Source organism: Pelodiscus sinensis, chromosome 4, assembly GCF_049634645.1.
Source record: "Pelodiscus sinensis isolate JC-2024 chromosome 4, ASM4963464v1, whole genome shotgun sequence".
In the NCBI taxonomy this organism is placed as follows: domain Eukaryota; kingdom Metazoa; phylum Chordata; order Testudines; family Trionychidae; genus Pelodiscus; species Pelodiscus sinensis.
In genome coordinates, this window is record NC_134714.1 from 30,801,934 (window position 1) to 30,872,930 (window position 70,997).

Here is a 70,997-nt window from a genome sequence, read left to right on the forward strand (position 1 = left end):
GACTATATCAAAAGCCTTACTAAACATCAAGATTGGGTACATATACTGGTTATCTCCTAACTGTTAGTCCACTGAGTCATGGAAGACAGGAGAGATTCCAGAAGACTGGAAAAGGGCAAATATAGTGCCCATCTATATAAGGAAAATAAGGAGAACCCAGAAAAATACAGACCAATCAACTTAACTTCTGTGCCAGGAAAATTAATAGGGAAAACAAGGGGACGGTGCCACCTGCTCACTACACTCACCAACCCCCCACCACCCTGGGAGTAGGCAACCCTGGCTCTCCTCTGGTCCACCGGGCCTGCAGCCCTGGCTCTCCTTTTTCTGGCCACTGGTGGAGGGGGCAGACATAGGCTGGTCCGGCTCCCTTCCTACAGCCACCAGGAGTTTGGACCGGACGGAGGCAGCCACTGGGGGGTTGGGCCAAGCCAAAGTCACAGCTGGCCCGGCTCTCTCCCTCTGGCAGAGAGGGGAAAGGGAACATGGAATGCGCTGCCTGTCCTTCTCCCTCCAGCCATGAGGGGGAGAACGCAGCTCCCGTGCGCTGCCCTCCCTCTGTACTACAGGGGACACCATGGGTGGCCTGTGCCCCTCTCTCCCCAGCCCTGATGAGGCTCTGCAGCTTCAGCATGCCCCCCGCTTCCCTCACCTGAGCCCATCCTGGACAGCGGAGAAGACATGTGGCTCAATTTAAACTCTGGTAGCTTCCCACCCACGTGGCGGCTGCTGGAGGGACATCCAGCTCTGGGCCACGGTCTGGCAATGCGGGGGGGACAGGTGATGAGGCCTGGGGGGGGCAGGGCCAGACTGGGGGTCATCCTGTGGGAGGCACCCCAGCTTGAGGAAGGACTGGATGTCCCTCTAGCATCTGCCATGTGGGCGCCCTGGCTCAGTGGCCGTGGTGCCTCCCAGCCCTGACTCGGGGTGGGGTGACCCCCAGGCTAGCCCTTCCCCCTGCATCGGGCCTCTGCAGCAGGGCACCCTGACTCCCTCCCTGGTCCTTGCTGCTGGCCCATCCCCCCCCCCCCCCCCCCCCCGCTGCACCGCAGGGAGAAATTTAAACTCCCAGCAGCTTGCCATGTGGCAGCTTCCAGAGGCACATCCAGCCCCAGCCCCAGCTCAGGTGCTGGGTATCTCCCAGCCCAGTTCAGGGGCCAGAGGATCCCCCCGTCCTGTGGGCCTCTTCAGTGGCACTCCCACCACGGGCCTTGCTGCCCCTCCCCCGCCAGAACTTTTTTAGTTCCCCCTTACAACAGGCCCCCCACAGAAGTCCACCAGCAGCAGCTTGACTTCAGTGCTGCCACTGCTTGAGAGCCATGGGTTGCCAATGCCTGCTGCATTAACAGTGGAGAGGAAGGGAAGAGGCAGGGTGGCTGAAGGGGGAGGTGCTGTGGGATGTAGAGTGACATGATGGGGTCACTATGTCGTCCTACAGGAAAAACTTTTTAAAATAATATAGATCGATAATTAAGGAATCTATTTGAAAACATCTGGAATATAAGGAACAAATCATGTCCATTTGTAAGGAACAAATCATGTCGAATGGGAAATTTTCTTTGATAGGATAACAAGCTTCATGGAAAAGGGGGAAGAAGTATATCTAGATTTTAGTGAAGCATTTGATAGTCTCTCGCATGAGTTTCTTATTAATAAACTAGGGAAATACAATCTACATGTGGCTACTATAAGGTGATTGCATAACTGGTTGGATAACCATTCCCAGAGAGTAGTTATCAATGGTTCACAGTCATGCTGGAAGTGGGGTTCCACAGGGATCCCTTCTTGGTCTGGTTCAATTCAATATCTTCATCAACTATTTAGATGATAGCTTGGGGTATGTCTACACTACCCTCCTAGTTCGAACTAGGAGGGTAATGTATGCATACCGCACTTGCTAATGAAGCCCGGGATTTGAATTTCCCGGGCTTCATTAGCATAAACGGGGAGCCGCCATTTTTAAATCCCCGCTGCTTCGAACCCCGTGTAGCGCGGCTACACGGGGCTCGAACTAGGTAGTTCGGACTAGGGTCCTATTCCGAACTACCGTTACTCCTCGTGAAACGAGGAGTACCGGTAGTTCGGAATAGGCACCCTAGTCCGAACTACCTAGTTCGAGCCCCGTGTAGCCGCGCTACACGGGGTTCGAAGCAGCGGGGATTTAAAAATGGCGGCTCCCCGCTTATGCTAATGAAGCCCGGGAAATTCAAATCCCGGGCTTCATTAGCAAGTGCGGTATGCATACATTACCCCGCTAGTTCGAACTAGCGGGGTAGTGTAGACATACCCATAGAGAGTACGCTTATAAAGTTTGCAGATACCCAGCTGGGATGGGTTGCAAGTGCTTTTGAAGACTGGGTCATAATTCAAAATGATCGGACAAACTGGAGAAATAGCATGAAGTAAATGGGATGATGTTCAATAAAGACAAATGCAAAGTATGCCACTTAGGAAGGAATAATCAGTTGCACACATACAAAATGGGAAATGACTGAATTGGAAGGTGTACTGTGAAAAATGATCTAGGCGTCATAATGGGCCACAAACTACTGAACTGTATAACACTGTTGCAAAAAACAAAAAAGCAAAACCAAAACCAAACATCCTTCTGGGAATTTATTAATAGGAGTGTGTTAATCAAGACATGAGAAGTAATTCTTCTGTTCTACTCTATGCTGATTAGGTTTCAGCTGGATTACTGTGTCCCGTTTCGGGTGCCACTTATGAGGAAAGATGTGGAGAAATTGGAGACGGTTCAGAGAAGATCAACAAAAATGATTAAAGATCTAGAAAACATGACCTACGAGGATTGAAGATTGAAAGAATTGGGTTTGTTTAATCTGGAAAAGAGGAGACTGAGAGGGGACATGGTAACAGCTTTCAAGTACCTAAAAAGTGTTACAATGAGGAGGGAGAAAAATTACTCTCCTTAACCTCTGATGATATGACAAAAAGCAATGGGTTTAAATTGCAGCAAGGGAGGCTTAGGTTGGACATTAGAAAAAGTTTCCTGTCAGTATGATTAAAAACTGGAATAAATTACCTATAGATACTGTGGAATCTCCATCTTTGGAGATTTTTAAGAGCAAGTTAGACAAACACCTATCAGGGATGGTCTAGAGCCATGGTGTCCAAACAGTTCTGAAGCAGCAGTCATTATAGTGGCCACTGCTATAGCAAACTAGCCTCACTCAACCAGCAAAATAGCCACATTGTTCAAGCCAAGTAGGCACAGTCAACAGGCCAAACAGCCACATGTGGTTAGTTGTTAACATGCCGAACACCATGGGTCTAGATGGTGCTTGGACTTGCCATGAGAACAAGGGGACTGGACTCGATGACCTTTGGAGGCTCATTCCAATTCTAGTATTTTATGACTCTATAATTCTAACTCTTTCAAAGGATATAATAGAGTAAAAGCTAATTTTAAAATTCACAGTAAATTCCAAATTTATATTGTCAACTTAATAAATTGTTATTACATTGATGTTGTTTTTCTTTAAGACATTTTTATGAACCAAAAAAGGTATTAAAAAGTAACTTGCACAATAAATTCTAGCAGTACATGGATGTAATCTCTCGTCCAGGATAAATGATCCAGAATTAGTTTACCTATGTAAAAGTTTAGGTCATTATACAAATGGACAATGGTTAAGGGTGATGTTTGCTGACAACCATCCAAAGTGATTTAGATTTACATGCATTGGCATAGCATTGGAGTAAAGAGGCAAAGTATTAACATAAAACCCTGGTTACCAGCATGGCAAACATGTAAATAATGTTTTCTAAAGCGTTGGCTAAACTTAAAAACAAACAAACCAAACGCGAAAAAAATCTTATAATTTTTCTGTGATTTTCTCTAGTCCAGAATTGTGTCTATCAAAATACATGTATTTCTGCACAATCATATTTTAAAGGAAATGTTTACATCTACAGGTTGAATACCTCTAGTCTGGCCCTGATTGGTGCCAAACCAAATAATCTGCACGACCACAGGAAGTCAGTATTGTCTAGCATCATTACCAACACTTCCTGGGATCTTAGAAGACATTTAGAAATAAATTAGAGCTAAATAATAGCATGAAACACAGAGAGCCAGCACAAACTTTATGGGACTGCGGGAAACTTGGCCACACCCATGATAAGTGGACATCCAGCTAACTAAAATCATGCCGGAACAAGACGTTGCTGGACCAGAGAATGCCAGAATCGAGAGGTTCAATCTGTAATACGATAAGTTTCTGAATGCTTATACCAGTTCTTTTAAGTTCCTATTCCAACTTTTAAACAGTATAAATGGGCAACTTGCAAATTAGCCATATTAAGACTAATAGTGAAGAATGAACAGCAATCTAATTTTTACTTCAGCCGCAGCCCTCAGAGTTCATTTTCCCCATATTTCAATTTTGTTTGTTTTTTAAAAATATACAAATGAAAGCAGAACTCAAATTTATGCCACAGTTGTTGTAATAAACAAAGAGTAGGTTCAAACACTGATTAAAAACAAAGGTCAAGAATAAAAAAATTAATTTCTCATCCATAGACCAGTGCTCTGCATGTGTTCCATCACGGTTTTCAATTCAGAAGTGTAACAAGTTAAATGACCCAAGACTGTTTATAGCCAACTAAAAAAAAAAAATCTAACAAATTTTGATACCGGTGGCTGTAATCCCACTGCCAGCAACAGGAAAAACAAATAGTATAAAACCTGGTACCAACAAGATAAATCTACAATTTATACAATAAATCCTTAAGAATTCAGACTTAAGGATAAAATATTTTCCTGAACTCAGCTCACTGTGCACTGCTTACTATAACTAATAGAATGCAGTTTTTTCTTCAAAGTATTAAAATCAAAATTCACAAAAGATAGTTATAACTGGCATACACAAATACATGTACAGTAGCTAGAAAATATAAAAAGATGTGGCTAGAAGATCTGTCAAACAACTTTTGTTTTTCCAATCATTCTGTAATAAAGTACCTTGTAACATTTTAAAGATGGCTTTTTGACCCAGGAGACTGAGATTTTATTTCACAATGTCTTATGATGTACTGTATCAATCAGTACTGCATGAAGTAGTCCCAGTATTAACAAAGGTGCATATTACCCATTGGAAGAAAGTCAATTAAGCAGTTGGCCAATTTTCAATGGCCTAGAAAATTTTCACTGAAGCATCTACTGTTCAGCAAAAGAATCACCCCCCATTCCTCCCCCCAAAAACAAAGACAACCCAACAAGAGTGCTTCTCTTTACTTACATTTTTAAAATAGGAAAACTGCTTGTTTTTATATATTTGCATTCTTAGGTAGAAACTTGGTATGCCATGCCACATCAAAGAGCATATTTATGACAAGTTAAATCCTTTTTGAAAGAAAGTTCATGAACGAAACTGCCTGTCTCAATTACAGCATACCAATAGTATTTGCTACAATATTTTTAGCAGTCTGAAAGCCAACAATGTGGAATGTACCAAGAGATGTCTTACAAAGAACTATGATAGCAGATATTTAATTATTTAGGTTAGTTTACTGGGTTTTCATGTTTAACTTTTTTGAAGAATCAGAACAATTCTGCAGAAATTAGAAAACTACAAAAAGATATCCACAAAAATAAAGTAGAAATCCCCATTCTCTTTAAAGTTCAAGTAATGACATCATCTTCACAGCACTTCCTTTAGACAATGGCATATTGCTCATATAAAAGATCTCTTATTCTATAGAAGTCCTGGCAAAGACATCCTTCCAATCCAATGCGCCCTGTTTCAGTCTGAAACAAAAACATATTTGAATCTATTATCTTTACGTGAGATGGTGAGGGACATACTTTGCATATTGTTATCACATAACGTGTTGCATATATTCCAGAGAATTTTTTAAACATACTTACCCTACGAACAGCCACTAGGTTGTTGCACACAAGCACCCCTCCTACAAATTCAGCTTGAATTCCTTCTCGCAGAAGAACTTGTTTAAAATCAGACAGTCTTGGCTCATTCATGAAAACAGACTGATGTCCAATAACCTTTCAATGAATAAAGTATAATGAAGCTTCTAAAGAGTTAAGACAGTCATTTTTATGAAGCCTTTATAATAAAGTAACTTAGTATCTGATTGGAAAAATATTTTTTATTCCATTTCCCCTTTGTTAGCTGAAATGATTTCAAGAAGTCTTCCCTCTAGCAACTCATGATCTGTGCTAGGAGCATGAATGTGTGTGGCAGGGCAAGGGAAATTCCAGTTTCCATTCCAAGTTCAGTAATCTGGGAAAATACGTAGGAGGAGATTGCCATCCATGCTCCAGACCTTTTATGTCAGATGAAAGGGCCCTGTCAACCCTGAATCTAGCCAAGGGAAGGTTTCCCTCTGCATAGGCATTGTGTAAGACAGCCTTAAGGCTGCCCTGGTAGGACCTGCTCACAAGCCTTGGAGCAAGTGGTGTCCTGGGAGCAGTGACCTGGTAATCAATACTGTGGTTCACAGCACAGCTCAGGGAGGCTGCCACTCCTTGGACAGCTCTAAGTGATTCCCTAAGTTATGCTCCAAGGGATACAGAGGCCCCCAACAATACTAGTTAGGGAGAGTACAAAGGTGGCTACCTATCTCCACCTGGGCTAAGAGTTAATATCTGTATGTCTCAGTTCTCTCTATTTCTTAAAAGGAATTAATGATATCTATCCAACTACATAAAAGTATATGAGGACTAAGTGCAATTCTTATAGCACTCTTTGTTCTATCTGATCCGCTGCTAGACAGTTAGATACTTTTTTAAATTATATTTGTGTATGTATGTATCTTTACCCTACATATCATAAGGAAAAGGATTTACCACAGTGTCAGATGAAATTTAAGAGTAAATCTAAGGAGTGATACCAACTAGGGCTTTCTTAATCGCAGCTAATACCTGTGATTAACTGAAAACAAAATGAATGCGTTATTTTTTTAATATGTTAATCGCATACCTCTAGGAGGCCAGCGGTTTGCATCAGCAGTGAGGGGGCTGAAGCCCCATCCCACAGCCTATATTTGAAAATATAGAAAACATATAAAACTGTTTAAATAAATGTTATTGTTTAAGAGTGTGATTAAAACTATGATTAATCACAATTAATTATTTAATATCACAATTAATCATAATTTTTAAAATTGTTTGACAGTACAAATACCAAATGATTTCCAAAGCCATGTATGGTAAGCACACAGGCTGCATAACAAATAAAAATTTGCATTGCATCAGTATCTAGAACCCCATCTGAGATGAGGGTCACTTTGTGCTAGGTACTGTATGTCTACTATATATTTGAGAGAGTTTGTGAACGAGCAAGTCTGTCTGTCTGTCTGTTCAAGAACTGCTCCTAAATGGTAAGAGCAAAGACCACCAAATTTGGCATGCAGCTTCCTCCTATAACTTAAAGCAAGTTAAGGGTTTGCAAGGGGGGACAGGGCTGAAGCTCTCCTGCCATGCATATGAGGATGTATAAAACCATACAGAAAAGAGACAGAATCACCAAGCACATGAAAAGGGTGGGCGGGCTGCGGATACCCACCCCATCTCCCTCTCCTCCCCACATTCCCCCATCTGGGACTGCCCCAGCCCTGAGTCTCTCACCTCCCTAGGCACACTTTAGGCAGGGTGCCCTCCCAATTCATATGAAAACATTGCTGGCTGTTCCCCTTCATCAGGGAGATTGAGGAATGTGCAAAGTTTGCTCCATTCCTCAAGCTGGGTGGGAATGAAGGGGGAAGACAAACCTGGACCTGCCCCAGCTGAGGAACATATACCCCTCTCACAGCTGTGTCCTCTGCAGCTGCAGCGGCCATGGAGAGGTGCTCTCACCTGGCCCCACCCTGCTGGAGTGAGAGAGGGCTGGGATAGTCCGATCTCCTAGGGGAAGCCTGCATACTGAACCCCTCATCCCCAGGCCCATGATTTAAATGAAGAAAAACAAAAATTAATTGAGTTAAGGACCTGAGCAATATTGGGCAAATCTAGTTATATATAATAAAGAGATATTCTCTGCCTTGAAGAGCTCACATTCGGAACAAAGAAAGCAGTAACTGTGTAAACAATTGTAAAAAAATCACATTAAGATGCCAATTTACACCACAGTCTAACATTAGAAACCTTACTCAAGCAAAGTTCCTCACTTTAATGAGACTTTTACCTGAATAAGTCCCACTAAAAAGTCAGGCACAAAATGTTGAAAAAACAATACCAGTAAATAATCCCCACAAATATAAAACTGAAATCCCCACCAATATGAGAGCACATAGCCAAGATAAGACAAAAGCTTTTCTACCTCATGTGGTGGCAGTGGTTCTAGAGTAGGAATGATCTCGCTCTCTTCACATACTTCCTTATCATCATCATCAAATAGACTTTTCATGGCCTTTTGCTGTGCAACAGCACTAGAGTCAGAAGAAGGCATATCCACTTGCATTTCCAAGTCTTCTCCATCTTCCCTCAGCTCTCCTTCTTCCAGAATGACTCCTGTGTCCACTTTTGAAACCCGCATGTCCAGGACACCATCTATCCAAGCTAGTTCTGCATCTTTCGCTTTACAGAACTGAAGAGAGCTGACCAGAGAATCTTTTAACCTGACCTAAGTGGCACACAAACAAAAAGAACAATTACTTATCTTGTAACTGTTTTTCTTCAAGATGTGTTGCTCATGTCCATTTCATGTAGGTGTGTGCGCGCAGCATGCACACATCATCGGAAATTTTTCCCTTAGCAGTACCCGCTGGACCACCAGGCGAGCCCCCTGGAGAGGTGCTGCTATACTAGCCAATATATACCCCTCTTGCCCTCCACCTCCTCAATTCCTTCTTACCAGACCATTCTGATGAAGGTGAGGTGGGCGAGATGTGGAATGGACATGAGCAACATCTCTCAAAGAACAACAGTTACGAGGAAAGTAACCGCTCTTTCTTCTTCGAATGATTGCTCGTGTAAATTCCATGTAGGTGATTCCAAAGCAGAAACCTTAGAAGGCGGGGTCAGAGTTTTACCCTTCCACTGAACGGAGGGCAGCCCTACCCAGTGCTGCATCCTCCTTAGCCTGTTGGGTCAGTGCATAGCGACTGGAAAAGGTGTGGAGAGAGGACCACGTGGCAGCCCTACAGATGTCCAGGATCGGGACATGAGCCACAAAAGCTCCAGAGGAGACCTGAGCCCTAGTAGAGTGGGCCAAGAGGGGAAGGGCTAGAACCTCAGCCAGCCCATAGCACTCCCTAACACAGGCAGTGATCCAGGAGGAGATCCTTTGCACAGAGACTGGCTGACCCTTCAGCTGCTCACAATGGCTACAAAGAGCTAAGGCGACCTATGGAAGGGCTTTGTCCTCTCTAAATAAAAGGCTAAAGCCCTCCTGACATCCAAAGTCTGCAACTCCTGTTCCTAACCCAGTGCGTAGGGTAAAAGACTAGCAGGAAAATGTCCTGTGACACATGGAGGCTAGACACCACCTTCGGAAGGAAGGCAGGGTGGGGGCACAATCTGATTTTATCCTTGAAGAAAACTGTGTATGGGGGATCCAAAGTAAGAGCCCTCAGTTCGGACACATGCCTAGCCAATGCAATGGCCACTGGAAGGGACACCATATATAGGACAGGTGCAGGAGCAAGCACGTCGCCAGGGTTCAAAGGGAGGTCCCATAAGTTTAGACAGGATCAGACTGAGGTCCCACTGGGGGACAGGCTGCTGAATGTGTGGATAAAGCCTGTCCAGGCCCTTCAAAAATCTGTTCATCATCAGGTCCACAAAAAGAGTCTTACCCCGGGCACCCAGGTGAAAGGTGGAAATAGCCGCTAGATGAACTTTAACTGAGGAGGAGAACCACTGTAACCTAAGATCTAGAAGGTGGGACCAGGGTATCCATGGGCAATACTCCCCTCTGGATAGTCCAGGCATGGAAGCGTTTCTTCTTGGCCAGATATGTAGCCCTAGCAGAAGGCTTCCTACTGCCTCGCAGTACCTCTTGCACGCATGCTGAGCACTGTTGTTCCGCTGCTGTCAGCCCTGCAGCTTCCAAGCCATAAGGTGCAAGGACTGCAGGTCCAGGTGGCAAAGCCTGATGAAGTTCTGCATCATCAGGTCCAGGACCAGCGGGAGAGTGACCTGTCTATTGCAGGACAGACTCAGGAGGGTCACGAACTAGTGCTGCCTGGGCCATGCTGGAGTGATGAGAATCAGGGATTCCCTGAATTCCCAATCCCTCAGGAGAACTCTGTGGACTAGCGTGAATGGCAGAAATGCATAAAGGAGTCCCTTGGGCCAGGGGATGAGTAGCGCTTCTCCCAGAGAGCACCGCCCCAACCCCATGAGAGAACAGAATCTTAGGCACTTCCTGTTCTGACCGGTGGCAAACAGGTCCAGAAGGGGAAATCCACACCTGTGGAAAATCCAGAGAGCTGCATCCCCTCAGAGGGACCACTCGTGGCTGGAGAAGGACGTGTTGTTGGATAGAATGAGAACTGACCTGTTCCTGAGCTGAGGGAGGAAGGCTGCACAGGCAAGACAGACTGCCTGCAGCTCCCTGACATTGATATGCAGAGAGAGGTTGTCCCGGGACCACATACCTTGTGTCCGCATGTCTCCGAGATGGGCCCCACAACCAGTGTCTGACGCTTCTGTCACAAGACAGAGTGTCGGCATAATGGAACTCCAGCACAGACCACCTCCTCCCGAGTCCACCAATCCAGGGAGCGCAGGACATCAGAGGGAACTGTCACCACTCTGTCCCATGGGTGAAGGGACGGGTTGTGAGTCCGTGCAAGCCACAGCTGCAGCGAATGCATGCAGAGCTTGGCACACTGGATGACGTAGAAGCACGTGGCCATTAGCCCCAGGAGGCACATGCAGGCCCTGGCTGCGGTCATCAGGAATGCCCGCACGTTCTGGAAAGCTGCCTTGATTACCAGAAAATGGGACGTGGGAAGGGAAGCCCTGGCCGATGTGCTCACAGACTATCACTTAGGTGGGTACCAGGGTCAATTTTGACACATTCAGGAGCAGTCCCAACTCCCAAAAGAGGTCTTGAACTAAGGCGATGTGAGCCCACACCTTGTTCGCGGAGCACCCTTCTAGAAGCCAGTCAACCAGGTAGGGGAACACCTGGATGCCCTGTTTTCCCAGGGTGGCAGCGACAACAGCCATGCACTTCCTGAAGAACTGGGGGGCTGTGGAAAGGCCAAAACAGAGGACTGTAAACTGATAATGGTCCCTGCCCACTGTAAAGCGGAGGAACTGCCAGTGGTGGTGTACAGTGGAAATATGAAAGTAAGCATCTTTTAGATTGAGGGCAGCGTACCAGTCTCTGGGAGTTAAGGAGGTAATAATGGATGCCAGAGTCACCATACTGAATTTGGTTTTATGATGAAGGCATTGGGGTCCCTGAGGTCCAGGATGGGATGAAACCCACCCTTGGAGACCAGGAAGTATAGGAGTAGAAGCCCTAGCCCAAGAACTCTAGGGGAACTGCCTCTGCAGCCCCCAAGATGAGGAGCTGAAGAACCTCCTCCCGAAGGGGAAGCCTGTGAGAGGGGTCCCTGAAGAGGCACAGGGAAGGGGGATAGGAGGGAGGGGCAGAAAGGAAGGGATGGTGTACCCCCTTCCCACCATTTCTAGGATCCAATGGTCCAAGATAATGGATTCCCAGGCCCAGCAGAAAGGGAATAGGCAGTCCCGGAGAGGGGGTATGAGGCTGGCAATCTGTCCTCGGGCATACCCTGAAAACCCTTAATGGAGCCCTGAAGACTTGCTGGGCGGGCCCTAACGCTGGTCATGGGCCTGCTGGGAATGGCGTCTGCCAATCCTTCCATTGCTGTTTCTACTATGGAGATGGGAGAAGTGCCCTGCTGGGAGGATCTAGGGGCATTTCTGCCTGACAGAGCGTGTAGTTGGGTAGCAGGCATGTGAACAGCCAAGGACCTTAGGCCTTTCCTTGAGGTCATGCAGACATTGGTCGGTCTGCTCAGAGAAGAGGTATAAGGCCCTCAAAGGGAAGGTCCTGGAAGTCCTGGTGTTCAGGACGTACACTCCAGATCCCTGCAACCAGGAGCTGTGGCATGAGACCAGTCCTGTGGCCATACACTGGGCGGCTGCATCGAGGGTGGCCTGGAAGGTGGCCCGAGAGACCATCCTGCCTGCCTGCCTCCATGAGGGCTCTAAACTTGGGCTGAGAGTCCCTGGGAAGCAGTTTGGTAAACTTGTCCATGGATGCCAAGGTGATACAGCCATAGCAAGACAACAGAATCTGCTGGTTCGCTATACGGAGTTAAAGACCCCTAGATGCACAGGCCTTCCTGCCCAAAGGTCCATTTTCTTGGCGTCCCTATTCTTAGGCGTGGCACCCGGTTGGCCCTTTGGCTGTCCAGGCAGTGAACCAAAGTCCCCGGAGGCGGGTGGGAGAAAAGGTGTTCATTCCCCTCCTAAGAAAAGTACCACCGCTCAGCCTTCTTGTCTGTTGGTGAGATAGAGGCCAGGGTTTGCCAGAGGGACTTCGTGATTTTGGCCACAGTCTTGTTGATGGGAAGTGCCACTCAGGTAAGGGTGTTGGGCTGTAGGATATTGACCATAGGGTCAGAGTCCTCAGACACCCTCTCAGCCTGGACTCCCAAGCTCTGGGTTAGGTAACGAATGAGGTCCTGGTGGGACCTCAAGTCCGTGAAAGGCATGGAGGGGATAGAGTCACTCAGGGCCTCATCCAGAGAGGAGGACAAAGACCCCTTCATGCCAGCCTCCACAGGGTCACGGGTTTGTGAGGGGGCCTGAGAGGCCACACATGAGGGCACTGTGGTGGGAGAGCAACAGGGGCCTCACTCTCCAAGGGTCTCAGTGACGTCTGGCCTGGAGGAAGGGACTGGCCTGCCGTGGGGGACTGAGCCAGTGGGGTTGCTGAAGGAGGTGCCCAAGACCCAGAAAAGAGGGTCCACACCCTGGCTCTGGTGGTAGGCCCAGGGGATCCAAAACAGCCACTAAGTCAGGCCTTGCGTTTGTGGAGGCCGGGACTGCAGCAGCACTGGTAATGGGACTGGCTGGGCCCATTGATGATGATGCAGATGTTGGTGAGTGGAGGCACAGCGGTGCCGCAATCGGTGGCAAGAATAGAACTGGTGCCAGGACCTGGATTTGGATCCCCAAGATAACCGTGCAGACTGCACCTCTGAGTTGGTCAAGTACTCCGAGGTGGACCAGGGTGGAGTGGAGGCAGTTGCAGCAAGTGATCTCCCTGTTTGGAACATGCTGGGCCATTGACTCCAGCTTGCCCCATTGCCAGGGAGGAGGGGGAGGCATGGTCAGAGCCGGTAGCTGCAGAGCTTGGTGCCATACTCGGTACCGCCCAAGGACCTTGTACGGGTGCCAGGTCCAGTGCCAGGGCGCGGGCTGGTGTTGAGGCTGTCACCGGTCCCCAAGACTGTGGATGGTACTGCACTCAGTACTGGGGAGGCAGGTGTAGGTGCCGGGTTGAAGTGGTGATGTCCCCTCACTTCTAGGCCCGACCTGGCTCATGATACTTGGTTGGGGCCAGTGCCAAGGTAGGGGAAGAAGACAGCTCGATCAAATCCCTGGCCACCTCGAAGGTCTCCGGAGTGGAGGGCTCCAGGAAGTCCCGCACTGGGCTGGAATCTTGGCACAGACTAGAACAGTTTTTGCCCGACTGCAATGGTCTGGGCACAGTGCTCGATGGTGCTGCATGCCCTACCTGAGGGCGCACAGAGGGCACGCACCGTGGGGGTGACCTGCCCCTACTAGGGCTCCTCTTCTTCTGGGGCACCGGGGACTGAGGCCAGTGCCGAGGTCTACGTGGTACCAGGGAGGTACATAAATGGCCTAATGCCTCCTGCACCAAAGTTGGTGCGCTCTGAGTCACGGGGGCCAAGTAGGATGCCAGTGCCGGGTGGAAAGCTGCCTCCATAAGAATAATCTTCAAGCGCGATTCTCTCACTTCGTGCGTGGCTTGAAGGCCTTACAGATTTTACAGGCCTCAGACAAATGGGCCTCACCAAGGCATTTAGGGCAGGCAGAATGAGAGTCACCGCAGGGCATAGGCCTCTGGCACATCTCACAGGGCTTGAAGCCTTGAGGCCAAGGCATGTCCTGCTGTACACTCTGGGAGCACGGTGCGAGTCCTGCGGTTGAGTCCTTAGCACAAGAAACAACACTTAACAACTGCTTAGAAAGCTAAGAAGAACTGTGAAACTTAAACTGCTAAAGGGCGCTTGCTGAGCAAGAGCAGAAGCATGAGCGGTAAGAAGGAATTGAGAAGGTGGAAAGAAATTGAGGGGGTGGAGAACCAGCAGGGGTATATATTGGCTGGTATAGCAGAGCCACTCCAGAGGGTTCCGCTGCTAGCCCAACAAGTACAGCTAAGGGAAAAATTTCTAATGATGCACGCTGCACGTGCGTACCTATATGAAATGGACATGAGCAATCACTCAAAGAAGAAACAGTACTGACATTTACGTAGGCAAACTTGACAGCACATTTCACAGGCTCCTAACACCAAACTTTTTAAACATTAATCATTTCCCCATTCATTATGACTCGATGTTTTTTGGATCCACCATACTCTTTGGAAAAATAAACAGAAGTAAGGCACAATATTAAATGACAGAAGAGTACACATGGATTTCATCTTACAATTGGTTTGGAAAGTGGCAGAGAAAAACCAGTGCTAGTGTTCTTTTTTGATAAAGATACTGAGACTAGATTGTGGCATTTGAGACAGCAAGATCTTGTAGAGTTAAGGTGAGGCTTTCATTGCAACACCCTTTTTCACATATTTTCCTGGTGTGTTGAAACTATCCTTGACTGGTCTTAGGATATTCAAGAATGGTTCCTTCTGCATATTTGAATTATTGGCGAGATTAATAAATAAAAAGCCACTTAACATATCAACTTTGCATTCAAAAGGGCACTTATGCAGTTCTTTACTAGTTATGATGGAAAAAGACTAAAAATCTAAACCTTCAATAAATGAAATATCACTTTTAACCATATTCATCTAGAATCTAAAATCTTAAGAAATTCCAGTAAAAACCTGCCTTCTGTGAGACATCACTATTCAGTGGCATTGTATTCCCAAATCTAGATGCTGCTGTTGGGATCAAATATATAAAGGAGACTTGCAATATTTTATTATAAAACACCCACCACAATCCTCCCAAAAAACTAATTAATTTCTTCTTCATTTTCTGATGTCCCCATCTGCTTCTTTTTCAAATGTTACGTACTTTGCTAAACCAACAACAGAAATAGCAAAGACATGATTTGCACACCAGAGAGCAGAAAAGGTTTCAGGACTGATTCTGAAATCTGACTTTTTTCTGTATTGCAATGTTTCTAAAATTATCCACAAAATTCTCTCTTTAGGAGAGGCAGCAGCACTGGGTGACAGGCAGCTGGTCTATGAAGGGAACTGTTTTTTAAATTGGCTCCCCCTCCTGGACAAGCTCCCACCTGGGATCCGGCTGCCTCTGATATAGTAGCTACCAGCACCTCCCCTGGGGACTATAGAATAGTTGACTAACAGATAAAGAATTCATGAGGCTACTCAACTATTCAATTAACCGATATTTAACATCCTTAGTATGGAGTTTCACTGGCCTTTCTCCAATCAGCTTTTGAATCACGCATTCATATCCCACTCCTTTCAAACTGAGTTAGGTACTTGTGTCCTTAGTTCCCTTGCCCCTTCATTAAATTTCTGCTTCAAAGCTTAGTTGGAACCATTTATAATGCTGACATGCTCATGCAATTTCTCTAGTTTCTTTCCTGTTACACAGAGAGAGAGACAAACACACCCAAGCACACTAATGGTTTAGTTGAGGTTTTCACTAATATTAACTTGCACTTGACAATTGTATTTTCAGCTAATACTTGGGCTATTTCTTTTCCATCCAAAACTCTTCTAAGTAGTTTCAATAAGAATTTTGGATATACAGTGAATGCAGGACTTGGACTCAAATTATACCTAAACACATACAATGTTTTCAGCAGGGCAAGTTGAATGAGATACCTTCCTTTTGCACTTCGTAACTGCAGGCTTAAATATGTAATCATACATTTCTATTTATGTAGTGATTACATTTATAATGTGTAGGTATGGTATATCCACAAAATTGTAAAGGAAATGTTTCCATCTTTCCCCAGAAACAAAAGTTATTTGTCTTGCCTTGGTATGACTATATTGAGGTAGGCAAATACCGGCCTGTGGGCCAGATCCAATCCACCAGGGTTAGACCCTGGTGGGCCACTACCATTATATTTACTTGTGCTTCACAGGTACAGGCAATTCCAGCTGATGTTGGCCACGGATTGCCGTTCCTTGCTAATAGGAGCTGTGGGAAGTGGTGTCCCAGTCTGTGAAGTCTCCTGCAGCTCCTATTGGTCAGGAACAGTGCTCTGCGGCCAAGATCTGCAATCACAGATACTTGCAGAAGCACAGGTAAATGTAGCAGGAGCTTGCCAGGAAATAATCCTGGATAATCACCACCATTTTATTGCCCAGCCCTAGACTAGCTGCAAGAATTCCTTCCAAAGGAACAGCTAAAAGAACATAGCCAAAAGATCAATGTAGCTCTCACATTCCTCAGTACTTATACAACTGACAAATTCTACTATCTTACCTGATAGATGTGAGTCTCGCTGGTCGCATCTACAGTTTCATGCAGTTTAGGCATATAAACTTTAATATCTTTTCCACCAAAAGCTCTGCAAGATTCTGAAAGGTCCTGACTGGCCTCTGGTGGACCATGGACAATGATTAACTGTCGTGGCTTCATCTGGTTAATGATTTTTTTAATGGAGTCACCATCTGAGCGTCCTTCATAGTCTATGTATGTAACTCTAGCTCTAATTTGATTTAAGACAAAAAAAAATCTTAATGCTTTATGTCCTAAATTTAGAAAGAATAATTATTATGTCTTATTGCTGTAACACATGCTCTTCGTCTCCCATTCCCCCTCCTATTCTATCCCCCATCATGCATAAAAGTAGACTATAAGCTCTTTAGAGTCGAAACTATTAATCAAATTCTGTGCCATCTTTAGGAGAGGCAGCTCAAAAAAGTGCAGCTCACAGGAAGCTCTAAGTATAGTTGTGCTTTCCTGACTCCAAAACCGGCTGCAGCACAGCTTAGGCAGCCCAGGAAGGTGGGACTACTGTAAGTTATGGAAGTCTTCCATGTTGTTTGCAGTATAACCCAGAATAGCAGTAGTTATGCACACTATCCCCCAAAATATCAGAGACTACACTAGGAAAAGCATGCAGGGAAGGCCACAGTTGGGTCATATATGCTGGTCCAATGCAACGCCCGCACAAGTAGAATTCTCCCTCAGCCTGTTTAAGCCATCCAAATACCATACAGAGGTGAGGGAGAGAAAGGGGCAAAATCTTCTTTTATATCTTTTCATCTGTGCTACCAAGCACCCAGCATCTTTCTGGATGCTGTAAAATAATAATGTAATACTACATTGGGGAAGGTTTCGTTTTCTTTACAAAAAAAGGATTTGATATATGATTCTTTAAATATATGCTGTTATTTCAATGATTTTTTGCCCTTTACACAATTTAAAAAACAACAACAACAAAAAATTATCTTCCAGTTCTCCAGAAAAGTCTCCCTTTGGACTTGGAAAAAAAATAACCATTATGAAGTTTCACCCTTGCAAATTTTTTTCCCGGGGGGGGGGGGGGGGGGGGAGGGGGGGCGGGGAAGGAGACCCAAATGTAAGCAACTGAAAGCTTGTTTGCAATGTATCAATCATTTCACTTGCAAATTTCTAACAAACAGTGCCCTCCAGCTGTGAGCTTATCTAAAAATCACTTACTTTATTTCCTTTGATTCTGTTGTTGAAATACATTTTGTAGGAACATCTGATAAATCTTGGTCCATAGGCTCATCTCCATTTGTCAGACCAGATTCTAATTTACTCTTTTCTTCTTCAGTTGCTTGAAGCTCTGGAACTAGAAAATCTTCAGGCCTAATGTTGGAATTTATAATTATATGTATTAAAGTAATGCCATGGTTTTAGGCACTATATAACATTTACTATTACATTATATTAAACTTATGTTTCTTTGCAATTAAAAGTAAAATAAATTCAGCAAAAATGCTTTAAAAGATTCCAATATCTAAATATGCTCAAGGATATTCCACTTAGATGAGCTATATTTCTTCTAGATTAATATATGTTAGATATTCCGATTTCTGAATTTACTATCAGCAAACATTTTGCAAGATTCTCTTGCTTTTTAAAAAGTTCCTTAAAAGGCAGATAGGAACTGCTTGCGTCCAAGAAAGAAGATGTTTTCCCTTCTTTTCATTTTAAAGTTTACAAATCAGATTGTGTAATTTAAACAAAATCAGGTTCACATTAAACAGAAAAGAATGTAATCACTACTTTCTTCTAGGATAAGGAAAGTACCTAGACAGGCAGCATGATTTAAATGGACTGATCTTGAGGAAAAACTTAATTTCAGTCCTGGTCTATCACTAATTTTCTAAAGAAGCTACAACAACTTATCTTAATTTTTGTCTGTTATCCTTTGTCTAAAACAACAATAATACCTACTTCACAGAAGTGTCACATGTGCATCAAAAACAAAATACTATACAAATAATATTACTTTTGTTTCCCACACATACTTGATAATCTCCCCATATTCATCCCATTTAATTCTTTCTTCTGGGGCCGGAAACATTGGATAAGATTTCTTGGCCTGTTTGAAGAAGCTTCCTTTTCGCCCACCTTCGCCTTTCATCATCAAGTCATGTTTAGTTTTATGCACAGTTGGCTGATCAATATCCTCTTCAACATCACTCTCATCACTGGAATCTATATCTGCCCTGAAATGTCACCCCCAAATGGATTTTAAGTTATTTCTTTAAGTTTCATATTACACACACAGTCTGAAATTTTACACAACATTGCTTGCATTATCTGACTGTCACATGACTAATTTTGCAATTAATAAGCATATAGAAATATTTTAAATCAGTTACTGCTGGAGAACTAAGATGATTTACAAACTTCAGAAAGCCCACGACTGTAAAAGAGATCAGCTGAAAGGGTCCAATAAATCAGAACATCCAACTGATTATGATCTGATATATTTGCATCTATGAAAGCTACAATTTTCAGGTATTTCCAAAAGATAGTAAGGAATCACACTGGTTACTTGGATGCTGTGCCTTTTGCATTAATAGCCCACTATATTAATAGGAAATATACTTACTCTTTGGACTGTTCTAACTTTTTAGCTGCTTCTTTCTTTAGTTTCTCCTTTTCTAGGTACTCCTCAAGCTCCTTCCCTTCAAGTTTGACACGGCTCCTCAACTAAAAAAAAAAACGAGAGAGAGAGAGAGAGAGAGAGAGAGAGTGTAAAAAAACAAAAGGAGGGGAAAAATTGTATTAGAAATTAGAATATATAACATACAAAAACACTAACTTTAATACTTGCTTCTACTACACTAGTTAAAACTTTTAGCCTGTCATAATACCAAAGTGATTAAAGGAACATTCTGCCATCCACATTCAGTTGAGCAGTAACTTACTCTAAAATGGAAATAAAATCCCTAATATCATAAAACTGAGCAAATACGGTATTACACACTTAACAATACAATAGGTATACCAAAACTGTATTAAAAATCAACTGATTCACTATACAAAACTCCTACATTGAAACTGAATTTCATGTAGTTACTTAAAGTGGAGACATTTTTCCCTTTCTTTTAGTAAATGAATAGGGCAAAATTCACCAATAATATTTGGTGTTGGTATTCTGCTTTCCCTATCTTTGCCACTGACAGACAAAAGCAAAGTTGAATACTGTTATAGAGAACAGTAGCATATTTCACTGTGGATTTAAAGGCGGCCTACCACTACAGAAGTTTTTTTTAAATAAGACTGTATCCCAAGGACAATTATGCATGAAGTGTCATCCTGTGCATTTAGGAAATGATAAAAGAAAGCTGGAGAATCGATATGAGATATGCTAAAGAACTTCTTTAAAGCATTGTGTGTACACACTACCATACGAACCACAAAATCAGGGGCAGCTGTAGTATGAAAAATTATTGAAATTAGCTGTATAAGTCAACTGTTCCTTTTTATTTTCCACCCTTCGTTTTACCTTCTTAAATCTATTGCACTAATGTAACACACTCAGCTTGACTGTCTTTTTCCAAGTGGTTTTGTCCAAATAGGATACTGTACCTTGCTATGTAAAAGTTGATAGGAAACCGTACAATCACATTCTGTTTACTGTAACATGGGTGTGCTTCTGTGATGTGAAAGGTTTTGGGTTTTTTGTTTTTTTTTTTTTTAGCAATTTCTATACTTTATAGATTTCATAAGCTTACTCTTCAGGTAATATTTTATAATTCTCTACCATAAAATCTACTTTTGATCTTATTCTTGTTTAATGATGCCATGATTATCTATAATTACAGTTTAACACAACAGGAAACAAGTGGCTGTTAAAGTCTCTCAGCACCTAGACAAAATTGTCAATAGCACAATCAAAGAAGAAATGTAATCTAAGTCTTGCACACACTGCCACAATTGGTAAACATCAGAAAATGTGAATTGTAACATATTTCCTTACCTCTATATCAATAACCTTTTCAGAAGGGTTGTCTATAAGGAATCGTGCTAGTGTCCCAGGTGTGGTCCTATAAGTTAAAATTACAGAGTTTTTGGAATCCTGACACCACTGTATAAAGAGATCTCTTGAAAACCCACATTCCAAGTCAGGCTGGCTGGCAAGCACAACTTTAGGACTAGGCACTCGAGCCAGGTCAGAAAGACCATGACATAATGAGAGATGGCGGAACTGAAATGGATTGTTCCTCTTGTCTTCAAAACACCTCATGAGTTTGTCACTCATCCACTCAACCTAAAAGAGGAGTTGGAAAAAAGTGTTAAGCTGTCTGTAGGATTTATATGGTACTTTTCAGTAACTAAAACCAATGTACGAACTCTATACTTGTACATGAAAGCATTAAAAAATGCTTTTCTAGAGATTCTCAAGTTGACAGGTATACCATGTACACACAACAAATCAGTCTCTTTACTAGGGATATTAAATATCAGTTAATTGAATAGTCAATTAAACTAATGAATTCTTATCAGTTACTTGACTATTCTATAGGCCCCGGGGGGTGGGGCTGGCAGCCAGTGCGCTCCAGCCCCACTCCCAAGGAGCCCCCCCACCACTCTGTGCTGCTGCATCTCTATCAGAGGCAGCAGGGTGGTCCATAAAGGAAGCAGCCCCAGTCTAGGGGGGCGGTCTGAGCTCCCGGACCCAGCACAAGCCCGAACTGAGTCAGGCTGCCTGCCCAGCTGGCTCCTAATACACTTCAAATCTGGGGTGGGGAACCTCAGACCAGTTTTCCTCAATCCAACCCCAAGGCTCATGCCTCCCCCAACAGTGAGGAGCTTATGTTGGTGATCCAGCCCACTCCCACACACTATCCCATGTTGGGGCTGGAGCACACAAAATCTACTAGGCTGGGTCCCCCAAGGGTCTGGTGTTTGAGGAGAATGCGGGAAGCGTCTTTCTCCTTCTCAGTCAGGGGCCACATCAGTAAGGATTTGTTTTTAGTTTTTTGCTTCTCACTTGTGTGCAGCCCCCAACTGTTTTTCCTGTGGGTCAGCAGACCCAACCCAAAAAAAGATTCCCCACCCCTACTTTAAATGCAGAGCTGCAGCAAGGGGAAGTCCTGGACCCAGCACAAGCTGGGACTGAGCCAGTCTGCTGGCCAGCCTGCTAAAAAATTTACTGGAGGGGGAGAGGGTGGAATGTATGTAGTCTATAGCGTTCACCAATAAGCTTTTGCTTATCAGTTAATCGGTTAATCTACTACACTATTACATCCCTACTCTTTACTAGGGATGTTAAATTTAGACTAATTTACTAATCAAATAGGTTATGGGATTTCCATCGAAAAATGGAACTGCCTGGCTCTCTCTGCAGTTTAAAAGTAGAAGCCTAGTAGGGAGCACGGGGCCAGTGGGGAACTGGCCTGTACTCCATGCGGCGCCTCAGGCTTTTACATGTACAAGAGCCCCAACGGGGCTCTTGAATATTTCAAAAGGAAGCCGCACAGACAGCACAGGGCCAGTGTGGGACTTTTAAGCCAGCTTCCCCCAGCACTTGCTCCCCCACCTTCCTGCCTCTCTCTGATAGAGGCAGCAAGGCGGGGGGAAGCAACTACTAGGATCACTAGTCGACTATCCGATAAGCTTATGCTTATTGGAAGTCAACTAGTTGCTTACATCCCTACTCTTCACTAATACCTTTTTGTGGGCAATAACATAGCCTGTATATAAATTAAAATATATTTAAAATTTTCCTTAATCACATCTGCAACCTAGGCTAACAGGTCATGTGGTACAAAGAAAATGAATTTATCTATCTATTAAGTCAGGCTACTGGAAGAATTCTGGCTGTATGTTACTTGATGGGAAGAATTTAGGTTATGAGTACCCACTCTGTAATAGATCAATAACACAGAAATCTTTCTTCCTGCTAACAGAATTACATGTCCTTGGATAAGCCTATTGCTATCAAGCAGTATTAAGAATGAAAACAATTAGCCCCTTCATAGTTTACTTTAATGTCAGAACACACCTGTGATTTAGAAAACTCCACTACATTGTAGCTGACATTATTTAAAAGTGCTAAAGAGTAAACTCCTAATCCTGCATCTTTTGTTCTCCAAATCTGATCAAGAAGTTGGGCAAGTTCCAGAACTCTGCCTGCTGTATCCACGGCTATTAACACATTTCCATCACCTCGCAACGTCTCCAAGACATTGGCTGGAATGAGATGGGAGAGGAGAAATAAAAAATAATTAATTAATTAATTAATTAAAATCTAGTAGCTGCACATAGCACCATACTTAGAAGAGGAAAAATATTTTTATTTTCTCTATCAAACATCATAACCAAGAAAACTGATCTCAAAGATTAACTGAGGGTACGTCTACCCAGCAACATTATTTCAAAATAACTAGCGTTATTTCAAAATAATGTTGAAATACCATCAAGCTGGAGGACTTATTACTCCGACTCTTGTAACCCTTATTGTAGAACGAGTTAAGGGAAGTCAGAGGAAGAGTGCTCTATTTCGGAATAAGTGCTGAGTAGATGCTCTCAATTTCCAAATAAGCTATTTCAAAATAAGCTACACAATTGACACAGCTCAATTTGCATAGCTTATTTTGACTTAACCCTTGCTGTGCAGACTCATACTGACATTAAGCAGCACTGAAAATCTTAGCTTCAAAAGATATTGCTACACAATACTGATTGAAATTAATGGGAGCTATGCCTCTCTTGTACAGGTTTGAAAGGCTTGAACTTAATATTTAATAGTAATTTCATTTTCTTTTGATCCTTTTTAATATTTTTTAAATGAGGCATAAATAACTATTGAAATTAATTCCTTATCACACAGTAAAGAGTTCAGTTCAGACTAGATTAAAATATGAAGTCTCTGAATCAATGTTAGGAAGCATAACAAGCACTTTTTATCTTAAAATATATTTATTCACAGGATCACTAGCCTTAGAAAAAAATAAAAATAAGTCAAGAACTTAACTGAAAATTTAGCATTCTCAATTTTCATATGTATAATATTTGTTATAGAAAGACAAGACTTTATAACTCAATTGAAAAACAGACACTTTCCATTATTATACTGCTTTAACTGATTTGTCAAAATACATACTTAACAGTTGTTCATCTCTTTGCTTTCGTCTGGGTTGTACGTAAGTAGCATTAAAGGAATCTGTGATGAGCAGTGAAGGCCTGCTCAACATTTCCAGAGAACATCCATTTAAATGGCTGCAGAAAAAGAAGTTATGCCACATAATTGCAGTTTTTGCTTTTCCATCCACAAGGTAAAAGAAAAAAAAAGTCTTAAGAACCAGTTTCCAATGTGCAGAAATGGCATTCCCCGTTATTTGGCAATTTTTCAATTAGACTCTCAGTCTTAACAAAAAAAGAAAAAAAACTTGAAAAAAATCTCTCTCGTTGTAAGAATAAGATGGTATTTCTTAAGAGAAAAAGTACTGGAACATGGAATTTATAATCTGACTTTATAACCATGCACTTAGGCCATATTCAGCAAGAATAGTTTTGTTTAGATCAAAAGCATGACAACTTTATTCTGTTTTAATTTTCTGTTTATCATGCCTTTCCTTGCCCAAATCTCTCATCACTCCTTAAACTTAGCTAAAGACAAATAAACCCCAAATAATTATGATGTTTTATGTCTTAAATTTCTTTGACTCTTATTCTCAGATTTTATTCCATTTGTCACTTTAACACATTTTAAATTAAAACAAAGTCTTCCTAAAGCTATACAGAATATACATTCTCTCTTTTGTGGAAGTGGGGAAAGAGAATGAATTTTGCCTGTGTCCCTCTTTTAAAGGACCTTAACACTTTGACAATACCTATTTGCTTCTTTTAAGCACTAAAGTTACATCTAGACTGCAAGGCTATTCTGGGATATAATAATTTTAGAAATAATGGATGCACTATTTCGACATCCCCGTAAACTTCATTCCATGAGGAATAAGAGATATCTTGAAATAGTGCTTTACAAGTAGTCCCCGGGTTAAGTACAAGATAGGGACTGTAGGTTTGTTCTTAAGTTGAATCTGTATGTAAGTCGGAACTGGCATCCAGATTCAGCCGCTGCTGAAACTGACCGCCAGTTCTGACTTACATACAGATTCAACTTAAGAACCCTAAGTCCCCAAGTCAGCTGCTGCTGAAACTGACCAGCGGCTGATTCCAGGAAGCCCGGGGCAGAGCAACTCTGCCTCGAGCTTCCTGTAGTCAGCGCTGGTCAGTTTCAGCAGCAGCTGACTTGGGGACGCCTGGGGCAGAGCAGCTGGGGTGCTGCTGGGTTGCTCCAGTAGCGCCGCTCCTCGGCGCTACTGGACCAACCCAGCAGCACCCCAGCTGCTCTGCCCCAGGCGTCCTGATTCTGCCGCTGCTGAAACTGACCAGCAGCGGCTGAATCAGGACGCCTGGGACAGAGCAGCTGGGGTGCTGCCGGGTTGGTCCAGTAGTGCCCAGAGCAGCGCTGCGGGACTGACCGGCAGCGCCCCAGCTGCTCTGCCCCAGGGTCCACAACAAAAGCCTGATCTGCTGAGGGAGGGGGGCACACTAGCTGCGCCCCCCCCCCCCCCCAGCAGACCAGGGACACGGGGAGCAAAGCCGCAGCGGGGTGCCGCGCCTCTGAGGCTTTGCTCTGGCAAAGCCTCAGAGGCGCGGGAACCCGCCGCTGCTGCGGCTTTGCTCCCGGTGCCCCTGGTCTGCTGGAGATGGTCCCCAGCAGACCAGGGGCACCGGGAGCAGCTTTTCTCGCCCCGGAGGTCGAGGTGGCAGGACCGCTGCCTGCGAGCTCCGGGGCGAGAAAGCCCCATTCGTAAGTGCGGATCTGACATAAGTCGGGTCCGCGTAAGTCGGGGACTGCCTGTATTTTTAAATCTGGCGCTGTGTAGACAGACCAAATTTTGAAATAACCTATTTCGAAATAAAATTGAAATAAGATATGCAATTAGTGCAGCACAAATTTTGTATCTTATTTCAATTTTAGAGTGCAGTCTAGACATGGCCTAAGTGACCTATATTTTTTTTTCATTTACTATGAAATGTCTATCCTATTTGACTTATTCTTGAATTACTTCTTCATGAGACCAGCTGTGAATATTCTTACAAGCAAATATTACCCTATAATCAAACTTTGGTCATAGTAGAAAACGAACACTGCTATTTCCTACAAATATAAATCTAAGATTCAGACTCTCCTCCCCTGCTCCCAGGCCAAGTGAAGCCTTTGGCATCTGCATTTGTATCTAGATTACTATGCAACATTTATGTCTGTCCTCCCTCCCACCACATCTGCAGTCTTCACTAGAACTTGGACCACATATTGGTATTCAGGAGCTCATTAGCATGACTGTTTTTCCTGGATAAAAGGGACAGCTATTTATCATTGTCTCATTCTACTTCTAAGAAAATTGTTTTTTAAATTTTTATTAAAAAAGATAATGTTTATATTTTTATTTTTCCTTTTCAATTGGGAAGAGAGATTTCCCTCTACTGCCCCCAGCTGTAGCACTGGACATTGCTTGAAAACTGACAAACTAAAAATAGGATTTGAAAAGGAGGAAATAGAGACCGTGCTGTTATGTTTTACATAGCCACCATCAAATCTAGCTACTTGAGTTGAAATGAAGTTGGCAATCTTAGTATTTTATGTTAGTGCAAGAATGTTTCAGGCTGTTTAAATTATCTAGCAATACTAACTGAAATTTAGAGGAAAATGATTTGCTGTGTTGTACATACATCTCTCTCTTGTGGTTGAAGTCAACAGCATAAATAATTTCTTCTTCTCCATCTTTGACAATCTTCCAAATTGTGCCTCCTATCATGTGACCAGCTGGCAGTGGTGTAATAGAAAGACCATGCCCTTTCCCTGCAGGAACAATATTGTAACTTTTCAATATTTCAGATATAGCATGCATCTTACAACACATTATCCCAACCACAAGGCAGTTTGAAATAAACCACTAACCCTGAGATACTATTGAGGGAGGGAGAGTATATTAGGGAAACCAGATATCAGTATTCCCTCCAGCCTGACTACTAATAACTGTGGAAGGTTTCAGTATTCCCTGTGATTAGGAATTCTTCCCCATTTAGCCTTGGAAAAATGGAGAGTGGGGAAAGGTATACCAGTCTTAGGTTAAGTTTGTTCCAGCTGTGCTGCATTGCCCGTGAAACACATAACTAGTGGCACTTTTTGCCTATTCTATGAACATACAAATGAATTGATGAAATGTAGCCATCTCTGGAGTACAGAGTGATTGCATTTAACCATACAGCAATATTACAGAGTAGCAGCAAGAGAACAGCATGTTTTAAATAATGACTGTTTCTATGAAAAGACACAAGATGTGTGTAGTTACACAGATTAGAAATCACCCAGACCATGAGGACTCTCACTTATTTTTTATGAAAAATATCAGGAAATGTATTTCTAGTGTGCCATAGAATAGGTAATACACCACTTATTTGCATGGAAATAGTCTTAGAATTTATGACAATACACAAATGTGGTGATGCAGCACTAGAGAGAAAGATGGAGCACAATTTGGTATGTAACCAGTGCAAACTTTCAATTCTTGGAAATGTCCAGTGTGTACTCTCTGAACTAATTTACATTACAAATATGACAAATCAAGGGACCAAGTTATAAGACAATTCAAACTTTACAAGTCTTCTTATTGGTTCAGTTAGTCTGGACAGGACTTAACTTTGTCTCCATAAATGGGTTAATGCTTAAAAGCAGTAGCTCTCAATTTTCCAGACTACAAGACCCCTTCAAGGAGTCTTATCTATCTTATGTATCTCTAAGTTTCACCTCACAAAAAAAAAAATCACTTGCTTACAAAATCAGACATAAAATACATAAGTGTTACAGCACAACTACTGAAAAAGCTGCATTCTCGTTTTCACCATATAATTATAAAATAAATCACTCGGAATATAACTATTGTGCTTGCATCATATAGATGAGTATAAACAAATCATTGTATGAAATTTTAATTTATACTGACTAAGCTAGTGTTTTCTTTGTACCTGTTGTAAAGCTATGCAAATATCTAGATAAAATGATGTACCCCTGGAAGACCTTTGCATACCATCGGGCATGTGTGTTCCTCTGGTTGAGAACCACTGCATTAGACTACTATAATTTGAGCATAAATCCCCAACTTTTCTGTCCATTTCCTGAAGGACTCGATTTTGTTTTTATTTGTGCTCCTTTTCACTTGGGGAAAATATGTAAGCAGCTGTCAATAATGTTACCTTCAATTAACTAGCAACAAGATGTATTTGAGAGATGTGGAAGGCATCAGAAAAAATAAAGACAAGAAATAAAATATAGGACAGGAGAGCCAAATTCAATCTGGAATAATCCTCATTAATTTCAATGGAAGCGGGGCCTTTTTCTGAAATATAATCATTGGAGCAAATCCTCAGCTAGCAATCAAACTATGACAGCTTACACTAGGGGTCTCAAACTCCCAGGCCACAAACCAGTCCCAGACACAGGCATTAAAAGACAAGTCAGCTACTGCATCTTTTGCTGTAGTTTTACCTTTCAAGTTCACAATCTGAGAGAACTTGAGCTGCTGTATTTTATCAAAAGCTGCATCTACATCATCCAATGTAAAAAGAGTGAAATCTTCTGTATTGTGGCGAGACTAGCATAAAAGGGAAAAAAAGGAAAACATATTACAAAGCCTGAAAATCATCTTCAAAGAAATTAAATAAATGTGAAAATATGAAGTAAAGCATACCTGATAGAGATCATACATAAACATTTGTCCCATTTTATATACAGGAATGGTTGCATAAATAGCACAGTTTAAACCCATTTTGCCAACTGCATATGGAAGAGCACCAAGATGTAGGGGATCAGGGTGAGAAAGTAGTACTGCATCAACCTGATGTACATATCTAAGAGGAAAAAGGAAATATACATGAAAAAAAGACTATTTCTGTGGTAACGTCAAGTGCAAAACTGAAATGCCAAGCAGAAGAGAAATCACTCTGTTTGTCCCTCAACAAAAAGGGGACTTTGAACTAAGGAAATGTTGTAATAATTGTTATTAAAAAAAGATTAAGAATAAAATGTTAAGAGATACTTAAGTGACTTAGGAGCCTATGTGTCCAAGTCATTTTTCAAAAATTACTTAGAATCCAAAGTCACTTAGAGAAAACTTTTCAAAAGTGCTTAATTTCCTAATTTGGCAAATTCCAAATACACAGGAATTGCATTACTACTATTTGAGATAAGTAATAGTAAGAAAAAGGATTAAAACAGGGGTGGGGAACCTTTTTGGGTTGAGGGCCGCTGACCCACAAAAAATACCCAAAACAGTCATAGGCCACACACACAAAAAAAGCAATCCCTCTTACCAAAAAACCCCCATAATAACCATTCATTGGCATGGAAAGACACTCTCCACTTTTGCACATCAGAGCCTAGGGGGGCCCAGGCTAGTAGATTTTACGTGCTCCAGCCTAATCCTCAGGGGCTAGATCTAGGCAAATTGGGGGCCACATCCAGCTTCTGGGCTTTAGGTTCCCCAACCATGGATTAAAACAACATTTCCCAATTGGCATAGCTTAAATCCAATCTCCAAATAGACTTAGAATGTAATTTCCCTTAGCTTTTTACAAAACTAGTTTTCTCAATTTAATTATTTATGACTAGGTGGCTCTGGAACACGAATAGTTCTAACTGTACCATGACATATTTTCTCTTTCCCCCAGAATGATTATGCTTGTTTAGTGTTTATTTGTATTACAATTATATATATCATAAAAGATTAGATGATTTAACACCTTTGCTACATAACTGAATGGCTTACACTATCAAAAGATTTTAAGAAACGTTAATTTATTTTCACAACTAATAAATGTAAACTAGAATTCGGGGCCCAATTATACAGCCTTTGTTCATTTGAAAAGTTTCATTAAAGAAAAAACAAAGGTAAACACTGCAGAATCAAGACCCAAATCTGTAAGAGCCAAAGTTAAAAAATTATCTAAAGAAAGATGAAGGGGTCAAATTTAAGTATTTCAAACAACAGTGACTGCACCTTTTTTTAAAAAAGTAAGAACACTGATTATTTGACCTATAGGTTGAACTTCTTTTAACCGTGACTTTCTGGTTTGGCAACATCCCTAGTCCAGCAGAACCACGGACGTCCCAGGACCAGAGAGTCCTGGTGGAGGGTTGGTGGCTGGGAGCCCTCCAGCAGAGCTGCCCTATGGCAGCAAAACTGCAGCTCAACAGTAGGGCTGCTGCCCAGTGGAGACACTTCAGGTGGTGGTGGTAGTGGTGGTGGTGGACGGGAGGCAGTGGGGACAGAGCCCAACACTGAAACTGCCTGGCGAGACTGGGAGGCAGCGAGGCTGCATGGCAGCACAACCAGGAGCCTGACCGCCAAGCGGCGCAGCTGCCCAGTGGGACTAAAAGGCAGCACAGCTGCCTCGCGGGCTGGGAGCCTGATTGCAGGGCTACCTAGTGGCAGGACCAGGAACCCGGGAGCAGGGTTATTGCCCAGCAGCACAGCAAAGAGACCGGCAGACCCGCTGCAACCTGTGGAGCTGCCCAGTAAGTCTGGAAGGCAGAGGGGCTGCTGACCAAGGCTGAAATCCAAGTGGAGATGTCGCATGGCAGTGCAGCTGGATCCCAACAGGGGGGCTGCCCCAGGGGGCTGGAGTCAGGGCTGTGCATGCCGGAGTCAGGGCTGTCACAATGGGGCCAGGAGTCGTGTGAGTAAAGGGGCCAGTGGTAGGGGGAAGCTGGCTGAGAGGCTGGCAGCAAGGCCAGGGTTGGGGAGGAGGAAGGCAGTGCCAGGGGGGCAGGAGAGGCAAAACAGATATTACCTTACCTAGTCCAGCAAAATCCCTCATCCAGGACCAGTCAGGTCCTGAGGGGGTGCCAGACTAAGGAGGTCCAACCTGTACTAGCTCAGTATTTTATAAAAATAGAGACATATAGAACAGCAGGCAAGTGAAAAACATTTATTAGCTGAAACACATGTATATTGCACATATCAGAGAAGTATGTGTAGCAAGAAAATTCTTTTCCAGAAGACTGAACTGTATGATTCAAGAAACTTTTCAAAACATTAAAGACATATTGCAATTATTGTATCAATGTGATGTTGAACAAGATTTTAATGTGTGATGGTATAACTAGCGATTAAAATTAGCACTGTGAGAACTTTATGTTCTCTCAGGAACTTCAGTATTTAGGCCCAAATCTTAGACTCAGAGGGGAAATAGGATGACCTCTCTCTGCACATACACAGAGCCATCACTGAATTAAATTAAGGATGTTAAAGTGCGGTTAATTGACAAGTTGATGGAATTTGATTAGTCAATAGGCACTTCCGCATTCCTCCTTTGAAATGTACAAGAGCTTGTACATTTCAAAGGAGGAATGCGGAACTCCAAGTACAGCCCGGGGCCAGCGGGAAGTCCCTCTGACTTCAGGCTGCATGCGGCATGCCTGCTTTGAAATGCACAAGAGTCCCCCGCAGACCCTGGGCTCAATGCTACATTGCACGGTGCTAGGAGCCTGGGGTCAGCTGAGGAGTCCCCAGTTGACCCCGGGCTCCACGGTTGCCCCTTTCAATCACAGAGACGGTGTTTTAAAGGGGCAGCCCACTGCACAGCTGATCCATGTATCAGCTGAGCAGCGGCCACCTTGGGGTTTCAAAGTGGCAGCGCTGCTATGCAGCACTGCCACTTTGAAGTACTCCTTCCCTGCCTTTTGCTGCCTCTATCTCATAAAGGCAGCAAAGGGAGAGGGGGATATTGACTAGTCAAAAGACTATCCGATAAGCAAATGCTTATCAGGTAGTCGACTAGTCTTTAACATCCCTAAAGTAAATAAGGCTTAATGCAAGAGACCACCAGTATGCATTTGCTGCAGAACTGAGGTCTAACTTGCTCAGTTTAAAACACTGATTTTTTTTCAGACAACCCAAATATCAGATAGCAGCTGAGAGTCAAACCGTTTTCTTTCTAGCTTATGCAAGATCAGTAATCAGATTCCACTATTTGTATTTAGTTACTTCTGTTGATAATGCAAAGGTCAGAATGGACCCAAACACAGTATCTCATAGCTGTATTTATCGGATATGTGGGGCTATTTGATGTATAAAGCATACTTTTGTAATGAATGCAAGCGGATATAACTCAGAATATACAAAGCAGATCTGTTTAGTAAAAATGATTTTAGAAAAGTGATTTTCTTCATCATCTATGCAATTTAAAACAGAAAATATAAATGCTGGATTTTGATTCAACATGAGCATGAAATACTATCCTATAATATATGCATTCTTTTAAGGACTTTTAAAAAAACAAAACAAACAAGCAATATGTAACTACTTACTTCCTTAGAGAATCAATGATATCCATTGAAAAATTCTCATCCCAGCCACAGTCCAATAAAAAACGAAACTCGTCTACCTGCAGCAGATAGCATAGAGCAGATTCCTCCTGCACTCCTGAGAGTGTAGTCAACTTGATAATGGATGTCATTTTTCTGTCCAAATATTTGCCTACCAAAACAATATTTTAAAAAGAAAAAAATGTAAACACCTAATACAAAGTAGTTTAGATATTTTGACCAACCATTATTTTATAATTTGTGTAAACATATGCACATCAGTAATAATTTTATTACTAGATAATACTTCAAGTTATCAATTACCAGAAATTCTACTGACACTATTATTTAAGCTGTTATATTTTAAATACAATCACAGATTGTATTTGTATTTAATATTGTTCTTAAATTGAAATTGTTTTCAGGTATTTCCCTATAATCTAACACATTTTTATTAATGTAAACCATCAAAAAAGTTGCAAGACAATGTATGGCAATTTTCTATTTAAAAGGGATTGTTCATTAAAATGGTTGGGGATAGGCAAACATAAAGAAGTTACACCGAAGATGAAGAGAAAGGCAGACTAACAAGAAACAGGAAAACCTTGAGAAACTAGAACACAGAAGTGTAGGACCGGAAAGGACCTCAGTAGATCATCTAGTCCAGTCCCTTGCACTCAACGAGAATAAGCAATAACTAGATTATTCCTAACACATACAGTAAAACCTGTGTTATTCGGCACGCTCAGGGATTAGGGTGTTCCAGTTATCTAAAAATTCCGGTTATCTGAGGGTCCCATCAACCTAGGAAAAATCAATGGACAATAATAGTAAAACTCAAGTTTTTAATATTAGTAGTTTTGTAGTGTGAGGCAGTTGGTCTCACACTTCTATTTTGAGTTAAAGATGATTAGTACTTCTTCAATAAATTGTTAAGCCAATCCTGGTAAACCAAGTCAGGCCTGTGCGCCTGAAGATGTGACAGTATTGTGGCTGGGGGCAATGCCAGTTAAAGTTTTCAGGTTAAGAGTGCTGGATAACAAAGCTTTCACTGTATTTGTCTAATCCAGTGGTCCCCAACGCAGTGCCCGGGCATTTATGTGCACCCACCTGGTTACCCGGGCCAGCCCGAGCCATACTTGCGCTCCCGGCGTATGTGCGGCTCCCACCCTTGGCACGCGGCACACGTGTGGTGCTGCTCCCAGGCGCGCGGCACATGCGCGGTGCTGCCCCCGGGCACGTGGCGCATGCGTGGCCCCATCCCCGGGCGCCCGGCAGACCCAAAAGGTTGGGGACCACTGGTCTAATCCAATGGTTCTCAAACGTCATTGCACTACAATCCCTTCTGACAATAAAAATTACTACACAAAAGAGGAAGGGTAATTGAAGTCCAAGCCTAGCTCTGCCACCCCAGGGCTGAAGCCTGAGCCCAGCCACCCTGTGAAGGGAAACTGTAACCTGAACTTTGCTGCCCAAGCCTGAGCACTGCTGCTGAGAATTTCAGCTTTAGCCAGACCCAGCAAGTGGGAACCTCATTAATACAGATGTCATGACCTAGTTTGAGAACCATTGGACCTATTCTTAAAAGCCTTCAATGATGGGGATTCTGCAACCTTCCTACGTATTTCAGTGTTAGCTAACCTGTTAGGAAGTTTTTCCTCATGTCCAACCTAAGCCTCCTTTGCCACAATTTAAGCCCATTGTTTCTTGTCCTAGCCTCAAAAGTTAATGACAACTTTTATCCCTTCGCTTGTTTCAAATTTTTATATCCCTTCCCTCCATTGTCTCTTCTCCAAACTAAAGAAACCAATTTTTTAACCTTTCCTCATATATGTTTTGTTGATCTCGTCTGGATTTTTTTTCTTCGGTTTCCTAAAATATGGCAAACAGAACTGGACCCAGAATTCCAGTTGAGACCGTATCTGCAGAGTGGAAGAATTACTTGTGTCTTGCTTACAAAAAAGCTTACAATTAAATATTTACTTAATATAACTTTGAAAACTTACTATGCAAAAGAAAAATGTTTTTAACCATCTTAATTTAAACGAAACAAGCACAGAAAGAGTACTTTGTCAAATCCTTTAAAACTTTCCCTTTATATTTTTAGTAGTTTATGTTTGTTACTGTACCATACTTTTGTTTTTTGGTCTCTACTGCTGCCTAATTGCATATTTCTAGTTCCAAATGAGGTGTGGGGTTGACCAGTCAGTTCATAACTCTGGTGTTCATAAGCCTGAGGTTCTACTGTAATCCTATCCTTCAAGCAGCTCCTCCCAGCTTGGTATCAACTACAAACTGTGTTAAGTGCATGTTCTATGCAATTATCCTAGAATCCTTGGGCTGGAAGAGACCTCAGGAGTCACTGAGTCCAGTCCCCTGCACAAAGTAGGACCAACCCTAACTAAATCATCCCAGCCAGGGCCTTGTCAAGCTGGGACTTAAAAACTTCTAGGAATGGAGATTCAACCACCTCCTTAGGTAACTCATTCCAGTACTTCACCACCCTCCTAGTGAAATAGTTTTTCCTAATAACCTACCTGGACCTCCTCCACTGTAACTTGAGACCATTGCTCCTTGTTTTGCCATATGTCACTACTGAGAACAGCCTCTCTCCATCCTCTTTAGAACCTCCCTTCAGGAAGCTGAAGGCTGCTATCAAATCCCCCCTCACTCTTCTCTTCTGCAGACTAAATAAGCCCAAATTCCTCATTCCAAATTTCTTTCCCATAGCTCATGTGATCATTTTGGTTGCCTTCTGCTGGACCCTCTCCAATGCATCCACATCCTTTCTATATTGGGGGTCCCAGAACTGGACGTAATACTCCAGATGTGGCCTCACCAATGTCAAATAAAGGGGAACAATTTCTCTAGATCTGCTGGAAATGCTCCTCCTAATGCACCCCAATATGCCATTAGCCTTCTTGGCTACAAGGGCACACTACTGACTCATATGCAGCTTTTCATCCACTGTAATCCCCAGGTCCTTTTCTGCTGAACTACTACTTAGCCAGTCGGTCCCCAGCCTGTAACAGTGCTTGGGATTCTTCTCTCCCAAGTGCAGGACTCTGCACTTGTCCTTGTTGAACCTCAACAGATTTCTTTTGGCCCAATCCTCCAATTTGTCTACGTCACTCTGGACCCTATCTCTACCCTCCAAAGTAGCTACCTCTCCTCCTAGCTTACCTAAAAGGTTTTAGTAGATATGGTCCAGAACTGGATCTAGCATTGATACCTGCAGGACACCACTCACTAAGGTCTTCCAACTTCATTGAGAACCACTGATAATTACTCTCTGGGAACAGTTTTCCAGTTAGGAACTCACCTAACGGTAGCTCCAGCTCGGATCTATTTCCCTAGTTTGTTTATGAGGTGTAAGACAGTACCAAAAGCCTTACTAAGTTCAATATGTAATACAGGCAGTCCCCGACTTACGCGGATCCGACTTATGTTGGATCCGCACTTACGAACGGGGCTTTCTCGCCCCGGAGGTCGAGGTAGCGGATTGCTACCTGCGAGCTCCGGGGCGAGAAAGCCCCGTTCGTAAGCTGCTCCGGTGCCCCTGGTCTGCTGGAGACCGTCTCCAGCAGACCAGGGGCACTGGGCGGGTTCCCGCGCTTCTGAGGCTTTGCCAGAGCAAAGCCTCAGAAGCACGGGAACTGCCGCTGCTGCCGCTTGGGTCCCGGTGCCTGTGGTCTGCTGGGGATGATCCCCAGCAGACCACAGGCACTGGGACTGAAGCCGCAGCCGCGGGGCGGAGGGGTCCCGCGCCTCTGAGACTTTGCCAGAGCAAAGCCTCAGAGGCGCGGCACCCCGCTGCCGCTGCTGCTCTGCTCCCCGTGTCCCTGGTCTGCTGGGGGGGGGGGGGAGGGCGCAGATAGTGTGCCCCCTCCCCCCAGCAGACCAGGCTTTTGTTTTGGACCCTGGAGCAGAGCAGCTGGGGCGCTGCGGATTGGTCCTGCAGCACCCGCTCTGGGCACTACTGGACCAACCCGGCAGCATCCCAGCTGCTCTGCCCCAGGTCCTGATTCAGCCGCTGCTGGTCAGTTTCAGCAGTGGCTGAATCAGGACGCCTGGGGCAGAGCAGCTGGGGTGCTGCTGGGTTGGTCCAGTAGCACCGAAGGGTGCTACTGGAGCAACCCAGCAGCACCCCAGTTGCTCTGCCCCAGGCGTCCCCAAGTCAGCCGCTGCTGAAACTGACCAGCGCTGACTACAGGAAGCCAGAGGCAGAGTTGCTCTGCCCCAGGCTTCCTGGAATCAGCGCTCATCAGTTTCAGCAGCAGCTGACTTGGGGAAGCTTGGGGTTCTTAAGTTGAATCTGTATGTAAGTCAGAACTGGCGGTCAGTTTCAGCAGCGGCTGAATCTGGACGCCAGTTCCGACTTACATACAGATTCAACTTAAGAACAAACCTACAGTCCCTATCTTGTACGTAACCCGGGGACTGCCTGTACATCTTACTCTTGGTGGAATCCTGCTCCAAAAATGTGCCTCTGCATCAGACAAACCAATACAGGAAGAAGAGCAGTATCTCTTATGCATACCCCAGCCCCAGTCCAGAAGTGGGGCACACAGGCTCAGCCAAGGAGGATCCAAGTATGAAGGGACTTAGTAGATGAATCCAGAAGTGGGATGACAGTGTTCTATATAGGGCAATCTGGGTGAGGTAGCTCAGCAGGAAAGTCCCTGGCCTGTTTGCCAGAACCTTGGAATGACAAAGGATGCATCACCTAATGATTACCTGCTCTGTTCAGTCCCTCTAAAATGGAGGTAGGCAAGAAAACACTGTCTGTTCACCTGGGTAAGCCCCTGGTGGGCCACTGCTGCTATATTTTTTCAGCACTTCTGCAGATATGGGTGATAGCAGCCCCCATTGGCTGGGAACAGCGATCTGTACCCAACAGGAGCTGTGAACCCATGTACCTGTGGAAGTGCAAGTAATATAGCAGGGTGAGAGCCTGCCAGGGGCTAATTCTGGTAGACCAGACCTACCCCATGGGCCAGTATTTGCCCACCCCTGCTCTAAAGCATCTGGCATAGGCCACAATTGGAAGACAGAAGACCAAGCTAGATAGACCTTTGGTAGGGCCACGCCAAGTGCAGGGGCACCTTACTGAATTCCAGGAAGCAGACAGGCACCTAAAAGCCCCTCCCTCACTCTTGTGGGAGGAAGCCACTTGACCCAGGATACAAATAAGCAAAGGAAATAAATAAGTAACCGGGTCAGGTGCGGGGAGCATGGGTTGAAAATTATGGACACAGAGGGGGACAACAGAGAATCCCAGACAGTGCCCACTGCTCAAAGTTCTCTGGAAAACCAGCAGATTGCCCCCCACCCTCAAGGAACTCTACCCAGATGTGTGAGAGAAGGGAGGAGTGGAAATAGGCCCAGTCACAAAGCACCTCCACATCTACCAGCCTTCTCCTGGTATTATAAATAGCTACTTTGGCCAGTTCCAGGAGGACACTGATGAAGTCTTATGACTTTGTAGATCACAGACAGGATATGCATAGAAGAAGAGGTGTAGGGTAAAATGCAGCCAGAATCTCAAGAGGCTCTGAAGGAGCCAGAAAAGGGATTGCAACCTGGCATATTCCAGATGTGTGTGTGCCAGGCTTCCTCGTGCTTCAGAATAGGCAGGCGTTAAGAGATTATGTGAACTTTGCCAAGTAAACACCAGTGCTCATGGCCCCATGAAGGAGCTATCAGCTTATATATCTGGCAGGCTCTGAGAACCCAGGGTAGAGTCCAGACTGGCTCAGCAGGTTCCCTCATCTTCCACAGGTAGTAGTAGGCCTCACCACTTGGTATCAGACTGTGACATGAGGATTACGAATTAAAACATGTGGCACATGAGCATGTAAACTTGTTCCCTTGGTGCAGTTTGGAAGTGAGCTGCCTACAAGGCACACAGCCAGCTTGGGTTATGAAAAGGAGGAAGACATGGGAGAGCTTGCGGGGAAGAGGCCTGATCAAAAAGTCTGAAGATCCTGGGCTTAGGGAAGGATGAGGAGCATCATCTCACAGAAGATCTCAAGGAAAAACCAAGAGGTGTGTGATAAGAATACACCCCCTACCTCCTGGAGAACATGCAGGAGGGGAAGGGGTCTAAAGGGTGGAGAACACCATGCATTCATGGATTCCCCCAGGCTTCTCTGGTCATACTCTAGAAAATCTCCAATTCTGGTGGTTTCTGTTGGGACCATCCTCCAGCATACCAAATTGGATTCAGACTAGGGATGTTAAATATTGCTTAATTGAATAGTAGATTAACCTCATGAATTTGTATTGGTTACTCAACTATTCTATCGTACCAGGGGGCAGGAGCAGCAGCCAGTGTGCTCTGGCCCCAATCCCGCGGAGCTTCCTGCCATTCCACAATGCTGCCTCAGTATAAATATCAGCCAGTTTAAAAAACAGCTCCTCTCACAGACCAGCTGCCTGCCACCCCATACTGCTGCCTCTGATGGAGGCAGCAGTGCAGGATGGCAGCAGCCCGTGTCCAGGGAAGGTCTGAGCTCCCAGCCCAAGTTGGAACTGAGCAGGTCTGCCTGCAGAACAGCAGCAGGGGTAGGTCCTGGACACATCACAAGCAAGGACCGAGTCAGGTTGCTGGCTAGCCTGCTAAAAAAATGTACTGGTGGGGGAAGAAGGGGAAAGTGCATGTAGTCTATAGCATTAACCTATAAGCTTTAGCGTATCAGTTAACTGACTACACTATTACATCCCTAATTCAGGCACCTGCACTCAAAGGTAGAGATAGTGTAGCAGGGTCTCCACAAAGAGGTCTGTCCTCTTTGTGACCACCATGAACCTAGCTAATGATAGTAGCTTTCTGGTCTAGAGGAGATCATAGTAGACTAGGAGGTGGGGAAAATCTGTGTGCACAAAGGCTTACTGAGGGTTCCCAGTGCAGAGGGAATGGGACTCTGTCAAGGGGTCCAGGTGAAGATGATTGGGGCTCATTGGATGGTCTGGGTGATAGTAATTAGGAGACAGAGCATGGAAGGTTCAACAGATGCCAGTCCAGGGGTGGGAGAGTGGGGAAGGAGCCTGTGTACAGCTGGTTGAAGCTCAGTGGGGTAAGAGTCCAGGTGTGGAGGAGTTGTCATGGTGATACAAGTGAAGGGATGGGTCAATCACGTGGTGGGAAGCGTGAGGGCTGGGTTAAGTGCAGGGGTGGGAAGCTCAATGGAGGTCCTGAGCCATGGGGGTCTATTTGTACAGGCCTAGGGAAGGAGGTTCAATTGTGGCAGGTAAGGCTTGGCAGAAGAGCTAGATATGGGGAAGTCTGGATACATGGGCTACGTCTACACTGGCATAATTTTCCAGAAATGCTTTTAATGGAAAAGTTTTCCGTTAAAAGCATTTTCGGAAAAGAGCGTCTAGATTGACACGGATGCTTTTCCGCAAAAGCACTTTTTGCGTAAAAGCGTCCGTGGCCAATCTAGACGTGCTTTTCCGCAAAAAAGCCCCGAACGCCATTTTCGCAATCGGGGCTTTTTTGCAGAAATCAAATCTCAGCTGTCTACACTGCCCCTTTTGCGCAAAAGGGACTTTTGCCCGAACGGGAGCAGCATAGTATTTCCGCAAAAAGCACTGATTTCTTACAGTAGGAAGTCAGTGCTTTTGCGGAAATTCAAGCGGCCACTGTAGACAGCTGGCAAGTTTTTCCAGAAAAGCGACTGATTTTCCAGAAAAACTGGCCAGTCTAGACACAGCCATGGGTGTTGGGCAGATGGGGGAGATCAGCTCCCCATAAAACAAACTTTCCTCTAATGCCTAAAGAATGTTGGGGGCAGAAAGTGGGGGTGCAGAGTTTCGTACAGTCAGGGACGTTTTCTGGGGGTGTGTCTAACCAGCTCCAGTCACACCTTGCAAGGGAAGAAGATGCCCAGCCAGAAGTAGCAGCTGATATTAGCAAAGGATAGGGTTGACTGGGTGGGGCACCCTCATCCCCCCATTCCCTCCCCCTCTCTAATCCCAAATAGTTATTTTTCTCTGTCCCAGGCACCTGAAATGACAAGTGGCCACTCTTGCAACTTCCCTTTGTTTCCCCATCAGAAGTCATATTTTTTTACAGGGAAGCAAAAAAATTTGAGGGATCCATGAATACTTTGTGCACAGAGTGATGCAGAATTCCTCCATGAGTAAACCATTAATTGTTTCACCCCATGCAGAAACCTTGTTACACTGTCAAAGAAAGCTATTAGGTTGGTTTGTCAGGATTTGTTTTTGTCAAATCCATGTTGACTGTTAATTATTACCTTATTATCTTCTAGGTTCTGGGTACTGAAGTTAAACTGACAGGTCTGTAATCCTCCAGGGCTATTCTTAATCGGGTTTCTAGAGTCTAGCACTATATTTGCTCTCAGTCCTCCAGAATCTCTCCAGCCTTCCATAAATTTTCAAAAATAATAGCTATTGGCTCAGATATTTCTTCAGTCAGCATCTTGAGTATTTCAAGATATATTTCCACCAGGCCTTGCTGACTTGAAGTTATCTAACTTGTCTAAGAAATTTTTAACTTGTTCTTTCTCTAGCTCAGCCTCAACTCCTACTTCATTTTCATGTCAGTCACTATGTTAGATGTCCAATTGCCACTAATCTTTTTGGTGAAAAATGAAAAAAATCATTTAGCACATCAGCCATGTTTACATTTTCTGTTATTAGTTCTCCCTATTGTGTAACAGGCCTATCCTGTCCGTGGTCTTCCTCTTGCATCTAATGCATTTCTAGAACATTTTCTTCTTCTTTATGCCACTAGCTAGTTTGATCTCATTGTGGCTTAGCTTAATTGTGTCCCTTCCTGCTTGTGGTGCTTTTTGTTTTTTAATACTCCGTCTTTATAATTTGATCTAATTTTCCTTTCTATAGGATTCTTTTTTGAGTTTCGGATCATTGAAAATTTCCTGGTTGGATCAAAGTGGTCTTCGGCTATAATTCCTATTTTTTCCGCAGTGAGATAGCTTGCTCACACCCCTAATAAGTTCTCTCTAAAAAACTGCTCACTCTTTCAAACTGTTTTCTCCTAGGCCACATCTAAACTTACTGTGCCAGTAATCTTCTGGCATTTGATTTAGCAGGTCTAGTAAGGACTCGCTAAATCGAACGCTGAAGGCATCCCTGGTTGATACAGGTACTTTTTGATTCATGAGGAGTAAGGGCAGGGGTGCCCGCTGATGACGTCACGGGCGCCCACCAATGATGTTAGTCCATTAACTGCCCTGCAGGCGGGGGCACCGATCGCATGCTCTGTCTGGGGCGCCAGCTGCCGCAGCCGGCCTCAGACCGCTCCTGAGTAAGGGAAGTCTCAACAGGAGCATTTGTTCCCATTGATCTCTCACTGCAGAAGCAGCGCCAAAATAAGGTTACAGTATGTCAACTCTAACTATGTTATTTACGTAGCTAGAGTTGCACACTTTAAGCTAACCTTCTGAGTCTTGTATAGACCTAGCCTTACACTTGCTGCCAATGGGATCTTACCTACCAACTCAAGTTTGCTGAAGTCTGCCTTCTTGAAATCCATTTTCTTTATTCTGCTGTCTTCCCTCCTATTCCTTAGATTAATAAATGCATCATTTCCTAGCTATCATTACAATCATGCAGGAGGGTTTTTTAATATAACTTACAAAATACTAATGAAAGCAGAGAATGAGTTAGGTCTCCTTTGTCTAAAGATTGGACATGATTAGTCTTGAGAAAAGGAAACAGAGGGGACCTGAAAATAGTCTTCCAATATGTTAAAGGCTGTTATTAACAGGATTAGGTTCAACTGGTTTCCATGTCCACTGAAGGCAGGACAATAAGTAAAGGGCTTAATCTGCAGCAAGAGAGAACAGGGTTAGATATCAGAATGTTTTTCTAACTGGAACAGTAATTAAGTTCTCATCCCAGGGAACTTCTATAACACCCACCTTTGGAGGCATTTAAAAGCAGGCAGGGATGGTTTAGGTTAACTCGCCTGAGGGGGAGGGGATGAGCTAGAACACTTCACAAGACCCCTATAGCCAGGGTCCTTCATTCAATGGAATCTGTTCCCAGCGCGCACTCAGAGAGCAGACTCTCATCTCCACCTCCTTCGGTAGGTGCCCCCCTCGCTCGCGGTGGGGAGGGTCTCGCCCCCTCCGCTCATGGAGGCGAGTTCCGATCCCAAGACATCCCGGCGGCAGGGAAGCGTCTTCCCCGCGCTGTCGCGGATGCCGGGGCGCCGCAATAAACTCCCCCACCCACATCAGCCTGGGCCGAGGGGGGGAGGGAAGCGTTCTAGCTTGTCAGGGGCCAGCATGCAGCGCCCTGTCACCGGCTCCGCCCGGGAACGGGGGGGAAGCGAAGCGAGGCAGCCTGGCACCTACCTCACCACCAGCCCTACGCCGCCCCTAAACGCAGCGGGGACAGCGCAGAGGAGACCCGGCCTCCTCCTCAGCCAGACCCCGTGTCTTCCACAGCTGCCGCCATTTTGAAAACGGGGGGAGGGAGAGGAGGAGCGGCTTCGGCAGCTGGAGAAAGCGAAAGGGGAATGGACGGTCCCATTCTGAACCCGGGGGAGTACATCTCAGGACCCTCGGGCCTTGAGGTTTCGCAGCCCCATTATTATGCGGGCTGGGCCACAGAGTCTCAGAAGGGTGGTGGGTAGAACGCTGAACTAAAAGCGACCGGGGGAAGCTACCTCCCCTCTACAGCTAATGGTCTGACCCAGTAGGCTGGCGGCTTTTCCGATAGCCAGTCGAGTGGCCCCAGTTGCCCTTGGGCTCGGCGCAGGCGGCGGTAGGCCTAGGCCCGGCGGCAGGTGAGCGGGGCCTGGCGGAGTGCGTGGACGAGGCTAGCCCGCGGGTTGCACGATTGCCTACAGCTGGCAGCTCTGCTGGTGCCTTCTCGGCTGGAAATAGGGATCCACCGTGTGGAGAGCCGGGGGGCGCTCGGCGGGGGGGGGTACTTTAGAAATACAGGGCCCTGCAGAGTGGCTTTCTCCCTCAGCTCGTGGGGCACTAACACCGTAACGCTACTGGGAGCAGTCGGGGGCCGTGCGGGGTGCTATAGGGCCTTACCTGACACAGGCACTCCCCTGAAGAGCTTACCAGTAAGGGCCCTGCAAATCCACAGAGATCCCCTTTCTAGCCATAAGCGGATATTTGTAGCTTACTTTTGCGAATAGCAAATTTATATCTAGAATCCTGCAGCTTGGTTAGAAGTCCGTGGGTATCCGCAGCTGTGCATATCCGTGGATCATTTGTGCTGGTGCAGGCATGGCTGTGGATTCTATTTTTGTATCCATGCAAAGCTCTACTTAGAAGCAGTGTTCAGTTTCGCTGTGCGTATGTGGTGTTTTACTCCTCAAATACATCCCAAATCGAGGGGTGGCTAGGCTTGTGAAACTAAACATAAAAAGCCTTTCAGACCTGAGTTTTATTTATGTCCCTACATGCATTTACTGTAATATTTAAAAAACGTTTGGGTGTTCTGCTGCTTTTAAGGTGCCTGATTAATACTCTTGGTTTTTATTGTTTAAAATCTGTATTATGCAAGGACTAGTTCAATGATTTTAAGCTCCTAGTAGGCCAGGGATGGTCAATAATTTTTGCAGGGGGGTAATTCTAAGAATATTTTAAGTGTTCACAGGCTGCACTTTTCTGTTATATTAATGAAGAGAGTTGAGGAGGGAGCTCTGGGAAGGGGATTGGGCTGCAGGGTCTGGGAGGGAGTTTGGGCCCAGTTGGGGGAGTTTCTGACCTGGGGTTGGGATGTAGAAGGATGTGCAGGGTGTGGTCCTAAACAGTCCATGCTTCTCATAGCTGACTCCCAGCCCAGTGGGGAATTCAGGCAGGCTGCCTAGGTGCTATGGTAGCCCCCATGTCACTCAGAGCTGCTGCATTGCTGGCAAGTGTGCCTTGCTTTTTTAATATCCAACCTAAACCTCTCTTGCTGCAATGTAAGCCCCTTGCTGCTTGTCTTGTTCTCCGGGGTTAAGGAGAAAAAATTATTTCCTTACTCTTTGTAACAAGCTTTTAGGTATTGTGTTCCCCTCCCCCATTTTTCTCATTTCCAGACTAAAACCCAATTCTTTCCAAATCTGTCTTCATAGGTCATGTTTTCTAGACATCTAATCATTTTTTGCTCTTCCATGGACCACCTTCAGTTTATCCACATCTTTCCTAAAATCTGGCAACAGACTGGCTAGCTTTTCATTCCGTTCCCTGGATGCTAAGGGAGTGAGGGGAAAGTGCTTGCATTCCTCTCACACCTGGCTGGTGAGCTCCCTTCATGGAACACAAGCAGTTTCTTCTCACTCCCTTAGCATCTGGGGAAAGGGATGAAAAGCTAGCTGCGTCCCGGAGTGCACGGCTACTGCCCCTCCCATGCACTCGAAATGGTACCCTTGTCTGGCACCCAAAATTGGACACAGTACTAGAGTTAAGGCCTAATCAGCAGAGTAGAGTAGAAAAATTGTTTCTCGTGCCTTGTTTACAACACTCCTGTTAATATATCCCAGAAAGATGTTTGGATTTTTTTCTCCAATTTGATCACATCTTTTTTAACAGTAATGCCTAAAACTGGACACCGTATTTCCAGTTGAGGCCGCACCAGAGCCATGTAGAGCAGAATTACTTCCCATGGCTTATACCCCTGTGATCATATACCAGAATGGCAGTTGCCTTTTTCAGGACAGTATCATAGTGTTGATTCGTATTCAATTTGTGATCCCCTAAAACAGTGGTTTCCAACCTTTTTGATACCGGGGACCAGCAAACCCATTAAGAAACGTTAGGCAGACTGGCAACATTTCATTTGTGTATTTGTATATTCATCATGCAAATGATATATATGTAAGTAAAATATTACCGGTCTGCCCCTGATTGCTTGGTGTCATGTGCAAATTTTATAAGCATCTCTCCACTCTATCATTCAAGTCATTAATGAAAACATTAACTAGTACCAGACCTATGAGAGTCCCTATCTGATAGATCTTTCCAGTTTGACAGTAGATTATTGATAATTACTCTTTGAGGATGGCCTTTTAACTAGTTGTGCAAGCACCTTACAGTAATTGCATCGAGATTTATAGATGAATGCTATAGAAAGTCCCGCTTTATAAATGATTGTTGAAAACAAGTACAGTAAAACTCTAGTTGTCCGGCATCTAGTGGTCCGGCACTCCTGATAGTCTGGCACCACCTGGAACCTGGAAGTGCTCCAGGCAGCTGGACAATTGGAGCAGCTCTGTCCCGGGCTTCCCTGAGTTAGCCGCTAGTCAGTTTCAGCAGCGGCTGATTTGGGGAAGTCTGGGGCAGAGCAGCTGGGGTGCTGCTGGGTTGGTCCTGCAGCGCCGCGCCCCATATTCTCCCCCACCCCACTCCAGACCTCTCATAGCTCCCCCTTCTGATAGTCCGACATATTTGATAATCCGGCACCCCATGGGTCCTAAAGGTGCCGGATTATTGGAAGTTTACTGTATTCTGTTTTACAGCAAGACAGACTCCTGGTAACTGGTGCATTGTTACAATGATTTCTGGTGAGGGCATTTTCCATAATCAATGCAAATATTCAACCTTTGACCACCTTAAAATAGTTTATTATTTGGGTTACATTCCTGTTCATTTAGGGCAAAATTCTACTCTGTACTGCAAATTCAATATAGAGTCCTGTATCCAGGAATCTCATGTGGATTTGGGAGCAGCATTTTTCTCTTGTTAGAATGTGTGCTGGCCTTCAAATATTCAGGATTGTATTGAAAAAAGCCCATTATAGATAGGTATATTATAGGTATAGGCAGTCATTTCTGTGCTCAGGTTTTTCTGCCTCCTCCTGAACCCTCCAACTTTTTTTTTTTTTCCTTTTAGCAGTCATGGTGAATGTTGTCAACTTTGTGCGTGAACATTGGGTCCACATTTTGTGTCCAATGGGATTTGTTATTGGTTGCTATCTGGACAGAAGGAATGATGAAAAACTGTCAACTTTTAGAAACAAGAGCCTTTTATTTAAAAGGTTAGTTTGACACAACTTTTTAACAAAATAATCTGCTTAATTCTGCTTTCTTGTTGACATGAATTATGTCATGTTTTTATGTTGGCTACAAAGGAAAAAGGATTTTGTCCGATACCTTCTGTCCTGCAAAATGTTCAGCTCCTTGAGAGGTGCTCAGTGTTCTAAACTCCTATTTAAATTAGCTGGAATTAAGCAAACTTGCAATCCGTCCCCATATTAGTGTCATAAGAATGGCCATACTAGGTTAGACCAGTGGTCCACCTAGCCCAGTATCCTGTCTTCTGAAAGTGGCCACTGCCACATGGCATATTGCCATAGAGGGAATGAACAGAAAAGGGCAGTGATCAAGTTTTCCAGTCCCAACTTCTGGTGGTCAGTGGTGTAAGGACTCCCTAAGCATGGGGTTGGCTCCCTGACCATCTTGGCAAATAGCTACTGAAGAACCTATTTTCCATTAACTTAATCCAGTTCTTTTCTCAACTCAAGTTATACTTGTGGCCTTCGCAATATCTTCTGTCAAAGAGTTTTACAGGGTAACAATGCATTGTGTAAGGAAACACTTTCTTATCTTGCTTTAAACCTGTTGCCTACTAATTTCATAACACATGGTTCTTGTGTTATGTGAGGGGGTAAAATAAACTTCCCTATCCCCTTTTTTTCCATACCAGTAATAATTTTATATAAACATTTATCATTTCCCCCCTTAGCTGTCTTTTTTTTTAAGCTGAACAGTACCAGTTCATTGAATCTCTCCATGCTAGGGGAGTCACCAGTTTAGTCCTCCTCTGCTCCCCCTGTTATCCCTTGGCTTGCCTGCTCCTCTGCCTGCTGGTGGCAGCTAGAGCCTTCTCTCTGCTCCCAGCCCAACCCTCCTCCATCTCCACTGGCAGGAGAAGATGTGGTACAAGCTTTCCCCTCCTCCCAGGGTTGGGCCAGTTGGGGGGGGGGGGGCAGGAGAGGGCAGTGGCGGCACAAATTTTTCTTTTGCCCCTGGGTGCATAACACCCTGGCTAAGTCTCTGTAGATTAGTCTGCAAAAGTCCGGTGCATTATTTAATTGTATTCTTTTTTTTTCTCTCGTCCCCCTCCCCCCCAAACACAGGGAATTGAAACCCGGCGAAGAAGTTACCTGGAGATAAAGACCATCTATGAAATGCTTTTGCCTAATCAAATTTGATTGTATAACATATGGATGATGTCTTTGTTACTATGTCATCCGTGGAACAAGAACCATGGCTTTACACTTGATGTACTTCGTTGCTAGTCTTTAAAAAGTATAAAGCCACTGGAAAGAATAAATACAGTGTGGTTTAAAGCATACACAATAAACAGAAAACTATGTAAAACGCATTCATGTGTTAAAACAAATGAACATAATCCCCACCCCAAAGTTAAATCTTTATTTTGAGACTTTGTGGTGAATGTAAGTTTCACAATCTGAAAGCACATTTTAGTCGTTATAGATCTAAAAGGTAGATTTGTTATAAAAAATTAAACAAAAAATTGATAGAAATGTTTGTGACCCTTTTAAAAAAAATAAAGCAATATCCTCTTTGAACTTAAATATTTTCCTGAAATGCTTGCAGTTCAAACAAAGAAGCCTGATGTGCATGAGAACTAGAAGGTGATAATAATGAAATTGATTAATTGCTTTGTATTTTAATTAGGGATGTGAAAGTGTGACACTGTACACTGTTAACTGATAAGCACGTGTTTCTTAAATGCATTTTAACATCCCTAATTTTAATTAATGTGCAAGAGGAAAAGGCATTAACAATGAACTGTAAATTAACAGTAGTTTAAAAAAAAAAAAAACCTTGTTATAACAAAATGTGTTTGCTCTACATCGTTATAAAATAGAGACCTGTTGGTTGTTCTCATATAGGTGTTGCGAGCAGTTCAGAGGGTGCAGCGATGGCCTGAGTGGGAGTTTTTTCTTCTTGTGACATATTGCAAACTCTGGGTCTGGCTAGATGTCAGCCATGCACCCAGCAGAAAGTGGAGCAGCCTTTGGAACTGCTGTATTTTTTAATGGAAACTTCTAGAAACTGTTAGAGCTATGCCACAACCCATTATTTGTACCAAGGTCTATGACAGGGATAGGAATGTAGAGGCAGTATGTTAGATGGTAAACAGCTGGGCTATGTCTACACTCGCGGCTTCTTGCGCAAGTATGGCTGTTCTTGAGCAAGAATCTGCAGAGCGTCCACGCTGCCCACCGGCTCTTGCGCAAGATGATTTACCGTACAGCGTGGTAAGAGAGGGCTTCTTGCGCAAGAGCTATGCTCTTTTCTAACAGGTGTAAGCCCTCTTGCGCAAGAGGGCAGTGTGGATGCTCGGCAGGGATTTCTTGCACAAGAAAGCCCTATGGCTAAAATGGCCATGAAAGCTTTCTTGCTCGAGAGAGCTTCCACACTGCCATGGATGCTCTTGCACAAAAGCACCGCTCACACATGGCAGTGTGGACGTTTTCTTGCGCAAGACTTCTTGCAGAAGAACCCTTGCGCGTGATGTTCTTGTGCAAGAAGCCGCCCGTGTAGACATAGCTCCAGAGCTGAGAAGTAGAGAACTATTGGTTATTTTTACAGTGCCTAGTCCAATAAGATCTTGAACTGTGATGGGGCTTCCCAGGTGCTAAAGCAATACAAATAATTAATAATCCTCTGGTGTTCCAGGAATTCCCTGTGTTCGGGATATTTTTGGCTGTGAGGGAAGAGTTCAGCTGCTTTCCAGACATCTATAATAATAATAGTGTAATAGTACTTAAAACAGTCTTGAAAATTCAGTCATGGAGTTGGATTTTTCTCACATGGGTTGTCAGCTTGCAGAACAGGAAAGCAGCTTTCCATAAATCTGTATATTAGTTCAATGTCTCCAATATTGACGGTTATAAAAAGTCTATGGTTTTTCCAACTGCTGCTGTTCTACCATTTTCAATGTTTCAGTAAGTGTTAGCCTCGTTAATTTACACCACAATCCCTGAGAGAGTGAATTTAGAATAATACTGTAGAGCAGTGGTCTCCAACATTTTTAAGCACAAGATCACTTGTTGAATTTAAGTGTAGTCCAAGATCTACCTCAAATATAAATACCCTTGTCCTGCTTCACTCCCATCCCTTCTCCGAGGCCCCACCCTTGCTCACTCCATCCTCCCTCTCTTGCCCATCTTCACTTTCATCAGGCTGGGGAAGAGGGTTGGGGTGCAGGCTTTGGACTTGGATTAAGGGATCTGGAATGTGAGAGAGGCTCTGAGCTGCTCTTGGGACAGGTAGTTGGAATGTAGGAGGGGGTTCTAAGTGCAGTCTCTGGGACAGCATTTGGATGCAGGGGTGCTTGGGTTGTGGTGTGCAGGATGGGATCCATGACTGGGGTAGGAATTCAGGCTGTGGGCTCCAGCTGGGCCCTGCCTACCTCAGGTGGCTCCTGGGTAGTGGTGCAGTGAGGCTAAGGCAGACTCAGCCCTTCCCTGGCCCTGCATCACTCCCTAAAGCAGCCAGGAAACTCCCTCCCAAGTCCTGTTGTGCCCCCTCTGTGTTTTCCAGAGAAAGGATACAGAGTGGGAGAGGGGGCATTTTGACATCAGCACCCTTCTCTCCCTCCCCTGCCTTGCATAGAAAGGAGGGCTCCCCAGGGGAAGGGGTAGCTCCAAGGCAAAGGGGAGCATGGGACTAGCAGTTGGGGGAAGAGGCAGCTGAAATGCTAGCACTTGATAGCCTCTTGGCCAAACCAGTCAGGATCACCTGCCAGAGGCTCCAAGATCTAGCAGTAGATCCTGATCTACTGGTTGGTGACCACTGCTGTAGAGAGTGCTGGAGGGGGAAGTCAGCATGCAGTGGAGTCTAGGTATCTAAAATACCATTTAATCAATTAACCTGTTTAAATGTTATAGATAACTGCTTTGAAGGGGGACTGGCTGCACCCTCCCCCTGCAGCACTGCAGGGGCCAGCCAGGCTGCCAGTTAACTGTAACCGGTTAACCATTCATATCCCTAGAGGAGTCAGTATTTTCCACTTCTGTTCCTTCTAAATTATGACAGCCAGAATAAGGTAGTAATCAGAATGTATTACCTGCCACAAATAACTTATCACATGGAAGTGGTAGACCATTGGGACAGCTTCAGTGGAAAGAAGAAAACTCTACATTAAGCACCTAATTAATGTTGGTATTTGCTCCTGTGGAAGAGCTATTTTTCTGTATTCTAGAAATGTCATCCACCTCAGCGATGCTTTGTAGGATTTGTAGCATAAAATACACTAGTTAACAGTTCATCCTAGGACTGGATCAGTCAGGCTGTGTCTAGACTGCATCTGTAATAAGGGACTCTGGAATAAGGGATCTTTCAGAAAAGGCTTTATTTTCTGAAAGATCCACGTCTAGACTGGTGCTTTTTTCTGGCAAAGCTTCGAGCTGGAAAAAAGCAGCAGCCATTTTTATGCAAATGAAGTGGGGGGATTTAAATCCCTGCTTCATTTGCAATTGCGATATGTCTAATTTGCATCCCTTTTACGGAAAAGGGATGCAGTCTGGACACAGCCTCAGTGTTTTCAGGTCATTCCCATCAGTCTAGTACAGGGCTACTCAACTTTGGAAGCCCCGGAGGCCACAATGATACTCAAGAGTACATGTCAAGGGCCACAACTTAAGTGTGTTTGCAAATAGTTTATTTTTCTACTGACAGGCATGAATACAAAGCATGTCCCACAATGCCCCAGCACTCCCAGCACCTCCTACCTGGGGGCTAGAAACGATAACACCCTGTACTCATCTGCTCCAGCCAGCCCGTCTGCTTGGGTCTTTCAGTGTTCACCCTGCCTAGGAGATGCCTCACCATTGTGGAGCATGGTCCCAGTGGAGGCCATGTGTTGAGCCCTATATAAACCCAAACCACACCATGGACCGCATGTTGAGTAGCCCTGGTCTAGTATCCGTGCCTTAGTGTTCAGATATTAAGTGATGGGTGGTAACAAGCGTAAAATAAAACAGGTGATTGCTATCGGTGTGTGATTATTTCTCCCTTACTTTTAGAGAGGTTGAGCATGATCAGATTTGTACTTTTTGGGACAGGAGCTATACCTTCATATTTAGGAAGAGTCTAACCCATTTCTGATGCTACTGTAATCTTAAAAATACCAGACTATGTAGCACTTTAAAGACTAACAAGATGTTTTATTAGGTGATGAGCTTTCGTGGGCCAGACTCACTTCCTCATATCAAATAGTGGAAGAAAATTGGCGTGACCATATATACCAAAGGATACAATCAAAAAAATGAACACATATGAAAAGGACAAATCAAATTTCAGAACAGAAGGGGGTAAGGGGAGGAGGTAAATGTCTGTGAGCTAATGATACTAGAGGTGATAATTGGGGAAGCTATTTTTGTTATGGGTAAGATAATTAGCATCCTTGTTAAGACCTAGGTGTAACGTGTCAAATTTAATCATGAAGGATTCTCTGAATTTGACACTTAGGTCTTAACAAGGATGCTAATTATCTTACCGGTTACAAAGATGGCTTCCCCAATTATCACCTCTAATATCATTAGCTCACAGACACTTACCTCCCCCCCCCATCCTCCTTCTGTTCTGAAATTTGATTTGTCCTTTTCATATGTGTTCATTTTTTTGATTGTATCCTTTGGTATATATGGTCATGCCAATTTTCTTCCACTATTTGATCTGAGGAAGTGGATCTGGCCCACGAAAGCTCATCACCTAATAAACCATCTTGTTAGTCTTTAAAGTGCTATATAGTACTGTTTTTGTTTCAGCTAGACCAGACTAACACAGCTACATTTCTATTACTATTCTTAAAAATACCCTTTCCTATCTCTTTGTTTTCTGTTTGCTCTGTTCTATCTTCATGCGCCTATCTTTTGCTAGAGCCCATTCCCATTTTCCTCCTTTCAATACTAATATTTTATGCACCAGTGTGTTTCTAGTTGGCTGTTGCCTATGGTTAACACTTCTCATTGTCAAATATCTGTCTGGTGCTATCAGTGGTACCCACTCACAGCGACTGCAATAAGGCCTACTGAGGGAGGCTTCTTCCACCTAATTTCATTAAAATGCCCTAAATCCAGCTGACAATTTTTCCCTTCAGTTGAATGGCCAATTATGGGAAATGGGATAATATACTCTGAAAGTGATTTAAATTAATTTCTGAAGTTTCAGAGGAGTAGCGGCGTTAGTCTGTAACAGGAAAAACTTCAAAAACAACAAATAGTTTAGCAGCACTTTATAGACTAACAAAACGTATTGTAGATGGTATCATGCGCTTTGTGGGCACAGCCCACTTCTTCAGATTATCAGAGTTAATTTCTGAGTTGGTGTAGAATAATACTGTGGCTAGCTAAGAAGTAACAATAGTTACCACCATACAGAACAGGGTCGATTTTGAGGGGGCCTGGCACCTGTACACATATAACAGACCCTGCCGCCTCCTTAAAATACCACAAAGGTGCGGGACCATCTCCATCCACTGCTGGTCAACCTGGGCTTGAGACACCGGGGGAAGGACGCACAATTCTAGCCAGTTACAGTGCACGCAGCTGGGACCGCATGGCTCATCGACTGGCTGTAAGCGCCGGTAAATCTCTGACTGGAATAGTTACGAGCCCGGATCTGAGGCTGTAACTGCAGCGACCTGCAGTGCGCGAGCTCTAAAACCACTTCCGCCCCCCCCCCCCTTCCCGACTCCAGTGCAGGCACGGATGTTGTGATCACATGACTGTCAGGGAGGTGGACAGGCCTCGGTTTATTGGTCGGGGTAAGATCACGTGGAAGGCAGAGGGTGAAGGGGTGCGAGACAGCTGCGATGATTGGCGGTACTGAGATTGGGGTGTAGTCACGTGAAGTGGAGGTTGCTGGCTTGGGACAAATAAACATGGAGGCCATCTTCCACGAGAGGGTGAGAGGGCTGTGGGGGAGGGGGTACTTTTGGTTGAGCGGGGGGCGGGAGCGGTGAGGGCGGAGCTGACAGCCTAGGTTGGACGGGGGGATAGGAGGGTATTTCAGAGAATTGGGTAGCAGCTGATGATTGGGCTGGGCTGGAGGAGAAGAGGAAGGGTGGGGTGGGGTGAGAGGTCCTACAGTCCTTCGTAGGGAGGGGAGTTAGTCAGTGGCAGTGCCTGGGGCGAAGGAATGAGGGGGGGGGGTTGCAGCCCATGGCTGGATGCGGAGGCTGATGAATTTCTTCTATCCCGTGGAAGACTTGGAGCAGGGTAGTACTTGAAGCTGTCTTTTTAACGCTTCCCAAAGCGACTACCTGACTCCATTGCCTTATCCACATTGATCTTGATGTTATATTGCCTTCTTCTATAACTTAGTGCTGATGAGGTTCCTCTCGAGTGGAAGGGGAAAGCCAGGTAAAATGACAGTTCAACCAGCTACACCTTAGAAGAAATCTAGGTACCTTTCAAAGGTGGTTACAAGCAGTGTCCATACTACTCCTTTTTATATAGTTTGTTTGCCATGGTGAGGTTTTATTTCTAGAACCTTTTAAAAAGTACAGAAAAAATAGTATTGTGCAGAATGAAGTTTTTACTCTCTTGAGACTGAAGAATGGCTTAAAATGAGAAATGCTTATAAAGATGAGCAGTGGGAGATGTGGGTTTTATTTGTGACTTCTGGCACCATCTTGCTGTGCCTCTGTTCATAGCAACCTCTCTCTGCCTCAGTTTCTGCATGTACAGAGTGGGGATTATGAAACCTGTTTCAAAGTAGGTGTTGTGAAGACTTTTATTTAATGTTAGTACTGTGTTTCTGAAGATGTAAAGCACCATATGAGTGCTAAATATTTTGTTTCCAATGGCAAATACTTCTGCTATTCATGATTGCCTTCAGAGTCCTAAACAGTAACTTCCATACCATTGCATTCCCATGTCTTGCTTATGTCTTGTGTACTTTAATCATTACCAATAACAAGTTTTTCATACTATAATTCTTAATAAACTTCCTTTTGTAAATGTAGGTTGCTCTAGTTACTGAGAGATACAGTAACTAAATCAAACCAAACTAGTTCCTATCTGAGTTAAATGCCCCTTCCAAAGAAGGCAACCTAAAAAACCACAACTTCTTTTGTTTTTAAAATAAGTTCCTATGGAAAGATGGCTTCACAGACTTGGAATGAAAAAAGTAATTCTGCTGAAACTAGATTAATAGGTAGAGTAGTATTAATAAGATCAAAGTTGCACAGGAATTGCTATTGTTTAAGTAGTGTAAGGTGCAATTATTTTACATCAGTGTGCAGTACAAGAAACGTGTATACATTTATGAAAACATTTGCTATTTGACAATGTAGTAATCCAGATTACTGAGGTGGAATTAAAACATCTATATATAAAAACAAAGTTTCCAGCGGGATGACAGAGTGATGTCGTCTGTCACTTTGACTCCCCCAGCCTCTCTCACCCCCGGGCTCTGTGGAGTCATCTGTCACATGGAAAAGTGGAGCTATAGGGAGCTGGGGGTGGGTGCTGTCTAGCCTGTGGCCACTCAAGCTTCTTTGGAGCAGGCAGTGGTGGAGCTGAGCTGGGGAGTAGGCAGCTATGAAGCAGGGTGGCCTAACTCCATGTGTGGCAGCCACTTCACAGCCTCCCTTTGCCCACTTGGTCCTGGGTGCCTTGGGTCACAGCCAGGAGCCACTTGAGAAGAATAGAGGCAGAGATGTCTGTGTCCCTGATGTGTGCCCTTGCCTGTGGGTTGCTGGTGGAGGAAGTGGGGGTGGATTGGCTCTCTGCATCCTCCTGCCAACAGGATACCTAGCTCAGTCCTACAGTGCATGGGGCATGCCAGGTTCCTTTGTCACTGACTGCATGGAAATGCTCCCAAGGGGCGCAGAGGTGAGGGGTTCCCCCACCCACTGAACACCTCCCCCCACACTGGGGCCTTCACCCACACCCCACCCCTGCCAGCTTCATGAGGCATAAGTTGGGGGCTTAGCTCTCTCTCCCCACCATGCTGCCCCCATTGGGCCTTTGTCCCCTCCCCCGCCCCAGACTCCATGCCACATGGGCTGGTGGTTTACCCCCTCCCTCACATGCTGCCGCCCCACCCAAAGGACTCCATATGGCTCAAGTTGGAAGGCTAATTCCCTTGCCCCCTGAGGGGTCACACAGGGACAGCCCAGCAGTGTTTGGAGCAACTGCCAAGCCAATGGTGCTGTTTTCTTGCTGGTTAGGTTTCCCATTTGTGGGAGAGGCAGAGCGTGTGGAGGGAGGGAGGAAGGGGGATAGGGTGATGTGGTAAAGGAGGATGGGGGTGAAGGGGGATATAGGAATGGAGGCAGGGGGATGGGCAGTGTAGGGGTATGGAAGGGGAGGGGTTAGAGAAGGATGGGAGGGTAGGGATAGGCAGGGGGGGAGAGGGGCTAGGGACAATGGTTGTAAGAATGGAGCCAAGGGGGTGAGGATAGGGATGGATGAAGGTGATGGGGAGGTTGAGAGGTTTGGGAGGATGGTGGGTATATGAATGGAGGCAGGGGTATGGGGGTAATAATGGAAGGGGGGGTGGACTGTGGGCCATGGAGCTCCAGGCCCCAGTTCCCTCCCCTCCCCTTCCCATCCCATAACAGCACATGCGCTTCCCCAGAAGCCAAATCCAGTGTGGAACCTGTGGCCGGGGGTGGAGATCCAAAAGGCTAGGGCTGACATGGCCCCATCCCTCACTGGCAGGAGAGCCAGGTCTGCTTACCCCCAGAGACAGGGGGGTTGGTGAGCATAGCAAGCAGGGGGCACTGTCCCATAGTCTAGTTAAATATCTGAAGCAATAAGCAACATATTCTATTCTGTTGTGACATCTGTTTTCATAGATTTTAAAGACAGAAGGGACCATTGTGATCATCTAGTGAGCCTGACCTCCCATGTAGGTGGAACTTCCTCCAAAATAATTCCTGGAATTTATCTATTAGAAAAACATCCAATCTTGATTTAAAAATTGACAGTAATGGAGAATCTACCACCACCCATGGTGAATTGTTCCAGTGGGTAATTACTTTCTGCATTAAAATGTATGCTTTATTTTCAGTCTGCACTTGTCAAGCTTCCACTTCCAGTCATTGGGTCATGTCTACCTTTGTCTACTAGACAGATGAGCCCATTATTAGTTGTTTGTTCCTTATGTAGGTACTTATAGACTGTGAGCATGGCCCCCCTTAACCATTTCTTTGTTAAGATAAAAAGATCACACTCCTTGAGTGTGTTGCTGTAAGGCAGGGCTTTGGAGGACCCCGGGGCTGCAATGATTCTCAAAGCATATGCCAAGGGCTGCAACTTCAGTGTGGTTGCATGGACATGCAGATAGCTTCTTTCACGTTGAGGGGCATGAATACAAAAATTAAGGCAAGACTACTCAACACACAGACCCCATTTAAGTCAGTTCTGCTGATATTAATAAAATGCAATATTTACCTAGTTTCCATCTATATGACAGCACTTTTAATGAGTAATGACAATCCAGGAATTTGATTACTAAAACACATATCAGCAGAAGACCATTATATTGACTACTTTTTTGTTTTGGCTCCCACCTGCAGGCCGCCTGTTGAGCCCTGCATAAATCCAAACCTCATCACGGACCACAAACAAACGGGCTGTGGGCCAAGTAGCCCTGCTGTAAGGCATGTTTTCTAATCCTTTGCTTATTCTCGTGGCTCTTTGGATAACCCACTTCTTGAATTGTGAACATCAGAACTGGAAACAATATCATAGCTGCAGTTGTGCCAGTACCAAAACCAGAGGCAAGAAAAACTTCTCTACTCTTACTTGAGAGTCCTTTGTTTATGGCCCCCAGGATTGTGTTAGCTCTTTTGGCCACAGCATTACATTGGAAGCTCATGTCTCGCTGACTGTCTACCACGGCATCCAAACCTTTTTTCAAAGTCACTGCTGTGCAGGATAGTGTACACCATCCTGAAAGTATGGCATACATTCTTTGTTCCCAGATGTATGTATTTACATATGGCAATATGGAAATGCATATTGATTGCTTGTGGCCAGTTTACCAAGGGAACTCAATTGCTCTGAGTCAGTGATCTGTCCCGTTCATTATTTACCATTAGGAGATTTACCTGGTATCGTTGGATCCTTAACTCAATTAATTTTTGCATTTCTTCTTTTAAATCAGGGGTTCCCAAACTTTTTGACACGGGGACCAGTAAATCTATTCATGAGCTTTTGGAGGACTGGTAACGTTCATTTGCATATTCAATAAGCAAAAGATGAATATTCAGATAAGTTGTTTCTGGTCCTCCCAAAGCCCCCAGTGCCAGCGTTAGCAAAGCTTTTGATACAGTCACTCACAATATTCTTGCCAGCAAGTTAAGGAAATATGGATTGGATAAATGGACTGTAAGATGGATAGAAAGCTAGCTAGACCAGGGTTTCCCAAACTTTTTACTTTAGTTGGAATCTGTTTTTTTTCAGTATTGTCTTTTGAAGTCCAAAAATATAAACGCATATTAAAAAAAAAGAATGAAAAATGAATAAATTTTCAGTGTTTCACCCGGCTACATTCTCCACCCAGCCTGGGCCAGGGCTTGGGGGACCCAGCGCCACATGAGCACTTCAGGAGGCGGGAGCACAGGCAGATTGGGGGTAGGGTATCTGGCTAGGAAGGAGGGTGGAAGGAAGGGTAGGGTTGCCAGGTGTCTGGTTTTGTACTGGACAGTCCGGTATTTGAAGGTTTTGTCTGGGAAAGAAATTACCAGACATATAAAATGCCTGGTATTTTCTAATTAGGTACATTTTATTATAATTAGGTGTATTATTCCTTAGCTGCCTGGCTGGTAGATGTGCTTACGCAGTCTGAGTGTGTCTACCTGCCAGGCAGTTCGCAACTACTCCAGGGAGGGTATGTGGGGGAGAGGGGGCAAAATGGAATCTCCGGCCAGACTCACTCATCTGCCAGGGTCTGCAGGGTCTGCATGTGCGCAGGTCAGTCCCGCTTCCCCCCTTTCTCTTCCCGATCTCCCCAGTCCAGCCCTCCTGCCCCTGTCCAGCCCTGCTTCCAGCAGCCGGTTCACCCACCACCTACCAATCTCCCCCGGTCAGCCCTGCTCCCCTGATGACCCCCCTTCTCCCCCACACCAGCCCCACTACCCCCGTCCAGCCCTGCTTCTGGCAGTTGATTCTCCCGTCCTCCTCCTCCTGATCTCCCCCGGCCAGCTCCCCCTATCCCCCGTGCAGCCCTGGTTCCGCCACCTGCCCTCTCTGATCTCCGCCACCGGATAGCCCCGCTGCCCCCAACCCTGCTTCCGCCGCCCACCCACATGCCCGGATCTCCACGGGACAGCCCCACTCCCTCAGTCCTGCTTTCGCTGCCCGCATTTCCGCGGGACAGACCTGCTGCTTCCAGCCCTGCTTTGGCCGCCCACCCACCTGCCTGTTCAGATCTCCACCAGGACAGCCCCGCTGCCGCCAGCCCTGCTTTTGCCACCTGCCTGCCCGCCTGGATCTCTGTGGGACAGCCCCGCCGCTCCCAGCCCTGCTTTGGCCACCCGCTTGCCTGCCCACCTGCCCGGATCTCCACCGGGACAGCCCCGCTGCCCCCAGCACTGCTTCCCAGCGGCTGGTTCCTCCCTCCTTCCTCCCAGCCCACCACGCTCTGCTCCTCTCCCGGCAGCCATGCTGAGGCCTGGTATTTTTTTCCCGCAGCTCGGTACTGGGCCGCGACCCATAGTTTGGGAAACGCTGTTTTAAATTATTACCTGGGGGTACAGTATGCAGGCTTCCCTGGGGAAAGAACTGCTCTCGTGCAGCAGCTTAGGGCCAGGTGAGAAGTCCTTCTCTATGGTTGTTACCCTCCACCTACTGGAGCTGCATCAGCTCCAGGGGGGTGGATGTCCCCTGGCTGCAGCTGGTCCAGGCACATCTGCACTCCATAGCCAGATTGAGGAATGGAGCAAACTGCACTTTCCACTTGTTACCTGGGAAAAACCAGAAATGTTCCTATATGAATGGGGAGGAAGGCTTTTGGCTCTCCCTAAAGGGTACATGGGAGGGTGGGACACTTGGGGCTGGGGTAGTCTTGGACGGGAGAGGGGGAGCATGTCTTCAGCCTGTCCCTTTCACCTGCCTGGTGATTGTCTCTTTTTTTTTTTTATGCATCTCTGTACACATTGGGGAGAGCTTCAGTCTGTCCTTCCCTGCACAAACAAACCCTTACATTGCTTTAAGTTATGATAAGAGGAAGCGCTATATCAAATTTGGTGGTCCTAGCTTTTACTTTTTAGGAGGAGTTCTTGCCTTCCCTATGTTTTGAGTGTGTGTGTATATAGAAAGCAACAAGGAGTCCTGTGGCACCTTATAGACTAACAGGTTTATTGGAGCATATGCTTTCGTGGGCAAAGACTCGCTTCATCAGATGTGTACATTGAAGTTCAAACATTCATGTGTCTTTACTTTATAAAACACATAAGCTACGTCAACACTGGCATGATTTTCCGAAATGCTTTTAACGGAAAACTTTTCCGTTACAAGCATTTTCGGAAAAGCACGTCTAGATTGTCAGGATGCTTTTCCGCAAAAGCACTTTTTGCAGAAAAGCGTCCGTGGCCAATCTAGACACGCTTTTCCGCAAAAAAGCTCCATGGCCATTTTCGCGATCGGGGCTTTTTTGCGGATAACAGTACTGTGCTGTCTACACTGGCCCTTTTGCACAAAAGTCTTTTGGAAAAAGACTTTTGCCCGAACGGGAGCAGCATAGTATTTCCGGAAAAGCACTGACGATCTTACATGAGATCATCAGTGCTTTTCCGGAAATTCAAGCGGCCAGTGTAGACAGCTGGCAAGTATTTCCTCAAAGGAGATGATTTTGCAGAAAAGCTTGCCAGTCTAGACACAGCCATACTATACGCATGTGTACATTTAGAAGTGAATACATGCCCCCACATTTAATAGATGCAATAGTTTGAGGCAAACTTGCAAAGTCTTCATGGCCTAGGTAAGTATTGCCATGGTGGGGGGAAGTTACACAGGGGCATGTGGCACTGGTGTGGAAGGAAAAGAAGAGGGAACATTATATGGGACAAGTGCAGCTGGTATGGCGAATGGGAGAGAATAGAGTCTGTAGCCGGTATGGTTTGCAGGAATAGTGGGGAGTCCTCCTGTGACTTAATCATTCTGCAGAGACTTCTGTCACTGGCCAATTCTTAAAATATTTTCTAAATTAAAAAAAAAAATATCGGCGTTCTGTGAAGCCATAAAAACTAATGCATTTATTTGAGTATAAATTTTTGTGGGCAAAAACAATTTCATCAGATGCAGTTAGTCAGTTTTTACTCACGAAGGGATATGCCCAAATAAATGTTAATCATTAAGGTGCCACAGGGCTCCTCATTGTTTTTGCAGATACAGATTAACACAGCTATCCCTCTGACACTTATACATTAAAAAATGTTTGAATGTCTTATGAAATAAAATGGGGTTTGTGTTAAGAATGTTAAAATGCAGGTAATTGTGTAAACATGTAACCAGTGAAAAACTCAATGCTTACATGCATCCACAGCCACCTGCTTCCCAGGAGCCAGTGCATACTGCTTCTGGGGAACCAGCTGCTGCCCAATGGCATACAGGTTCCCCAAGAGCCAGTATGTGCTCAGATCTGGCTTTTAAGCTGGCTCCCCATGCATACTGGCTCCCACCTGCAGCCCCGTTTCCAGGGAGCTGGCTGTTGCCTCTGATACTGTGGCAGCAGTGTGGGGAGGCAGTGGGCTCCCCAGGAGGGGGTGAGAGGCTGTGTGTAATCGTGAATGTTAAGCCTAGGTTTATCAGTTAACCATTTACACCGTTATATGCTCACATCCCTAGTTTGAATGTGTGCATCAGACATGTTCTTCATGCTATTCTCTAAAGCCAGGTAAGTAATGCATTGAAGAAAAGCTTGGGGTAAATATGCTCCCATGGCAAATATAGATGATTGAAGCAATGAAGGTATAACAAAACATTAAAACAATTCTTGTATCTATTTTTGTTCCTTTACAATTTTAGCAAGAAGGTTCATTGTGTGCTCAGCACTGTCTGAATAATTTACTACAAGGGGAGTATTTCAGCCCAGTGGAGTTATCGTCTATTGCACAACAGCTAGATGAGGAAGAGAGAATGAGAATGGCAGAAGGAGGCGTTTCTAGTGAAGAGTATAGGACGTTTTTACAGGTAACTATCATGTTAACTTTATTCGATTATTTGATATTTGTTTGGCTTCTCGAAACAATTTTTTCTTTTACAAATTTGTTATTGTTTTATTGTGGAAACTTCATTTTCAGGTGATAACACTTTCCAATTTTATAGGTTTTTTTTATCCTACTTCAAATTGACATTTATAAATATTATTTCACTACTAAAGCATCACTATACTTCTGAGAGAAATATATTATACCCATATTACTGGCATGGAGAGAAGGATATGGGATTTGTGTAAGGCATACAATAAGCCAGTGGCACAAATGGGAACAGAATACAGAAATTCTCATGTCCAGTCTCTGTTCTGAGAGCTTGGCATTGGTAATTTAAAGACTTGGTTTTTTTTTCATTAATAAATGTATTTTGAGCAGGATGATCAGTCTTTCTTTGGAGTGGGGGTACTGAGTATTGGCAGTAGATGTACACAGTAGTATTTATTTTTACAGCTGGTTTCATATAATCCTTTTTAGATGCTTGAGCTGATCATAATTTTTCTTTTCCTCCTCCATCCCACATTGAACAGCAGCCTTCTGGAAACATGGATGACAGTGGCTACTTCTCTATTCAAGTAAGCACAACTCTGTGGTCAGAACAATTTCTTACAACCCATGCAGTTACACAATATGTATCTTTAAATTTAAAAAATTCTGATAATATTTTGTAATTATTTTCCAATTTCTAGCATGTAAGATTAATGCAGGAGAATTCAGGGTTTCTAGAACATCAGTTTAAATTATGGACTTCAGAGGCTTTCCTAATGATTACAGGGTCCATTAGAGGATCTTTCTCTTACAAAATGATCTGCAAAATAAAAAAGCTGCAGAATTTGAGTTTCAAAGGCTTTATTATCCATTTCTGAAATATTAGCACTATTTGGGAAAAAAAAGTTTATTTTTAAAAAGGGAACTTAGGAAATATTGTAATTAATCTTTTAAATATCTATAATAGAACCAAAAATCCCTGTAAAATCCCAGACTTGTACCTTTACTTAAATTGGATCCCTAGATAATGGTCTATACCTTTTTGTTTCTCACTATTTCTTTCCATACTGTCATGTGAGTTTCTGATATTCTGTTTTGTAGATGCACTAGGATCTCTTTTCATTTGTTCATTTTACTTCTGAGTCTCATTCCTGAAATATGTTTTCTGCCATTGCCAGCATGGCAGTTGCTTTCTTCCTAACTTTACTGCATTGACTTTGAAGTTGATAAAAATTGCTTCCTGTTTTGTTTTACTTTATTTCTGTACCATCTCTTTGCTCACTTGCTACACTGTTGACTGACTGCGGTGAAGATAAATTGTTAATCTGTCCCCTCTCCCCCAGGCCTTTATCCCAAACCGCTTTAAATGAGTAGTGTTAAGAGGTTGGATTCCATCCATAAATTTCCAACTTACTGAATAATATTGAAAGTTAGTTAGACACTTAGCAAATATCAGGGAGATCCCTAGTTGGAAGTCTAGCATTTTTTGGTAAGTCTTAATGCTCTGTAAAGATCTATACAACTTATAATGGACTCGGGATCTTGTTGTAACATGATTCTAGTTTGTAGTGCAACAAAGTTAAGGACATATTTGAGTTAAAAGCCTTAGTGGTCATGTTTTTAACAAGGATGAGAGTAATCCCTAAATATGTAAACAGTAGCCCTTCTGCTGTTTCTTGTGTTATCTTAATGGCTGCAAAATGCCAAACAATTTTAATAATGGCAGTTTTGAGGGTGAAAATACGAAGGTAATAGGTGTACAGCTGGACACAAGGCTATAACATAATCAAGGAGGTGTGCTTTTGTGAGAACCTCTCTGTCAAAGTGTAGTTTTGTAATTCATCTTTGTTGTATATGCTATCTATGTTGTATGGTGATTGTAGATTCATGAAGGTTGCATTTTGAGTATCATGATCCCGAGGTTTCCTTTTTATATCAACTTTTTAAAAGCACAGCTTTATGAAAACAATATAATTGTTCATAGTGGTTAAAATGGTTGCATTGCTTAAATTTGGAGTTGACTGATTTGTCTCATGAAAAGTACTATTTTTTAACAGGTTATAAGCAATGCCTTGAAAGTTTGGGGTTTAGAACTAATCCTCTTCAACAGCCCAGAATATCAGAGGCTCGGGATCGACCCTATGTAAGACTTTCTTTTTAGCACCCTACTTTCATTTTACAGAAATTTTAACGCTGAAAATCTGTAATTACTCAGTTTCTTTTAAAATTTCTATTTCAAGCTCTGTTACATTTTGATGTATCTCTTTTTATCCCCTCAGCCTTTTATTTTTCATATTTTGGGGATTAATGTGACCTGTCCTCTGAGCCTTCATGACATCTCAGTATCTGTGGCATCACAGCATGCTGACTGAGTTGCATGTGATGTCATATATGCTTTATGACATTACTAGGTTTATGTAGACTTTAGTACATAATTAAAAAGAACACTTTAAAATATTATGAATTATAATAAGAGTAATTTAAACAATCTATAGTATCAGAAGTTACATTGTATTGCCAAAATATTGTCATTTATGTATAAATTAGTGAAACAAAGAATTTAAAAGTTACTCGGAGCTCCAGTATTAGAAAATGTAATGTTATGTGTGCCTTGTGTTTTTCTTTTTACAGAAATGAAAGATCATTTATTTGTAATTATAAGGAACACTGGTTTACAGTTCGAAAGTTAGGAAAACAGGTGAGAAAGTTCAAAAGTTAGGAAAACAGATTGTTGAGACCATGTGCTAGCCTTTCATCTTTGAAGGTCTGGATTAAAATTTGTTTTAGACTATCCCCAAATAAATAGGTTGGGTAAATGCTTATTTATATCATAATGCTGACAGTCAGGTTGGCATGAATGTTGGTCTAAAAAGGACTCTGGATCAGATCTCCTAAGAAGCTGCATGCAGTTACAGTTTTATGTGACATTGCTATGTATTTTTCAGAAAAGAGCGAAAACTTAATGTTGTATATTGAAGAGCTAGAAAATCATCGTCTTTATAAATTACAGAGGGGTACTGAGGGTCAGATTTTTGTTTGTTTTTGCTGCATTGTACAATACATACTATTACATTGGTACTGTTTGTACTGTAAAAATAAATTGCAGGTAGTCTTTGCATCTAAAAATGGCTAGCTGGTAAATGGAAATTGTGATTAACACAGATATTTATATCTGCCAACATTGGAGAGATTGGAGAGATTATATTAGGGATCATAGTGGGGAAAAGTAGAAATACAGCTTTTAACTTTGTAGGATTTAGGAGAGCTTATAGGAGAAATAGAATCAGATATAGCAAAATGTACTGCTAAAAATAAAGGACGATCTATACTTATGAAGTGTTCATAACCAGATAGCAACGTAGATCAGAAAAAGTTTGTCTTTTTAACACCAACAGATATATTTCAATAACTAATCAAAGTTGTCTCTTTCTAGATGACATTCTGTAATTCTTCCTATAACTAAACTACATTTTTAAAATGTATAAAATGGGGATGTAAAATTTTGATTGATTGGTTAATTGAATAGTCAATGGAATTTGCATCGACTATTCAATTAGTCGATAAGGGCACTTCAAAGGCGAAAGCGCTGTGGGGAGCATGGGACCAGCGGGGTACTCAAGCAGTCCCCCACTGGCCCCATGCTCCCGTGGCATTTCAAAGCGCCAGCGTCACAGGGAGCCCAGGGTCAGCGGGGGAGTTCCCAGCTGACTCCGGGCTCCGCACAGTGATGCAGCTTTGCAATGCCATGTGTAGCCTGGGCAAGCCGCATGCAACATTTCAAAGCGGCAGCACCTAGTGGAGCCCAGGGTCAGCAGGGGAGTCCCCTGCTGACCCTGGGCTCTATGCAGTGCTGCTGCTTTGAAGCACCCCCTCTTCTTCCACCTCCCACTTTGCTGCCTCTTTCTGAGAGGCAGCAGGAGGATTGGGGAAGCGACTAGTCGACTAGCCTATCGACTATCCGATAAGCACTTGCTTATCGGATAGTTGACTAGTCTAGTCCTAATATAACACACTCCTAAAGTAAGCTTTGGAAAACATCTAAAATAGTGGAAAGGAGCTCACAGAGGTTTCTGGAAACAGCAGCGATGCTGACATCCAGATGAGGGTAATAAAAATTTTCTTTATATATTAAGCTAACAAGTCCCTTGCATTGAATGCATGCAACATTCCTGAAAAAACCTCTTTGTTAGAAAATTAAAGCTGAAAATGGTATGGCTACAAGTAATACCTTACACTAGTAATAACATTTCAGGCAAATACAAATTTCAGGAATCTATTATATTGCGGTTTACTTTAAGTGGAAATGACATCTGTCAGCAAGAGAGGTGAAAATAGGGAATGCATTACAGGCTTCCCTTTCAAGATTAGTTTAAATGTAATTATGTTAATTTTGTAAGCATTTTTTAATGTTGGGGCATAATGTTCACTTTAAAACTGTTATCTCATAGGGAGTGTATTCTAGGCTAGATATGTATATCAGATTTATTTATGTATGTATTGTAAATTACCATGTCATACTTTTTTTTTTTTTAACTTTAAAAAGGGGGGATTTTTGGAGTTGACGAGGTAGAATGTTGATAGTATGGTATGGAACCGTTTGACTCCATTCCTGGTGAACAGTAATTAAGACCGCAGTCCTGCAAACACATGTGTGCTCTACTTCAAGGACATGAACAGTCCATTGATTTCATTTAAACATGTTTAAATTTTTGCAGGATTGAGCCCAAATGTTATTGGTGGTTCAGTAGCCTCTGAAATAAATTAATAGTCTCATTCTAAATCTGAGTGGGCATTAGTAGGGCCCTACCAAATGTGTGGTCCAGCTTTGAAGACAGCACAGAAGTAAGGGGGACAGTAGTGCTACCCCCACCGAAAAATAATTTGGTGTTTCTCCCATATGCGCACACACCAACATTTTGGGTCAGGAGTCCAAATTTGAGACGTTCTGGTCTTCCCTGTGAAATCTTTATAGAATAAGGTAATAAAAGCAAGCAAAAGATCAAATTTCACAAGGAGAAACCAGACTTCATGATCTGTGATGCTTTTTTTCATGGTTGTGAATTTGGTAGGTTCCTAGACGTTATCTTCTCTCATAAATAATACATGTATATATTAATTAGCAATCTTGCTAGCTGTTTCAGTAATTTGTCCAAAAACTGAATGGAAATAGAATTCTCTTGCCATCTGAAGTGGCTCTGGAAGGTCATGATTTTAGCATGATAGAAAAAGGTCTTCTTGAGACATTTGCATTTATTGCAAGACTGTATCAAGAACTGTCTGATAGTTTTAATGGATAGTCTATAATATCTACCTCTCCCTTAATTGGATGTGCTTTCAGTTAATACAAGAATTACAATTAATGACTAATTGGTTTTTGGCATATATGTATTTGTTCAATGACTTATACAGACACATCTTTACATCCTATCTCCCCTTCTCTAATATAGGTTGTGTTTGTGACATAGATAATAAGCATTTTCCAAATGAAAAAGTAAATTCAAATTCTTGTTTGATATAATAATTATCTTTAAAATACATGTAGTGAAAACAGTTGCCTAAGATTAAAGCTGTCTTTTTTGTAATATCTGTAAGGCAGCACTGTTATATACATTCCTAATAGAAAATACTCAACTGTTTCCTCCATCGTCCCTTTAAATAGGGATTCTGTCCGTCCTCCACTAACAATAGGAGTCTATGGTGGAGTGACAGAAGGGGGAAAAACCCTCAGTGAATCAAATGATAAATAATTCAAACCAGAATAAACAGTAACAGCAGAAACCAGGACAATTCTTAGAATTGTTCAGAGCTCTCCCCTTGAAGCTCTCCTGAATTAGTAGGGAGGGAGCGTGAAGTTTGTGTCATTTGAAGGGTGGCAAGAAGCAATATTTAAAGTAGTCATGCTTTTGTGCTTGAAAGGAAGTTTTGATATATCACATGATTAGTTTACAAATAATGGAAAATTGCCAGATTGTCAAAAAATGGATTAACATATAAGTCCCCTGCTGATTTTTTTTTTCTTTTCAAATTACAGTGGTTTAACTTGAACTCTCTCCTGATGGGTCCAGAACTAATTTCAGATACATACCTTGCACTTTTCTTGGCTCAGTTACAACAGGAAGGTAATACTAGTTTGAAAATGTTAAATCTAATTGCTTGAAAGAAGGCAATTCAGATCAGATAAATAAGCTTTATTTATAAGAGTGTTTGTAGTAAGTCTGTCTACATCAGTTTTGTGAATGAATCAGTGAAATAACCTGTACCGTCCTTGTAATGAGAGGCAAAGCCTAATATGGAATATCTGTTTTATATTGCTGGTAATAAATTTCATCTTTTTTTTTAAATTATTATTATTTCATGGTATACGTCGTCAGAGGTATTCAGTGATCCACACACCTTATGCTTTGTATTTCTGATTTTTTTTAAATTCACAGGTTATTCTATATTTGTTGTAAAGGGTGACCTGCCAGATTGTGAGGCTGACCAACTACTGCAAATGATTCAGGTACAGCAGATGCAGCGACCAAAATTGATTGGGGAAGAGACTGCACAATCAATGGATCAAAGGTAAGGTAAATAAAGATTTATTTTTAAGTGTTGAGTATAATTGCCTTTAGAGACTGACATCTACAACCAAGGTGCTAAGTAAATTTACCAATTAGCATTAAGTAGGAAGATACAGCCAAAAGAGAACCTACTGCAGAAGGTTATACAATGAAAGTTACAGCTATTCGGGCATATCTGCAGAATGAACAATGAGCAAAAAGTTAAGACCCTGGTATTCAGCATAATGGTGGTCCAAATAGAAGAGGCAGACCCCACAGAGAATGGGTAGATGATATAGTAAGTAGATTGGTGCGGAGCTAGTCTACAGAAACTAAGCCACTCCGCACTGGACAGGGAAAGATGGAAGGAAATAGTGAGGGAGGCATCGGACACCAATGGGCGTTGATGATGACGATGAAGTATCACTAATGCATTATATTTGCTATTATAATTTCACTGAGTTTTAAAGCTGCTCTCCTGATTTATCTTACAACTACAGACTGAATCCTTAAATATTTCTAAATAGTAAAACATTTTAAAATAATCTAGTCAACCTGGTATAGTTTTCTTGCCATTTTATCATGATTCAATTTTACTGCTTATAAAGAGCTTTAAGAGAGTTTTCAGTTTTCAAAGGAATTACTTCATAAATGTCCCTTTCTTTTGATGTACAGGTTAACTTCCATGGCTCTGCAATAGGTAAAAACAGAGATCTTGTGTGGCAATATAGCCTTGTTTATAGAGCATGGGCCTGGGAACCACAAATTTCTGAGTTCTGCCCTTCACAATGACCTCACTAGCACTGTGGTCATGGGCAAACCACCTTAATTTCTTTTGTACTGTTTTTTTATTTGTAAAATGGGGGAAATATATAACTAGCTTAGAAGCTGTGTTGTGAAAATTAAAATGATTTTACAGTATCTTGAAAATGTGGAGCTAAATCGATACAAAGCACTATTCTTACAGTGAGATTTAAATGTAAATGTTATTTCTGGCTGGCCATCATGAGGAATTATCAATTTTGCAGGGTGCAGAAAACTGAACTGGAACAAGCTTTAGACGTTAACCATTCCTTTGGTGGAACAGGCATGTTGGATGAGGATGAGGAGAATTTCCAAAGAGCTCTTGCTCTAAGTCGACAAGAAATTGATATGGAAGATGAAGAAGCTGATCTTCGTAGAGCCATTCAACTTAGTATGCAAGGTAAAAGATTTACTTTAAAAGAGTCTACAATGTATATCCAGCAATCACTTTTGACTAGTTGAGTACTTGTGAAGGGTGAAATCTAACAGATGAAATCTCAATAGGATCAAGTGCCATACCTGTTTTCCCTGCTAATGTGTGTCAGACTTTCTGGAAAGCATGCTTCTAGACATGAAACAATACGTAAGAGTGAACTTTAGTCCTTTTCTTGGGACTCTTCAAAATGTTATGATGCGGATAGTTGATGATCAGGAAGCATATTGAGAGTTAATCTTATTTACATAGCCAGCTGAATGGCCATTAGATAATGATTTTTTGATTGGCTGTCTGGGGTAGATTTGAAACATTGATCTTCAGGTAAAGTTCTCTGTTCCCCAGTCCGCAGAACCAGATCTTTTGTTTAAAGACTTTCCTTGATAATGAACCAAACTCTATCCTCTGTTGTTGTGGTTATATGTTAAAAAAATTTTCCTCATTGAGGTTTGGAGTGGTAATTTCAGCTATCTTATGTTTGTTAATTCAGAATTTCCCACCCTTGACTAGTGTAATGAAATGCCATATTCTAACTTTAGGAGGCTATCGAAGTGAGTTTTCAGACTCTGTATCACAGAATATATCACAGTCATCTGGTACAAGTCAGTCGGAATCACTTTCTTCGGAAGAGCTGCGAAGGAGAAGACAGGCATATTTTGAAAAGTAAAGTATCTGGTGCAAAACTAAATTTGCTTGGTCAAGTAATTATATCTTAGGATAGAATAATGTTCTTTCACAGATTGAGGTCAGATTTAACCTTTTGTCTCTTTTTTAGAGGCCTTTTAGGACATGTATTCTGGAAAACCTATAGTTTCTAATTAGTTACTTGAGATACTGGTAAGAAGGGGATTGTTTCAGTAAGGTTAAGTTCCAGCTATGTACATGCACATAAGTACTAAGATACCATTTTACATGAAGACATGAGTATTGTTATAAATAACACTATATTTTATACATGGTATGAGTCCTTATATTGAGCCCTGCTTCTGGGGTACTGAGGCCTCTATTGTGTGATAGTGTACTTCACACGAAAACACTAAATCATGAAGAGCACTATCAATATCTAATTGGGGTATGTGCCTGAGAGGTGAGATATAAATACAGGGAGTCATATAATTTTCATCTGTTGGGTTCTTTCCTCCTTTACACAAAGGTTGGGCAGAGCTTTTTCCCTGCTAACTACAGCAGGGAGCAAGTAGATTCTTAATACGAATTCAGCTTCTGCTTCAGAATTATAAACCAGTTGCATGTCTTCTATTGTTACTGTTGGTTTTCCTTTTCTCTGTCTTGATCTTGAGAGGAGAAACAAATTGGAACCAGAAAGAAAAGTGTGGTGAAAAGAAGATTGCACTTTGTACAAGTGGATGAGAATGCCAGACATTTGAATTGAAGGGATTTGGGTGCAAAGATATACGATAGTTCCTAACGCCATCCAAATGTTTCTCACTTATTGGCCTTCCATGGAATGAAAAATGACATTTTTGTGGAGGGAAGTTGTCAGAACAGGACCTTATTAAAAGAGACAAAGCATAGATAGGGAGCTTTAAATGGACACTGTGAATTTAAATTGGACCCATATATACATTTTTGGAGAGGAGAGCAGATATAAAACCTCAGATCCATGGAAATATACACAAAGTAAAAACAAATCCCATAAATGCAGTTGTTTTTAAAAACTAAAAATTTTTCTGTAGTGTTTAGGAACCCAGTGATAAGGAATTGAAAGTGATATAATTGACAACTGTCAACGCTGATACAGTTTGAAACTCTCTTAACCTGGATTCTCTGATCCAGCAATATCCATGGTCCAGCACAGATGTTGCAGGGATCCCGGTTGTGCTGGCAGGGCAGTGGGCTGCCCGCAGCAAGCTGACAGTGGGGCCTCCCAGCATGTGGTAGCAGGGCTGCCCAGCGGGGTTGGGAAACCCGGTGCGTAGCTGCCTGGTGGAGCTGGGAGCTGCAGTAGCTCAGTAGGGCAGGGAACTGCAGTGAAGGGCTGCTTGGGGGGGGTCCAGGAGCCTGAGTGTGGCATGTGCAGCTGCCCTGCAGGTCCCAGAGCCCCA

General features: G+C 43.5%; 3 protein-coding genes across 15 annotated transcripts in view; 2 read left to right on the plus strand and 1 right to left on the minus strand.

The window, feature by feature from the left end:
* Positions 1-2,597: 2,597 nt before the first annotated feature.
* CPSF2 (cleavage and polyadenylation specific factor 2) lies at positions 2,598-42,524 on the minus strand. 2 transcript variants are annotated; one of them, XM_025189923.2, is made up of 16 exons: positions 42,370-42,516; positions 32,737-32,821; positions 32,021-32,189; positions 28,401-28,560; positions 28,199-28,304; positions 26,383-26,512; positions 23,747-23,862; positions 22,646-22,833; positions 20,618-20,908; positions 19,244-19,344; positions 18,654-18,854; positions 17,836-17,988; positions 16,633-16,858; positions 8,301-8,603; positions 5,891-6,025; positions 2,598-5,770 (listed from the first exon to the last, which is right to left on the minus strand). In XM_025189923.2, the coding sequence occupies exons 3-16, from the start codon at positions 32,167-32,169 to the stop codon at positions 5,678-5,680; spliced, it is 2,352 nt and encodes a 783-aa protein (XP_025045708.2). In that variant the 5' UTR covers positions 32,170-32,189; positions 32,737-32,821; positions 42,370-42,516; the 3' UTR covers positions 2,598-5,677. The 2 variants fall into 2 exon arrangements, with proteins under 2 accessions (XP_025045708.2, XP_014434362.2); XM_014578876.3 differs by lacking the exon at positions 32,737-32,821 and having other exon boundaries at positions 42,370-42,524.
* Positions 42,525-42,648: 124 nt separating this feature from the next.
* NDUFB1 (NADH:ubiquinone oxidoreductase subunit B1) lies at positions 42,649-47,560 on the plus strand. Of its 2 annotated transcripts, none has more exons than XM_075926690.1 (3): positions 42,649-42,803; positions 45,853-45,997; positions 47,099-47,560. In XM_075926690.1, exons 2-3 carry the CDS (start codon positions 45,858-45,860, stop codon positions 47,133-47,135), a joined length of 177 nt encoding a protein of 58 aa, XP_075782805.1. In that variant the 5' UTR covers positions 42,649-42,803; positions 45,853-45,857; the 3' UTR covers positions 47,136-47,560. The 2 variants fall into 2 exon arrangements, with proteins under 2 accessions (XP_075782805.1, XP_075782806.1); XM_075926691.1 differs by having other exon boundaries at positions 45,856-45,997.
* A 5,202-nt stretch (positions 47,561-52,762) lies between these two features.
* Positions 52,763-70,997, plus strand: part of ATXN3 (ataxin 3) — a 24,474-nt gene continuing 6,239 nt past the window's right edge. Inside the window, exons 1-10 of one of the 11 annotated variants that reach the window (XM_075926693.1) lie at positions 55,926-55,981; positions 56,530-56,608; positions 60,983-61,147; positions 61,698-61,742; positions 63,213-63,298; positions 63,787-63,853; positions 67,187-67,274; positions 67,587-67,719; positions 68,726-68,901; positions 69,474-69,597. In XM_075926693.1, the coding sequence (XP_075782808.1) occupies positions 55,941-55,981; positions 56,530-56,608; positions 60,983-61,147; positions 61,698-61,742; positions 63,213-63,298; positions 63,787-63,853; positions 67,187-67,274; positions 67,587-67,719; positions 68,726-68,901; positions 69,474-69,597 (1,004 nt within the window). In that variant the 5' untranslated portion in view covers positions 55,926-55,940. Of the gene's footprint in view, positions 52,906-53,164; positions 53,363-55,820; positions 55,860-55,925; positions 55,982-56,529; positions 56,734-60,982; positions 61,148-61,697; positions 61,743-63,212; positions 63,299-63,786; positions 63,854-67,186; positions 67,275-67,586; positions 67,720-68,725; positions 68,902-69,473; positions 69,598-70,997 lie in introns of those variants that run through there. The other 10 variants (XM_075926694.1, XM_075926695.1, XM_075926696.1 and 7 more) reach the window with 10 other exon arrangements.

Coding starts and splice junctions, on each gene's coding strand:
- CPSF2 (XM_014578876.3), bottom strand. CDS start 32,169: ATGACATCCATTATCAAGTTGACTACACTCTCAGGAGTGCAGGAGGAA. Junction 23,863..26,382: donor TTCAACCACAAGAGAGAGAT/GTATGTACAACA, acceptor CTTTTTCTGCAG/CCATTTAAATGGATGTTCTC. Junction 17,989..18,653: donor GAATATGGGGAGATTATCAA/GTATGTGTGGGA, acceptor TTCCAACATTAG/GCCTGAAGATTTTCTAGTTC.
- NDUFB1 (XM_075926690.1), top strand. CDS start 45,858: ATGGTGAATGTTGTCAACTTTGTGCGTGAACATTGGGTCCACATTTTG. Junction 45,998..47,098: donor AAGAGCCTTTTATTTAAAAG/GTTAGTTTGACA, acceptor CCCCAAACACAG/GGAATTGAAACCCGGCGAAG.